This window comes from Drosophila teissieri, chromosome 2R (genome assembly GCF_016746235.2).
Source record: "Drosophila teissieri strain GT53w chromosome 2R, Prin_Dtei_1.1, whole genome shotgun sequence".
NCBI lineage: Eukaryota > Metazoa > Arthropoda > Insecta > Diptera > Drosophilidae > Drosophila > Drosophila teissieri.
This window is the reverse complement of record NC_053030.1, coordinates 3,158,906-3,219,853: the sequence shown is the minus strand read 5'-3', so window position 1 is coordinate 3,219,853 and position 60,948 is coordinate 3,158,906. Positions and strand designations below refer to the sequence as shown.

General features: G+C 38.8%; 2 protein-coding genes across 2 annotated transcripts; both read right to left on the bottom strand.

The window, feature by feature from the left end:
- Positions 1 to 350: 350 nt before the first annotated feature.
- LOC122614396 lies at positions 351 to 40,557 on the bottom strand. Its single transcript, XM_043788965.1, has 2 exons — positions 37,580 to 40,557; positions 351 to 495 (listed from the first exon to the last, which is right to left on the bottom strand). The coding sequence occupies exons 1-2, from the start codon at positions 40,555 to 40,557 to the stop codon at positions 351 to 353; spliced, it is 3,123 nt and encodes a 1,040-aa protein (XP_043644900.1).
- Positions 40,558 to 52,922: 12,365 nt separating this feature from the next.
- LOC122614676 lies at positions 52,923 to 53,760 on the bottom strand. Its single transcript, XM_043789296.1, has 2 exons — positions 53,140 to 53,760; positions 52,923 to 53,086 (listed from the first exon to the last, which is right to left on the bottom strand). The coding sequence occupies exons 1-2, from the start codon at positions 53,476 to 53,478 to the stop codon at positions 53,051 to 53,053; spliced, it is 375 nt and encodes a 124-aa protein (XP_043645231.1). The 5' UTR covers positions 53,479 to 53,760; the 3' UTR covers positions 52,923 to 53,050.
- Between the last annotated feature and the right edge of the window lie 7,188 nt (positions 53,761 to 60,948).

The window sequence follows — 60,948 nt, the reverse complement described above, 5'->3', positions numbered from 1 at the left end:
CGAGAGTATGCTACACACCTGGGGTATGTTAGACTGCAAATCGGTAGCAACGCCTTTGGAGGAAAATTTCCAAGTTAAGTGTACTGATCCTAACTGCAAGCCTGTTAACGAAAAGGACTACCAATCACTTATAGGATCACTAATGTATTTGTGCCAGATATAATGCATTCAGTTGCAAAATTGGCTCAAAGAAATGTGAACCCACATAAGGAGCATGAAGTCGCTGCCAAGCGTATACTAAGGTATTTGAAGGGCACCTCAAACTTAAAGCTTCATTATCAATCAACAGGTAAACCGATTCACGGCTACGTCGACGCAGATTGGGCAAATGACACATCGGATCGTAAATCCTACAGTGGATATGTCTTCATAAACGCAGCTGGTCCAATATCCTGGAAGTCCAAGAAGAAAAGTCTGGTGGCATTATCCAGCACGGAGGCCGAATATGTTGCATTGTCCATTGCAGCAAGAGAAGCAGTATTTATAAAAAAGTTTCTGAAGGAAATGGGTTTTTTGATAGATCACTCGATTTTAATTTTTTGCGATAATCAGAGTGCTTTATGTTTAGCTAAGAATCCAGTATTACATAATAGAAGTAAGCATATCAACATAAAGTACCACTATGTTAGGGAACTTTATTCCAAAAAGGAAATTGATGTAAAATATATATGTACAAATGACATGTTATCAGATATATTAACAAAAAACCTACAGAAAAACAAGCATTTAAACGGTATAACTGAAATGAATTGTTTCTGAATATGTTGTTGAGAAGGAGTATTAAAATACTAAAAATATGATGTATGTAAATTTGGCAACAACCATATACTGAAATTTGGTAACACTGATATTAATCTGTTCTTTTTGTTTTTCTGAGAACTTCCTTCTTCTTGTGTTAACTTCCGAACGACTCACAACGATGTCACGCTTATGTCAAATAAAACAATTATTAAACTTTAACTTAATCGCCTCGCGTTTTACTCCTCCATTTCCAATAACATTAAATCTTATGAACCAAGTAAATTCCCGACACGGCCTTTCTGACTATAACACGTCCTCGTGTTGCTTAATTTAACATAAACTTCATTGTATTTCTTCATTCTTAATCTTTCTAATGTATCGGTTGACTTCATTACTCATATCATTTTCTTACACTTCTCGTGTCTTCAAATGTTAGTTTGGCGGGATAAACCTTCTCAATCTCCTCTAGAGTACACGTTCTCTTCCGCACAAACCCAACAATTTGGCAATGAACCATACATTTCATCAGAGATTAGCTTAGTAGGATATTCTTCAACTTAACGCTTAGAGTACAGGCTCTCTTCTACTCAAGCTCATTCGTCTGGCTATCTTACACTAGTAGTCAAATGTCAGTTTAGCAGGCTATACACTTTTCAATTGGAGTACACGCTCCCTTCTGCACAAACTCGACCATTTGGATACCAATCCGCTCACAACTCATTATTGGATTCCTTTTCTACGTTTTCTTCGCTGTTGATCAACATGTAACGATCTCCATCTAGCAACTCTACTATAACAAACGACCCTTTGTACTTAGGATCTAATTTCGTTTGGTGTCTTTCTTCACTCTTTAACAACACATGATCACCAATCTTATATTTTACCACACGGGCATGCTTTTTATTAACTCTGGCCTTGTCATACTTTGCATTTCTTTCAATGTTTTCTTTAGCCTTCTCTCTAGTTTTCTCCAGATCTACTGGCATTTCTTCGTTGATGGTCAACATTCCCATCGGCCTTGCCTCTTTTCCTATCAACAATTCTAAGGGACTGTGCTGAGTCACCCGATTAGTGGTGCAGCTTATGGCCAACTGTATCTCACACAATGCCTCCTGCCACGAACGTTCGCTAGTCTCTACTGCTGTTAACATCCCTTTAAGTACACTCATCACTCGCTCTACCTGCCCATTCGCTCGGCTAGCACCAGTTGCTATCACATGTAAATCCATTTTGATTGTGTTACAGAACTTGCGAAATTCGCTACTTGTGAAGCATCGTCCCTGATCCGCTATAATCCTACTGGGGACGCCAAATATCGATATGGCGGACTTCACCGCCTGTATGCAACTAATCGAATCTAAATTCCAGGTGTGGTACAAATAGACGTACTTAGTGAAAGCATTAATTTGTACAATGACGTATTCTTTTTCGTCTTTCTTGCCACTCAATTTCCCACTTATGTCAATATGAATGGTATGCCACGGTATCTTTACTTTGGGTATTGTATGTAACTCTGTTTGCGTTTTGCCTGACGCTGATTTCGATAATTTGCGTGTGACGCAATTGTCTACGAATTTCCTAACATACATATATTGCCATATTTTCAAACCAGTACTGCTCGTAGACCTTATCTAGTGTCTACTGCCAACCCATGTGCATTATGGCCTCGTGAACATGATTAACAACGGACCATCTAAACGCCCTCGGAATAACAGGCAAGCATCGCGTCTTGCCATTTCTTTGAATAATACGATGCAACAGACTCTTTCTAATCTCATACGTGTTCGCTAATCCTCTCTGCATCTCGTCACTATTCAACTCGCTTATAATATTCGATATGTTTTTATCGCGCTGCTGCTCGGATACTAGCCAGTTGTGTGTGATAGTTGCCAAGTCAACTCGTACTTCCACAACTTTGCTTGTATTTGTTTGTGCTTCTACAGCGACAGGATTCCTCGATAAGCAATCAACATGAGCCATTTGGCTCCCTTTACGATATTCAACGTGGAACTCAAAGAGTTGCATGAATGACCACCATCGATGCACTCGCGGGGTCAATACCGCCTTATCCTGACTCGCCTTAATAGAATTGCAGTCTGTATACACAGTAAACTGTCTACCGGTTAAATAATGGCGAAAGTGCTTGATGGCATTAAAAACTGCCAATGTTTCGAGCTCATAAGAGTGGTATTTAGATTCTGCTAACGTGGTGCATTTGCTATAATACTCGACTACCCTGCGTTTTCCTTCTACTTTGTGCAATAACATAGCGCCATAACCATTTGCGCTCGCATCCGTGTGCAATTCAACTGGAAATTTGGGGTCAAAAATTATTAATACTGGATCGCTGATCAGGACTTTAATGATTCTTTGACGAATTTCCTCATGTTGTTTTTGCCATTTGAAATCATTTAATTTCGAAGTTAATTGGTACAATAGTTTCATCACTTCCGAAAATCTAGGGACGAACTGCCTGAAGTAGGATGCTAATCCAATAAACTGTCGTATCTGTGTGATTGAACCTGGTTCTGAAAGTTGAGATAATGCCTGAATTTTTGACCTTCAGGGGTCACAAAAGCTGTTCTCTCAACAGAATCGGGATAATTTGGCACCTGATAAAAACCACTGGCCATATCCAAACTGGAAAAATATTTTCCGCCACGTAAACGATCAATATTAACGGCAAGGGATACTTATCTGACACCGTATTTGCGTTCAACTCACGATAGTCAATACAAAGCCTATCACTGCCGTCTTTCTTTTTCACAAGTAACATAGGGCTAGCGAAGGGAGAGCTACTAGGTCTAATTACCTTTGCTTCTAACATTTGATCAATTTTTTTTCCTTACTATCTGTCCTTTGTCTTCGCTGAGGCGATACGGTCGCCTTTGAACAGTTTTATTCATGTCTAGCAAACGGATTTCCAATGAACCCGTGGTCACACGCCTACATGGGATACCATCAATGAAGAATTCCGAATATTTGGCCAATATAGCATTAAATTGTAGTAGATGATGACTGTTGGCTAAAGTTCTAGTTAGGATTATTATAATTATTTATTGTTTTTGTATGGAGTTGTGTCAGGGCAAAGGCGGGAGCATAACAAAGCTCTCTCCCGCTCGCTGCGGATTCGCCCCGCCTTGGCCAACCTTTGTTAAGATAGGCTAAGTATGATCATGAGGAAATATAAGATATGTCGAAATTTGAAACCGTTAAGCACACACGCATTCTCTTCGTCGCCGCCGGAAAAATGTATTATTTTTTGCCACCAAAAGTATCGGTTTTTTTTTAATAAACTAATCAAGAATTTCAATGACGAATATATTTATGCGTTGCAAACTGACTTAACCGACAATAATATTTGAGACGATCATTTAAATAAGAAAAAACAGCACTTCATAATTTAACGGCGAATGTTTTTGGCATTTAGGTGAAAATTTGACTTTTACGATTAAAATCAAACACATTAAATAAATAAAACACGAAAAGTATATAACAAGCAGAAGGAAGCATTTCCGACCATATAAAGTGCATATATTCTTGATCAGAAGCAATAGCCTTGTGGATTTGGCCTTGGCCATCTGTCCGTATGATCGCCTCGTTATCAGTAACTATAAAAGCTAGAATGTGGATATTAATCATGCAGCTTCCAGAGATATACAACCAGCGTAAGTTTAAAGTATATATATTCTTGATCAGGATCAATAGCCGAGTCGATCTGGCCATGTCCGTCTGTCTGTCCGTCCGTATGAACGTCGAAATCTCAGGAACTATAGAAGCTAGAAAGTTGAGAGTAAGCATACAGCCTCCAGAGACATAGACGCAGCGCAAGTTTGTCGATTCATGTTGCCACGCCCACTCTAACGCCCAAAAAAAATCTGTAAAAACCTGTTTTTTTCTCCCTTTAAAACCCTACCCCCCCCTTAAGTTTTGATTTATCACTAGCAATTGAGTCGACCTTATTCAACATGCTATCGTCATTTATCGATAATACCGTTTGTGTTTTGTAAATATCGAACCCGTTACTTTCTAACATTACTCCAAAACCAAGCTGAAAAATAACTTGCCCAATCATCATATCGTATTTAAGGCATTTCTTATCAACTACGTGAAATAACAATTCAAGATTAAATTCAGAAATTTTTACAGTGGACAGAATTTGCAAATTGCTTTTGACAACATTGTCGCCTATGCCTCTCAAAACTACAAGATTATGGCATCTCTGCCGGCAAGCTTCTCGCTAATTGTCTCTTTTGTTAACGAGCATTCGGAACCAGAATCAAAGAAAAACCGCTCACCAAACTGTATTGCTGTCCCGTTCTGCTGAATTACCGCACACGTGTCGACTCTCTTCTCTATGCTTATGTTCGCTGTTGCTGGTCTCTTCGTACACGCCGATGCAATATGTCCAACGTTGCCACATTTGAAACACGTAACTGTAGATCTGCCGCTGCTATAGCCTGGTCTCGTCTCGTTTCTCTCGTTCCTTTCTTCTGCTCTTCTCTTTGCCTTGTGTCCGAGTTTACCGCAACTATGGCATCTAATCAGTATTTGCATTTTGTGCCTCTTCTTTTCGGGGCCGGGCTCGATTCCAGCGAATTCGGCATTTCTGACGAACGAGTGGGCTCTGAGTTGTTGTTGTAGCTCCGCTCGTGTCTCTACGTTCGTTGTGAAAACCAAATGCTGAAGCCTGGAGTCGATTTGCGATGTATGTGCCAGGACCAATGATACCGCAATCTCTTCGTGCGTCATTGCCTTTCACTTGGTCAGTAAAGTTGTAACCAAACGGCTGGAGTACACCGAAAGTTATTCATGTTGATTTGGGCGTCCTTTCAGCATGTTCAGCAACACTGCAGCCGTTGTCTCGTTGCCTTCATAGCGTTCCAAGAACAATTCCTTGAACTGCAGCCACCTCATTCCAGGAAAACAAATTTGCGAAAGCCACTGCGATGCACTGCCGAGAAGTGATTTGCTGAGAATCATCACCAAAGATGCGCCTTCTTGAGGATGTTCACACAGAATCATATTAGCCGTTTTGCACCATGCAGCTGCGTCGGCGTCAGCAGCTTCGGGGTTGAATGTCGGTAGAGTCGCGGAAACAGCACGTGCGCCAGGCACCGACGCTTTTAATAATTCAACTATCACTTTATTTTGCCTTTCGACTATCGCGCGTAAACTTTGTTCCGAATTGTTTTGTAGGTGTGGTGATCCCACTTCTGATGTCGGAGATAGATTTTCATTAGCGTCGTTCATGTTTGATAATTTCTTTCACTGCGCGCAGCGAATCGCAATGGTTACTTTGGTTCTTTTCGGAGGCCAATTCGAACCGTCTTTCCTCTTCTTGTTTCTTCTTCCCCCTCACCACGCATTGCGCCACGCTCAGCAGGGATTTTCGTTCTCCTTCCCCACAGCGCCTTTATACACAAACTCTCATACAAGTTAATTACTTTGCTGTTAGCAAGGTAAAAAAATAAAATATATTGGAGTTCAGTTAAGAACGACTTTATTAGTATAAATCCAATTTGCAACTAAATTACCCTAAGCTGTCCCTAGCAAGCTGTGAGTCTTTGGCTGTGAGCGGCAGCGCAGCTTGGTGGCAGAGGATCGGCGTCGGCTCCGTAGCTTTCCAATAGGCCACGACATCGGCTGATGTTTTGCTGGTCAAATCGGTGCAGTCTTCTTGGAATCACTTGCATTGGTGGGAGCGGAAGTTGTTACCAATCAGATTCTTCGAACTCTACTTGGCAGCTCGGCGTGTGCAGGAAATTATCGAATTCTACTTGGCAGCTCGGCGTGTGCAGGAAATTATGCAGACGCTGAGCTTGCAGATTAAAGCTTGCTTATTGGGGTTCATTGTTCTGGATTTAAACATTTTTGTTGTTAACTTACACGCGCTCTCTCAATAAAGCGCTCTCTCTCTCTCTATTCATTCCTTTTTATCCTCATTTATTTCCATAGCGAATACACAGAGAGACTTATAATTAACATTAAATCTTATGAACCAAGTAAATTCCCGACATACTTATACAATAAACTACTAAAATAATTAAATGGTGTAACTAATCCATAATAGGTTCATCTTTTAAATTTTATTTGGCACACTTAATAAAAGTGATGGGGTACATACTAACAAAACAAAATATATCTAATTGCAGAAAATTCAATTCAACTTCATAAACTAAATGATCTCGGTTATGAACTAATGCTATTTAATGAATACATAGAAGACATAGAAATGGGCATGCAACTTTCAGGTCCTGGACTTTTCAATCCGAAATTGGCCAATTACGACAAGTTAGAAAGCATTAACAACCAGATTTTACTTTTCATCAAAACATCAACTTGGATTGACCACAAAAATAACGAATTATTACTCATTTCACATATTCCTATTAACCAAAAAACCATTAACATCATTAAAATATTTCCCTATCCTGACCATAATGGGTACCAGTTAGACTATTCAGATCAACAAACATATTTTGAAGATGAGAATAAAATTTATAATCAAGACAAAAAAAAATTAACAATTTGTAATTTTATACCAACTCCCTCAAGGGATATTATCCAATACGTTGAACCAAATATAATACTTACATGGAATTTAACTGAAACTACAATCTCACAATATTGTCAAGAATTTAATGGGGATATAAAAATAAATGGAAGCAAAATTATAAGAATAAAACAATGTAAAGTTAAGATTGGAAATGTTATTTTAAGCGAAAATTCTTTAAGTCCAGAAATTGATTTAAATCCGAAGTATTTACCGATTATTGTAACTATGATACAAATGGTAGAACATAATGATGTTTTAAAAATAATTTCAGAAAATATCTCCACATTTTATATAACAATAATAATTTTAATTATTGTTATTATCATTTTTTATGTTTTATCAAAAATTTGTACACTAAACCCAGTAACCGTTCTTAGAAAACAAGAAAAAAATAATATAGAAACACAAGAAAAAAACCAGAGAGAACGCTATAATCGAGTTCCCCGACTATCTGATACCCGTTACTCAGCTAGTGGAAATGCGAAGGAGAGTCTTCAACACTGACAGTTTTTGGCGGTTTGTGGGCGTGGCAAAAAAGTTTTTTGGCAAATCGATAGAAATTTACAAGTCTAATACAAAAATGGAAAAATATCAAAACATTTTTCAAAAGAGTGGGCGTGGCAGTTTTGGGAGATTTGTGGGCGTTAAAGTGGGCGTGGAAACATGATTCAATAAACTTGCGCTGCGTCTATGTCTCTGGAGTCTGTATGTTTAATCTCAACTTTCTAGCTTTTGTAGTTCCTGAGATGTCGACGTTCATACGGACAAACGGACATGGCCAGATCGACTCTGCTACTGATCAAGAATATATATACTTTGTATGGTCGGAAACGCTTCCTTCTGTCTGTTACATACTTTTCAAGGAAACTAGTATACCCTTTTACTCTACGAGTAACGGGTATAATAATCAAGGACCACATAAACAAATAGAACACATAGAACCACATAAACACAAAACCAGTTGCCTGCATTATACCCCGTAATGCCAGCACAAGAATAGACAACCCTTTAAGGGGACGGAAGTGACATATTCACATATCTAGTACTGTTCGAAAATATAAGAATATGCTGAGTGTGCAAATTATAATTGTTGTTAAAAAATTATTTTAAAAAAATATTTTATTTTAATATTTTATAGGTGATAAACTTTTTAAACTTATACAATATTACAAGACACTATTATCTGATTTTATCTTAGATCGTTCTCCATCCGATCCCGAAAAAGACTGGCTTTTAGATTCTCAATCCTGATCCAATCAACCTCGGCCAGAAGCTTTTCTTTGAAAAGTGCTTGAACTTTCAACTATGTTTAGAATAAAAGCTTGATACCGAAATTATTTTTCTGCATTGTGAAATTCTATTATGCTGACCGATGCAGTTTGATTAAAGCGCAATAAGTTGATTATGGTTTGGTCTCCAAGCGGAAGCTGTGTTTTTTAGTGTTTGATTATTTATCTTAGCGGGTAGCTAGGCGCTGGCAAAGGCAATGACAAAAACAAAAAAGACAAAGGAATTGCCGAAATTTAAAATTTGTTTATAAACTGGGATAGAGTGCTATGTTTACGGGTTGGATATCGCTCACCCTTCTAAAATGACGCGTCCCGCTTCATTACGAATTTCGTTTAGACGTTCATTTAAATTTATTAAAAAAACTTCCTCATTATTTGGTTTTTATAGTTCTGACCGTTTTTTTTTGGTTACAAATATAAAATATCAGAATTTTACTATTAATGTAGTAATCAAATACAAAATGATTAAGATTAATAATATAAAAGAAAGATATCTTGGGATTTAAAAGAGAGTTCCGAGTTATTAGACAGTATGTAATCGGAAATTTCATAATCTCTAAAATGGTTTGTAGTTATGTTGGAATAGGAGCTTCCCCAATAGGAATTTTAATTGGATGCCTGTTATATTTATTTTCCTTGCAAATTGTAAAATTTTTTATGTATTCCCTTAATTTGGTAAATAAATTTGGCCAATAATATAATCTATTGATTTGTTTGTAATTTTTGTCTAGTCCTCTATGAGCTCGACAATGTGTTTCTTCTATTATAATAGCCTTATCTTTATTATTTTCCACGTCTTGTAGAAATATTTTAGTAAAAAGAAATGTGTTAGTGTAGTAACCCGTGATTGTCACTACAGAATAAAAGAATATGGTTGCGTTTTATACATTTATTCTTTGCTCCGAATCGATCACTTTGGCGTGCTAATCATAACTCCATGAGAGCGAGCACTAGAGATTAGCGTGTGAATTAGAGATGAGCGTCTGGGTTGCTTGATGTTGCAGGCTCCCACATCCCTCCCTTGTTGATGAGCTTCAGCTTTAATCCCTCTCTGGAAATGGATGTCGTCTCAGTCGTTCCTGCGTCCGCTATAGGTTGTTGCGGAGGCCTGATAATAAAAGGATGCTCAGAGTCGCAAGTTCCGTGAGCACGTGGCAGGTCATCAGTTGCAGTGGTTATAATTTGTGCTTCTAGAACCTTTTTTACATGACTTACATTTCTCATTAAACTCTTTCCACCCCCAGATATTCGTATGACATCGCCTACTTTTTCTTCTACAAGGTATTCGGTGTTATCAAAGTTTGGTGTGAGTTTATGTGGGAATACAACATTTTTTAGAAATACTTTATCTCCTGCTTTAACACTAATTTCCTTAGCTCCTCTCCTTTTGTCAGCATATGCTTTTCCCTTCTGCTTGTTTACTAAGTCCTGATCATTCTCTACTGAGTCATTGTATTCCCCAATTATATCTTTCACGCACGGGATCTTATCTCGAATTACTCGGTTGAACATTAATTCAGTTGGAGCTGACCCCGTGGTTCCATGAGGGGTTGCGTTGTACATCATTACAAAAGATTGAATTTCTTTCCCTAAAGTTATTCTTATTCGTGTATGCTATCTTTAACCTTTTCACTAGCGACCTGTTCATATTTTCCACTTCTCCATTGGCTTGATGCCAAATGGAGTTGTTACCTGTTCGATCTCGCATTGATTACAATATGTCTTAAATTCTGAACTAATATATTGTCTCCCATTATCTGTTTTTAGTTTCTTTGGGTAGCCTAGTCTACTAAAAATTTGAAGCCTGCGATACGATTGTGCAGTCTATGCAGGATTTTACAAATTTCTCGGCGTCCCGGTGACCACCATACCTTGGATCGCAGACGCCGATTCATTGCTGAATTACCAGGGTGACCTTCGTGTGCTAGTCTCAGGATCGACTGTCTCATTGCCACTGGGATGACTATGCGGGTCCCTCGTAGCATTATAGATCCAATTTGTGATAGTTCGTGTCTAAATGGGAACAAACTGTTTGAAGATGATGTGTTCCACGACTTGTCCTGTAGGCATGACATCGCATCTACGATTTCCTCGTCACAAATGCTCTTATCTGCGATTTCGGCTATCTGGCTATCGATGTAGGAGTTGCGTTTTCGACCACATATAGAATGCTGTGTTCACCTTTCATGTCATAGCAATATCCTGGGTTCAGCTCGCAAAGCCGTGATAGGGTATCCGCAATATTCTCCTTTCCAGTCCTATATTTGACTGTGAATTTAAATGCTTGTAGACGGAGAAGCCATCGTTCAATTCTTGCTGGTGGTTTTCAAGTCGGTTTAAAAATTGTTTCCAACGGCTTATGATCCGTTATAAGCTCGAATTCCAAACCAGCCGAATTCAACCGCCCACACCAATGCTAGGCTTTCCTACTGGGTTTGAGAATAACGTTTTTCTACATCGGTAATGCTGCGACTAGCGAAAGATATAATTTTCGGATCATTTTCACCATGTAGTTGTAATAATACGGCTCCTAACGCCACCGGGCTGGCATCAGCTACTAGCTGCGTTGTCTGTTTGGGGTCGAAGTAGTGCAAGTTAGGGATCTGGGTCAGACATAATTTAAGCTTCTCGAAAGCATTCTGTTCACTAACGCCCCATATGAATTTCACATCGTTATTCAACAGTCGTCTTAAGGGATCTGTCTTGTCTGCCAACTCCGATATAAATTTGCCCACGTAGGTTACCAGCCCCAGAAAACTTCGAGTCTCTTCTTTGTTCTTAGGTGCGCGAAATTATGTGATGATTTTTATCTTTTCCGGATCAGCCTCAATGCCTTGACTTGATAAGATGTGTCCCAGGAAACTTATCTAAGCCCTAAAAATGCATTTGGTTTCATTCAATGCAGCATTGTTCAGAATGCGACAGACTCTTTTTACGGCTTCATCGTGCTCTTCCTCAGTCTTACCAACAACTATGATTTCGTCGTATGATGTAGTTTAGGACATTTGTGGCTGGTGCCAAAAGTTGCTCAAGTCTCTTTTGAAATATCTCTGGCGCCAAATTGACTCCAAACATAAACACATTTATAGCGGAATAATCCTATAACCATTGGGGAAATCCAGGAGCTGGGTCCATTTACTGGTTCAGTAATGTCTTGTTTAAGTGACTCCTGAATTTGTTCACGCACTTTGTCTTCCAGGGCAATCGAGATCCTCCGCATAGGCTGCTGTATTGGCTTTACATTATAGTCAATTGACAATTTAACGCTTGCTCCCTTCCACTTTGGGAAGGCAGAGATTTCCTGAATGTGTCGAACCTCAAGTCCGAGCCGCAAGACTTTTAGTCCAATGGCCGTTTCTCGGCCCAATAGAGACTGCTTTCCTTTTCCGATCACAAAAAAGTGGCAATCTACTCCGCGTTTCCACTTACCGATATTGGTGCCTCAAGTACGCAAATTACATTAAGGATTTGGTCCGAAGCGTAGCCCTTGAACTGGTTCTGTGAGTTTGGCCGAACATTAAAGACTGTGGCGTTGCTCCTTTGTAGAGAAAGCCAGTCTGCTTGACAGATGAGGTTGTACCTAGACCCAGAGTCAATAATAAGAGATAGATATGCTCCACCGATTCGGCATCTAATCCATTTTTCCTCGCCTTCACTATCGATTTTAAAACAATTCTCCGTTTTCGTCTTTTTATTGCGGCCGCTTTCATCTTTTACATCCCGAACTGAGCTGGTGGGTACCATTTCTCCTTGTGCGAAACTCTCGTCTTCAGGCGGGGTTAAATTTCTGAACAAATGCCTCTCGAACGATGAGTTCTGCTTGGGGGAGAAATATGTTGAAACACATCATTAGGCTCATCTTTGTTGAATTCTGCTAAAGCATCAGGTAGTGATTGTAGTTGAGTTCCACCAAGGTGTAATAGCTTGGTCCTCTTCTGCTTGAAGTTTGTGATATCCTCTGATTCTGCATAAATTTGGAACGCTCTCAACCACTTTTCCCATTCGCTACGAAGCAGTGATTTGTCGATGTTTTCACACAGTAATGGTTTTACTAGTATTTCAGTCATGATCTGTAATGAATTAATATTTACTATATTTACGTGTATCGAACTGGTCGCTGTGAGCTTTTTATACCCGTTACTCGTAGAGTAAAAGGGTATACTAGATTCGTTGAAAAGTATGTAACAGGCAGAAGGAAGCGTTTACGACCATATAAAGTATATATATTCTTGATCAGGATCAGTAGCCGAGTCGATCTGGCCATGTCCGTCTGTCCGTCCGTCTGTCCGTCCGTCCGTCCGTCTGTCCGTCTGTCCGTCCGTCTGTCCGTATGAACGTCGAGATCTCAGGAACTACAAAAGCTAGAAAGTTGAGATTAAACATACGGACTCCAGAGACATAGACGCAGCGCAAGTTTGTTGATTCATGTTGCTACGCCCACTCTAACGCCCACAAACCGCCCACACTTTTGAAAAATGTTTTGATATTTTTTCATTTTTGTATTAGTCTTGTAAATTTCTATCGATTTGCCAAAAAACTTTTTGCCACGCCCACTCTAACGCCCACAAAACCGCCAAAAACTGTATGTGCTGAAGACTCTCCTTCGCACTTCAAATAGCTGAGTAACGGGTATCATATAGTCGGGGAACTTGACTATAGCGTTCTCTCTTGTTTTTTTTATATTTCACAGCCCGACCCTGGTGTTTGACAAGACTAACTTTCAAGCAAATTATTTCCTTTTATATTTACATATGTCAGGCACACATATGCGTATATGTTGAGATACATACATATTTCGATATTTACGATACTCTTTTCGCCTTACTTTGGCTTTACTGCCTCTGACTTGTGTCAGCTCTTACTATGCGGCTAACAGCCTCTGATATTTTTTAGATAATATTCGGCTAGCAGCCCCTGACTTTTGTCAGCTTTTATTATGCGGCTACCAGCCTCTGGTTTTTTTTTTCAGCTAATTACTTGGTCTTACAGTCTCTGACTTTTGTCAGCTATGTAACTGCCTCTGATGTTTGTCACTGTATTCACATTCCAATGAATGTAATACATACACACGTACGATGACGCTTGTCTATTTGTCCCTCCCTCTTGTTTGAATTATCATCAAATTCGATGCTCGCAATTCGCCAAATTCTTCCCCACATGCATGCGTACATGTATATGTACATGAGCAAAAGTTCAGCAAGCTGTCTACGTGACGAACATCGCACAAGAAGGAGAAGCAATCATCTTTTTTTTTTTCCTTCTGAACTGTAAATCTGCCGTTATGTTGACTCTTTCTTCCATTAGCAATCATTTTATGTTTAAACAAACCTTATGTCAATCGGCTTGTTTTATTGTTATTTTTTATTTGTTTAATATCCCATCCTCGTCGCCAATGTAGTAACCCGTGATTATCACTACAGAATTGTAACGAACTGATTTTCTTATTTCTGCTCGCTACGAAATGCAACGGCTAGCTCAGAGAGTTTGTTTGTTCGTCCCACCAAATTTATGATTTGTGTGATTGCCCGACCAAGAAGTAGACAGATTCTCAGATTTAAACCACTTTATTTTAGCGTCACTTGCTGAACAGGATTCGGTGATTCTCGCCGTTGGATGCACGTCGTTGCTCCTTCGTCGTCCTTCCGTCGTACGCCTGCGTCGCTTCCGACGGGGATCCGTACCGGCTCGCCTGGGGCTTAGGATGTTATGGGGCAGGGTGTATCGTCCGTGAGATAAGCTAGCGCTCCTCTCCGAACCACCGTGCGACCACTGACTCCACCGTCCCTTCCTGCGTGTGCCAGGCACTTGTTGCCCTCGCCGAAGGATAACCTGCGGGCTCGACCGGGGCTTAGGATGTTATGGGGCAGGGTGTATCGTCCGCGAGATAAGCTAGCGCTCCTCTCCGAACCACCGTTGCGACCACTGACTCCACCGTCCCTTTCTGACCACGCTAGGTCCTGGTGTTTGCTCGTCCTTCGCTGATCTTCACGTGCGGCGATCCACTCTGGATGCCCGCTTGTCGCACTTGTGTTCCCGTTGTTTCACTGTCACTCGGTATGACTCTTCGCGTACTTCTTAACTGTCCGTATGGCTGTATGGCCCTTCGCGTATTTCCTCTTGACTGTCCCTGTGTGGCACTTCCTGATCCTGTTCCGACCGTCTGGTCGCACGCCCGTGTCCGGACAGAGCGCCTCGCGCCCGTACTCTGCGCTTGCACGTATGACCCACGCGTGTTTAACTGACTGACTGTCCCGAGCTGCGCCTGCGCCTCCCTTATATCGGCTGCGGGAATCCCGTTATTTCCCCTTTTGCACACGGCTCGCTCGGGTACAAGATCCAAACATGTCCCGTTAGTTCACGGTGCGTCCTCTTTGTGCCTGTCCAAAGTCCGCACCGTTACCGTACGGGTAACGCACCGACCTTGGCGGGTTTGAGTCCAAGGTACAGCGCGGTACCGTTAATTCACGGTCTCTCCGCTTTGCCGGGGTCCATGGTCCATTATTTACCGGTTGACCTGACCGCCCTTGACTCCTCTCGCATTCCAGCCGTCTTCGCTGTTGCTACGCCGATCTCCTGCACCCGGATTTGTGGGGAGTTTTAAGACTCCTCACAGAATAAAAGAATATGGTTGCGTTTTATACATTTATTCCTTGCTCCGAATCGATCACTTTGGCGTGCTAATCATAACTAACTCCATGAGAGCGAGCACTAGAGATGAGCGTGTTAGGGATGAGCGTCTGGGTTGCTTGATGTTGCAGGCTCCCACAGTTAGTATAATTATTTTTTTAAGGTAAGTGAATATGATAAAGATCTTTTAAAGTGCAATGAATTCCTACCGTTATGTTTGGGGGTAGATATTCTCTTAATATTGTTATTAAATTTTCTGGCGTATCATATTCGATTCTATGTCGTGTCTTATCAAAAACTTTCAATGACTCTTGTTTTGTATAATAATTGTTTTAATAACAGTGGTTGTTGAAACTGATTTAACGGTTTACGGGTCTCTTGTATTACATTTTTGAAACTACTTTCAGCAGAATGCTGTGTAATTTGATCTGAGCTTGTTCTATATCGCAGTTTGTAATATTATTTAATTTTATTCGAGATAATGCGTCAGAGACGATATTTGTTGTTCCGGGCTTATATATTATTTTTGGGGTGAAACTTTCTATGAAAGAATACCATCTTTTCATTTCTACGTCATCTTTTCATTTTTCCGAGATTGTACAAGATAAAGATTGATGGTCTGTTTGTGTTGTACACCGATTACTCCATATAAATAATTTCTTAGATTTTTAATAGCCGAAACTATGGCTAACAATTCTTATTTATTTGAGGCGTAAAGTGGTTCGGTTTTATTTAAAGTTTTAGATATGAAAGTAATTGGATTATTATCCTGTGATACTACCGCGCCGAAAGCTACATCTGATGCGTCTGTTGTCATGTGAATTTTTATACCCGTTACTCGTAGAGTAAAAGGGTATACTAGATTCGTTGAAAAGTATGTAACAGGCAGAAGGAAGCGTTTCCGACCATATAAAGTATATATATTCTTGATCAGGATCAATAGCCCAGATGATCTGGCCATGTCCGTCTATCCGTCCGTCTGTCCGTCCGTCTGTCCGTCCGTCTGTCCGACTGTCCGTCTGTCCGTCCGTATGAACGTCGAGATCTCAGGAACTACAAAAGCTGGAAAGTTCAGATGAAGCATACAGACTCCAGAGACATAGAAGCAGCGCAAGTTTGTCGATTCATGTTGCCACGCCCACAAACCGCCCAAAACTGCCCCGCCCACATTTTTAAAAAGGTTTTGATATTTTTTCTTTTTTGTATTAATCTTGTAAATTTCCATCGATTTGCCAAACAATTTTTGCTACGCCCACTCTAACGCCCACAAACCGCCAACAACTGTCAGTGTTGAAATTTCGCACTTCCACTAGCTGAGTAACGGGTATCAGATAGTCGGAGAACTCGACTATAACGTTCTCTCTTGTTTATTATAATCCACTTGTGCTATTAAATTATCTTTAAGTTCGTTAAAAGCTTTTACAACTGGATCATCTAACTGTTTTGAAATTTTTGTAGACTTTCTCCTAGAAATTTTACCATTATTTCCCCTTAAGTATTTGGATAAGGGTTTGGCAATTTTTGCTAGTTTCGGACAATATAATTTCGGTAATATCCAGTGAGGCCTCGGAAACTTCGGAGCTCTCTAATGTTTGTGGAATCGGATACTTCATAATTGTATAAATTTTTTCAGGATCCGATTTAATTACATTGTGAGAAATAATATAACCAAGAAATGCTGTTTCTAATTTAAAAACTTTTGTGGGCGTTAGAGTGGGCGTGGCAAAAAGTATTTTGGCAAATCGATAGAAATTTACAAGACTAATACAAAAATTAAAAAATATCAAAACATTTTTTAATAGTGTGGGCGTGGCAGTTTTAGGCTATTCGTGGGCGTTAAAGTGAGCGTGGCAACATGATTCAATAAACTTGCGCTGCGTCTATGTCTCTGGAGTCTGTATGTTTAATCTCAACTTAGTAGCTTTTGTAGTTCCTGAGATGTCGACGTTCATACGGACAGACGGACATGGCCAGATCGACTCTGCTACTGATCCTGATCAAGAATATATATACTTTATATGGTCGGAAACGCTTCCTTCTGTCTGTTACATACTTTTCAAGGAATCGAGTATACCCTTTTACTCTACGAGTATCGGGTATAATAATCAAGAACCACATCAACAAATAGAACCGACACAAAACCAGTTGCCTGCATTGTACCCCGTAATGCCAGCACAAGAATAGGCAACCCTTTAAGGGGACGGAAGTGACATATTCACATATCTAGTACTGTTCGAAGATATAAGAATATGCTGAGTGTGCAAATTATAATTGTTGTTAAAAAATTATTTTAAAAAAATATTTTATTTTAATATTTTATAGGTGATAAACTTTTTAAACTTATACAATATTACAAGACACTATTATCTGATTTTATCTTAGATCGTTCTCGATCCGATCCCGAAAAAGACTGGCTTTTAGATTCTCAATCCTGATCCAATCCTGATCCTCAGCCAGAAGCTTTTCTTTGAAAAGTGCTTGAACTTTCAACTATGTTTAGAATAAAAGCTTGATACCGAAATTATTTTTCTGCATTGTGAAATTCTATTATGCTGACCGATGCAGTTTGATTAAAGCGCAATAAGTTGATTATGGTTTGGTCTCCAAGCGGAAGCTGTGTTTTTTAGTGTTTGATTATTTATCTTAGCGGGTAGCTAGGCGCTGGCAAAGGCAATGACAAAAACATGTTTACGGGTTGGATAACGCTCACCCTTCTAAAATGACGCGTCCCGCTTCATTACGAATTTCGTTTAGACGTTCATTTAAATTTATTAAAAAAACTTCCTCATTATTTGGTTTTTATAGTTCTGGCCGTTTTTTTTTTGGTTACAAATATAAAATATCAGAATTTTACTATTAATGTAGTAATCAAATACAAAATGATTAAAATTAATAATATAAAAGAAAGAGATATCTTGGGATTTAAAATGGTAATATTATCTAAAGAGAGTTCCGAGTTATTATACAGTATGTAATGGGAAATTTCATAATCTGGTTTGTAGTTATGTATTCAAGAATTTTCTAAATTGGTATATGAAATGTTGTTTATTGTGGTTGTACTGTTAAATGTTATTAGAAATGACCCATTTAAGTGGGAGTCGTTAACAATATTGTAACCATTTTTAAAAATGGCACCGCCTTGGATGTTATCTATTTCCTTATTTTTTCTCTTATTTTCTTACAAGTGGACTTTTCTCCATTGAATAATTTGGTAAAACAGGTTTTTTCCTTACTTATGGTACAGTAATTGTTAAAAAGTTCGTTCTTAAATGTTTTTTTTTTTTTTTAATTCCTTCTATTCCTCTCGGGAACTTAGGGCTTCTACGAGAGCTTTCCATCTAACTCTATTTTGAGCTGTCTGTTTTGCACTTTCCCATGTGGTGTTTATTTGGGCTAGCCTTCCTACTCGCCTGCTTCCTTGGGGGTTCCAGTCTAGTGCCATCCTCACAATGCTTCTCGGGTTTCTTCTGAGAGCGTGCCCTATCCACATCCATTTTTTATTCCTTATTTGTATGTGAATCGGGGACTCGTCTGTAACGCACCACAGTTCTGTGTTGGCTATTCTGTTTGGCCAGAATACCCCACATATGACTCTCAGGCATTTGTTGCTAAAAGCCTGTAGCTTCTGCGTTATTTTCTTTATCCTGACGAGGTCGTCCCTTTTCCTCTGTATGTCGCCGAGTCTGTGCGATATGAGACAGATGTCGTCTGCGTAGTCCAAGTCCTCAAGGTGTCTGGTGAGGTTCCACGTAATTCCGCGCTTGGAAGAGCATACTTCGGTCATTAACTCGTCGACTACGATGTTGAAGAAGAGTGGTGACAGCGGGCATCCTTGCCGAATTCCGGTGTTCGTCTGGAAAGGTGCACTAGTTTTTCCATTGTGCAGTACCGCCAGGTTGGCATCGTCATACATCGATTTGATGATGGCGATGAGTTTTGCCGGTACTCCTTTTCTTGCAAGTGCTCGCCATATTGCTGCTCTTTCAACTGAGTCGAATGCCTTCTTGAAGTCGATGAACAGGAGGTAAAGCGGGGCTCTCCATTCCACAGCTTCATCGGTTATTATGCGTAGTGTATTTGCCTGGTCTACGCAACTCCTGTGTGGTCTGAAGCCTGCCTGTTCGTCTCGGATTGTTGGTTCAATTTTTTCCTGGAGGCGTTCGTTCAGAAGTGTAGTTAAGATCTTGTAGCTGGTGTTGAGCAGTGTTATCCCTCTCCAGTTGTTGCAGTCACTAAGGTCGCCTTATTTGGGATGCTTCACAATGATTCCGCTTTTCCAGGAGTCTGGCACCGTCTCGCCTTCCCATATGCGTGAGAAGTGTGGATGCAATGTTTCAGCCATCAGTTGGGTGTCAACTTGAAGCATTTCGGCTGGTATGTTGTCTTCGCCAGCTGCCCTGTTGTGCTTCAGCTTCTTTATTGCATTCACCATTTCTCTTACATTCGGGGGTGCAGAGGGTATCCTGCTACTCCCACTTGGCGGCACAACACTCCTGTAGTCTATGGCCACGTTTGGTGATGTGGTGTGGCTAATTCCCATGAAGTGTTGGCGCCACTTCGGATTTGTGCGTCATCATTGGATAAGAGGTTACCTTCTAGATCTCTGACTGGTTTGTTCTGTCTGTGATGGGTTCTTGTGATCCGTGAAATCTGCTGGTATAGCGAGCGCATTTTGTTCTCGCCGGCTGCTCGTTCTGCGTCTGCCGCAAGTCTATCCAGCTGTGCTCTTTTGTCCTTTCTGGCCGACTTTTTCACCGCTCTACATAGTCCGCGATACTCCTCACGGTACTGCGTGAGCTGGTTCCTCCTTCTAATCAGGTCCCAGGTCCCTTCCGATATCCAGTTCGTTCTTCCGCGTTGTTGCAGGCCAAGTATTTCCTCCGCCGTGGTCCTTAGTTGCCTGCAGGTGTGCTCCCATGGGTGGTCTTCTAGGGGGATCAGCTGTTCTCGCAGCGTGGACGTCATTCTCGTCTTCAAAGAAAAGTCGCTAAGGAGGTGCAGGTTCAGGGGGGGCGCTCGCCGGTGTTGACTGTTGCCAGTGTTCCTTGACCAACTCATGATCACTGTCTATGGCTGCTCCCCTTTGGTCCGTACGTCCAGTAGCGAGTGTCTCCATTTCCTGCTAATGCATATGTGGTCGATCTGGTTGCGCGTATTACCACTTCGAGATGTCCAGGAGTATTTGTGGACATCTTTGTGTGGGAATATTGTGCCAGCGATGACCAGTTGGAATAGCTGGCAGAGTTCCACTAATGTAGCCATTTCATAATATGTATTGTCGCATTTTGCGACTTGATTACTTATTACTAGATTTCCATCGCTTTTGGAAATGGCTCTAGCATAGTATATGTCGCATCTGTTATAAACTATAGGGTATTTTACATAAATCATTAAGAGTTCTTTATGTAGTACGATTTTGAACACAGAGATATCCATTAGGTCTGCAATGATTACAGGTCCTAATTCGTGACTTAATATTTCTTTTAAGTCTTCAGGGCTTACAATTTTAGCCAATGTAATAGTATCGATTAAATTTTGCAGGTCAAAAGTTAAAAGTTTTAGGCGATGTTTTCTTAATGGTATATCTTGGTTATAGACCAATAGATGTTTAAAATCATAAGAAAGAGATTATATTTCTTTAAACAATTTGGAATTGATAATAAATTGTTTGTTAATATTTTCTATTAAGTCATTGATTGTATTTTGAATTTTGACGAAGTCATCATGATCCGGAGTTCCAGCTAACCACTTTCACACGGTGCCTAATTCATTAATTCCCCTTTTGGATCTAGATGATATTAATTGTGATAAACTTAGTTCGATAACATCTAAGTCGTATGTGATATCCCATTGTGATCTTTTGTTAGTGTCTCTCTTTATGTTTTCTGATTCAACATTGATTATTTCTTTTCTACTATTGATTACTATTTGGTTAGGTAAGTTTTCCTTAACAACCTGTTCTTTATATCTTGTTTTTAGCTTATTTCGTTCTTTATGTTTCTTTTCATAAACAACTTGTCCTACATGATATTCTGTTTCCTTATGACCTTCATTATGTGTTTCTAACAGTTTTTCCTGAGTGTAGAATTTTTGGAATGTTTTCGTGTTCAATTTTATTATAGGAAATTTCAAAAGTTTTTTGGTTTGAATGAATGCTCTGATTGAATATTTCAGAATTGTCAGTGAGATTAAATTCTTCCTTTATGCAACGAGCTAATTTTGTTAATGTTGAATGTGCCCTTTCAATGTATTCGTTCGAGGTACTGTGTCTGGGGTCTGCGAAATGTAGAGTTAAACCACATCTTTGTGCAAAGGATTTAAATTAAAGCTCGGTTCATTATCGGTCATAATTACCTTGGCGTGGGGAAATTGTTGAAGTGATTCCATTACTTTATTCTCGATGTTTAGTTTATTTTTAATTTCTTTTACTACTAGGAATTTTGAATATGCGTCAATACAAGTTAAGAAAATAAGATATATGTATTATTATATATTTCTTATGTATTCCCTTAATTTGGTAAATAAATTTGGCCAATAATATAATCTATTAATTTGTTTGTAATTTTCGTCTAGTCCTCTATGAACTCGACAATGTGTTTCATCTATTATAATAGCCTTATCTTCATTATTTTCCACGTCTTGTAGAAATATTTTAGTAAAAAGAAATTTGTTAGTATAATTATTTTTTTAAGGTAAGTGAATATGATAAAGATCTTTTAAAGTGCAATGAATTCCTACCGTTATGTTTGGGGGTAGATATTCTCTTAATATTGTTTTTAAATTTTCTGGCGTATCATATTCGATTCTATGTCGTGTCTTATCAAAAACTTTCAATGACTCTTGTTTTGTATAATAATTGTTTTAATAACAGTGGTTGTTGAAACTGATTTAACGGTTTACGGGTCTCTTGTATTACATTTTTGAAACTACTTTCAGCAGAATGCTGTGTAATTTGATCTGAGCTTGATTGTTCTATATCGCAGTTTGTAATATTATTTAATTGTATTCTAGATAATGCGTCAGAGATTGTCATAACATTCTAGTTTTTCTTTTTTTTCCATAATATTCCAGAATAAATTTTTCTACATTTATTATACCCGTTACTCGTAGAGTAAAAGGGTATACTAGATTCGTTGAAAAATATGTAACAGGCAGAAGGAAGCGTTTCCGATCATATAAAGTATATATATTCTTGATCAGGATCAATAGCCGAGTCGATCTGGCCATGTCCGTCTGTCCGTCCGTCTGTCCGTCCGTCCGTCCGTCTGTCCGTCCGTCCGTCTGTCTGTCCGTATGAACGTCGAGATCTCAGGAACTACAAAAGGTAGAAAGTTGAGACTTAGCATACAGACTCTAGAGACATAGATGCAGCGCAAGTTTATCGATTCATGTTGCCACGCCCACTCTAACGCCCACAAACCGCCCAAAACTGACACGCACACACTTTTAAAAAATGTTTTGATATTTTTTCATTTTTGTATTAGTCTTGTATATTTCTAACGATTTGTCAAAAAACTAACGCCCACAAACCGCGCAAAGCTACCACGCCCACACTTTTGAGAAATGTTTTGATATTTTTTCATTTTTGTATAAGTGTTGTAAATTTCTATCGATTTGCCAAAAAACTTTTTTCCACGCCCACTCTAACGCCCACAACCCGCCAAAAACTGTCAGTGCTGACGACTCCTTCGCACTTCCACTAGCTGAGTAACGGGTATCAGATAGTCGGGGAACTCGACTATAGCGTTCTCTCTTGTTTTATTTCCAATTTTCCTTAATAGATTGTACCCAATTAATTAGTCAGTTTCTAAACCTCTATTTCATAAAATATGTATATGTTTCGCTTTAAATATGGTTAGTATATGGTAATATTTTATAATTGAGTATCCATGAACTGTAGATACTCCCTTGTAAATTGATAATTCTTTTTTATTTTTATAAATTCCTTTTTTAATATAGTAAGAAGAGGCGCCTGTGTCAATTCATATTTTTAGTTGTTTTTTTTTGTATTTCTGTCTATTCTTCAAACTCTTTCACAATCATACTTTCCGGCCAAAAATCACCGGAACATATGGTTGAGAATAGCTCATTTGGGACAGTTATCTTGAAAGATGAGATGTCCCTAGCATAAGAAAAGTTAAATATTTCCACTTTTATGTTGTCCACTTTTGTTTTGTCTTGTATATAAGACAGTACATCAGATGATGTTTGATCAGGGGAAAGCCGAGAAACAAAAATTTGTTTCTTTAGTGGAACCACCGAGAGGGGTTTTGGCACTGCGGGTTGTATTTCTGAAGTGCCAACTTGTGCCGGTAGTCCGGACTCAATATTGCTTTGTGGTGGTAAACAATTTTGGACGGGTGGAATAACCGGTTGAGTGCGGACAAAACGGTATCTGTAGCAATCCCAGGCTGGACTCCCTCCACAACCGATTGATCGGATTGCACGGAATCTTCTTCGTCAACTGATCAGCTGTGGAGTCCTGTTGATCACTTGCCGAAGGTTGCGGGGCATTCCCCTTAGGCAGGCTACCACCAGCGGCTTTCTTGCGCTTTGGAGATTCTTCTAATAGTTTGAGGCTATTAAATTGTGAATCAAGCGCAGAAAGAAGATCATCAGCTTGACGAAAACTATCTCTAGCCACGCCATAACTGCTGATCAGTCCTTTCAGGCCACCTTTAGTTTGGCGCATTAAGAGTTGCATTTCATTGGCAACTCCTAGACAAGTATCACAACAGTATTTTAGATTAGGGCCTTTAGCTAGGTCATCACTTGTTCGGCCGTTAAAACCAGCGCACTTAGTGTGCACCATTCTATCACATAGCCAACAGGTCATTTTTGACTCAGGCTTTATTACCTGACGGCATTTGTTATGGAAGCAGACAACATTGGTTTCCATGTTTAATTGGGTTTTGACCACTGTACCAAAAGACAAAATCAGAAAATGTACCGCAAGAGCGCAGTGTGCACTTTAGGATTTTGTGAGCGAGAGCGAGAGAGCGGGTGCACCGTGCAGTTAAGTACAAAAACAACACCAAACAGCACTACGGACAACGCACGAAAGAGAGAGTAAACAAAACAGAAAGAGAACAGAATGAATTAATTTATTAAAATAATGCACATATCACAAAAGATTCACTCGCGAAGCGAACGGAACTTTAACTAGTACGGATTACGAAATTGAATTATTAAAGAATTTGTTAAATTCCACCGCTGGATTTAGCAAAACAAAAATAAATTCGGAGCGCAGAAAAAAAACACGACCGTTCGCTTTGAAGCTAGAATTGAATCGCCCAAAGTTCCGTTTGCGGCCAATTATTATTCTGGTTATTATTCCAATTATTATTCATTCTGTTATTATACCCGTTACTCGTAGAGTAAAAGGGTATACTAGATTCGTTGAAAAGTATGTAACAGGCAGAAGGAAGCGTTTCCGACCATATAAAGTATATATATTCTTGATCAGGATCAGTAGCCGAGTCGATCTGGCCATGTCCGTCTGTCCGTCCGTCTGTCCGTCCGTCCGTCCGTCTGTCCGTCTGTCCGTCCGTCTGTCCGTATGAACGTCGAGATCTCAGGAACTACAAAAGCTAGAAAGTTGAGATTAAACATACGGACTCCAGAGACATAGACGCAGCGCAAGTTTGTTGATTCATGTTGCTACGCCCACTCTAACGCCCACAAACCGCCCACACTTTTGAAAAATGTTTTGATATTTTTTCATTTTTGTATTAGTCTTGTAAATTTCTATCGATTTGCCAAAAAACTTTTTGCCACGCCCACTCTAACGCCCACAAACCGCCCAAAACTGCCACGCCCACACTTTTGAAAAATGTTTTGATATTTTTTCATTTTTGTATTAGACTTGTAAATTTCTATCGATTTGCCAAAAAACTTTTTGCCACGCCCACTCGAACGCCCCCAAACCGAAAAAAACTGTCAGTGTTGAAGACTCGCCTTGGCACTTCCACTAGCTGAGTAACGGGTATCAGATAGTCGGGGAACTCGACTATAGCGTTCTCTCTTGTTATTAATATTATAATTGTTATAATTATTCTGTCTGGAATATTACATTTTATCTTAAGTTATTTCCCTGACTTTTATTTTCATTCCTAAATCCATAATATCTATTTGAAAATTGGTCTCGACAGTTGTTAGACTCTCTTTTCCATATGTCATTATGGTTTTATTTATCAGTAATGTCATTTTCTTGTTTACTACGTTGTAGAATTCTGTAAAGGTTATGCTTAATTCTGATTGGAGAAAATGGCTTGGTCTTTTATCGTTATAAGAATTGCTTGAAAGTTTAAAACTGTACCATGGTTAGTTAGAGCATCATTTGCTGCTCCCATGATTTTATTACGTAGAATTGTTAAAGCGATATAATATTGTTTGCTTCGAATTTTATACAGACTCATGGCAGTTTCTGCCGCTTCTCTCCAGCCTACATATTGGGTTATTTCTCCCGTGAACTTTGGTAAAGATTTAACTACCTCTAGGGTAGTGTCACATTTTATAGTTGGGTCGATTGTTTGGATTTTATAATCTTCCCCTATATTTTTGCTAGCGGTTATCTGCCCTTCTATCCCTTCAAATGTTCTGATCACTTTACTCAATTGTACACTTATTAATCAGTTAATTAATTCCATTGTCAGATTGCTGGCGTTGGATATCCCGCCCGCAAAAAGGATTTGTGCTGAACCTCCGGTTGCCATTGTTAAATTTAAATCTTCAAAACTTTTTATTACATTTTCAAGATTGTTTTCTTTTATTAATGGTTAAAATAAGTTTTAATTTTTTCAAGGCTTTTGTGATGTGCATACATATCGAATAAATACTGAATCAAATTAGAACCTTGGGAACAATCACATTGTAGCACTGCACTGTGCAACAATGTTTATGTAAGACTTTTCAATTCCCAAGCATATCTCAAGTGCTCAGTAATCTGACCACACAAGAATGCTATTAAGACCAGGAGTGCAGAGTCGGCATAATTAACATGCGCGACTGCTCGATCTTTATGTGCACATGATTCTCTGAAACAGCGGCGCTCTCGCTGCCTAAGTAAAGAACATAAGAACAATGCAACGTCTCTGCCGACGGCTTCTCTGCTGGCGCCGACGGATTGCTTTTGTCTAGCTTGGACTCTTTAAGATTAAGTACAAATCAGTCTCAGTCTGAGTCTCAATCTGAATCTCTCTTTGAATACCCGAATATGCTATGTTAAGAAAACTTATTAAACAAACACTCAAAAAATGAATTAAATAAAAGTTATATTAATACATGACAACATTTAATGTTTTGCTATTAATACACTTTATAGTATTCCCTGTATCTTGATCTTGTTTTATTAATTGTTTTAAAGACTTAATATTATTTTATTCTGCTCACGATATTTTCCGTTGTAGTCTTCCTTCAGTTTATTTGTCCTGATTATTTTCTGTTGGAGTCTTCCTTAAAAAATTTGTTGTATTCAGCTGTAGCGGGGGATTTCTCTCTGCTCTTCCTTCCTTCTTGGTGTTGATTTTTTATTATTATTTTTTTGAATATTTTGGTTATAGATTTTGGTTTGGTTTTACTTGTGTTTGTTGTTGAGTTCTGTTTTTGTTGAGTTCTGTTTAGTATCGTGTTCTTGTAATTTGTATAAAGTATTCAGTCCACCTATTTATACCCGTTACTCGTAAAGTAAAAGGGTATACTAGATTCGTGGAAAAGTATGTAACAGGCAAAAGGAAGCGTTTCCGACCATATAAACGACCATCTTGATCAGGATCAATACCCGAGTCGATCTGGCCATGTCCGTCCGTATGAACGTCGAGATCTCAGGAACCATAAAAGCTAGAAAGTTGAGAATAAGCATATAAGCATATAATAAGACTCCAGAGACATAGACGCAGCGCAAGTTTGTCGATTCATGTTGCCACGCCCACTCTAACGCCCACAAACCGCCCAAAACTGCCACGCCCACACTTTTGAAAAATGTTTTGATATTTTTTCATTTTCTTATTAGTAATGTAAATTTCTATCGATCTGCAGAAAAACTTTTTCCCACGCCCACCCTAACGCCCACAAACCGCCCAAAACTGACACGCCCAGAATTTTGAAAAATGTTTTGATATTTTTTCATTTTCTCATTAGTTTTGTCAATTTCTATTGATCGGCAGAAAGAATATATGCCACGCCCACGGTAACGCCCACAAAATGTTTTGAAATTTTTTCACATTTTTGTTCGTCTTGTAAATTTAACTCTATATACCAAAAATCTTTTTGACACGCCCACTCTAACGTCCACAAACCGCCAAAAACAGTCAGTGTTGTAATTTCTCTTCGCTCTTTCACTAGCTGAGTAACGGGTATCAGATAGTCGGGGAACCCGACTATAGCGTTCTCTCTTGTTTTTAACTTTTTTATTGGATTATTGCATTAATTAATTTGTCATCTGTGACGTTCAGACGTACCTCGGGTAGTCAGGGCTGGCCAGGGTCGTCCAGGAAATTTCTTTGTTTCAGGATAGTGGTGCTAGAGAGGAATTACAACCCGAGTCCCAGTGATAACGCGCAGAGTTAACCTGAACTAGGCTTAAATATAGACGCAGAGTTTATTCATTCCTTTTCTTGGTTACAACTATTACGTAGAACTGTACGGGGCTCCCTCGGCCTAGTGTCCGGCTTCCACAGCGGGGCTCTTCGTACCTCGCGTGTTCGTCCGGGGACGCGGTCTTCCCTAAAGTCAACGTATAGACCTAAGTAGGACCCTGAAGTCAACGTATAGACGTAAGCAGGACCCTGAAGTCACCGTATAGACGTAAGCAGGACCCTGAAGTCAGCTAGGGCGGGTATATACTTAGGGGTTGAGCTTACTCTCCAATAGTTACCACTTGTTGATCCTGGTCCTGATCTTGCTGCTCGCTGGTGACTTCCACCTCGGTCGACTCTGACCACCTACTGATCATTCTGAGGCCAGCCGCCCGCTATATATAGCGCTTGGCTGGGTTTTTTGTGGTGTCACAAATTTCCAATTAAGTTGTTCCACGATCTCTGTCACAGTAGTTAGATGTCGTTGGATTAATGAGGATATTTTGATTTTTCCTCTAAAAGTATTGGTTGTTGGCGGCGCGAGTTCCGTTTTATATTTAAGTTATTATCGTTAATATTTATTTAGAACTTTTGAATTACACCGCCCCACGGGCGCCAATTATAATTGTTGTTAGAAAATTATTTATTTTAATATTTTATTGGTGATAAACTTTTTAAACTTATACAATATTACAAGACACTATTATCTGATTATATCTTAGATCGTTCTCGATCCGATTCCGAAAAAGACTGGCTTTTAGATTCTAAATCCGGATCCAATCAACCTCGGCCAGAAGCTTTTCTTTGAAAAGTGCTTGAACTTTCAATTATGTTTAGGCTTGATGTTTCGGCTTCGTGCCGAAATTATTTCTCTGCATCGTGAAATTCAATTATGCTGACCGATGCAGTTTGCTTGAAGCGCAATAAGTTGACCATGGTTTGGTCTCCAAGCAGAAGCTGTGTTTTTTAGAGTTTGATTATTTATCTTAGCGGGTAGCTAGGCGCTGGCAAAGGCAATGACAAAAACAAAGACAAAGGAAATGCCGAAATTTAAAATTTGTTTATAAACTGGGATAGAGTGCTATGTTTACGGGTTGGATAACTTGCACGCAATGTAAAAAATCCACATCCGGAGCACGCGATGCCGCTCTCCCTAAGCGGCACTCTAAATCTTCAATTATTGTACACAATCAATATTCCAAGCGGGCAATCTCGCTCCCGAAATAATGTAAACAAAAGGGCAGCACAAAATTTAGTCATAGGCTGAGATCAAAGAAATAAAGAAGTGAAAACTATTTCTCCAAGTTTTTTTTATTTACTTATCCTTAGTCAACTGACATTAGTTCTACACTGGCGCAGTCGGTAGGACACAAAAAGTATTCGAAAAGAACCTCGCGTGAAAAATAAATTCAATTTTATAATCCAGTTCTCGTAAAATTTCCCAACGTAAAGACACGAACACCCTTCAACTTGGACTATAATTTCAATTCGGTTGTCCAACACAAAAAGTGGAAGTGGTATACATTTAATACATAAAATGTTATAAACTTGTTGGAACTAGAAAACTAAAATAAAAACAAGAGAGAACGCTATAGTCGGATTCCCCGATTATCTGATACCCGTTACTCAGCTAGTGAAGGTGCGAAGGAGTCTTCAGCACTGACAGTTTTTGGCGGTTTGTGGGCGCTAGAGTGGGAGTGGCAAAAAGATTTTTGGCAATCGATAGAAATTCACAAGACTAATACAAAAATGAAAAAATATCAAAACATTTTTCAAAAGTGTGGGCGTTAGATTGGGCGTGGCAAAAAGTTTTTTGGCAAATCGTTAGAAATTTATAAGACTAATACAAAAATGAAAAAATATCAAAACATTTTTCAAAAGTGTGGGCGTGGCAGTTTTGGGCGGTTTGTGGGCATAAGAGTGGGTGTGGCAACATGAATCGACAAACTTGCGCTGCTTCTATGTCTCTGGAGTCTGTATGTTTAATCTCAACTTTCTAGCTTTTGTAGTTCCTGAGATCTCGACGTTCATACGGACGGACAGACGGACATGGCCAGATCGACTCGGCTATTGATCCTGATCAAGAATATATATACTTTCTATGGTCGGAAACGCTTCCTTCTGCCTGTTACATACTTTTCAACGAATCTAATATACCCTTTTACTCTACGAGTAACGGGTATAATAAAACATTAGGTCCAAAGGGAACTACCAATTAAAACCAACATTTAAAATTCTACGAAAGTTAAGTTAAACAAACTTTTATACTTTAATAAATTAAACCAAAATAAAAATAAAACAAAATTTATAAATATGTTTACAATGTTAAGTTTAACAAACTTTTATACTTTAATAAGTTAAATTAAAATAAAAATGAAACAACATTTTGAAAAAATATTTACTAAAACAATAAAAATTAAAAATCTACAATAAAAATGGCACAACTAATTATTGCCGCACCCCAAATCGTAGTGTTGAACAATAACAACCTTGCTGAAGCCCATCGGCAGCTAAGAGACATAATGCCATTTAAGGGTGATCCAGAACCCCCACACCTTCATAAGCAGAGTGGACTACGTGATTTCAGTCTACCAAACTAACGATGTGCGACAACAGTGGATGCTACTTGGATCCATCGAAAGGAACTTAGACGGACACGTAACACGATCTTTGGAACGTCGAAGATTGGCCTACCCTCAAAGCAAAACTAATCGCAGAATTCAAACCCCAAATACCGAACTACAAGCCACTGAAGAACTTTAGGGAGACACCTTATAAAGGAAATCTGAGCGCATTCTGCAAATTGAAAGACGACGTCAAATCTTGATTTCGAAATTACACCTGAAAGGTTACCAACCAGAATTTCTTATTTATCACAAGCAATTAAAGATTCCATTTTAATCAATACATGCAACCATTTAGACCCACCTATACACTGCAGTTGCCTAACAAATAACCTATGTGGACCAGAATTATTTCAGACCCAACCCAAAACTGCTTTCCCACAATATTACAATAAAATCCAAGATCCTCAAACAGCACATTTTAGAGGATATACATACCCCCAACTACAACAACCGAACTACGAGATCTAATAATACTAACTTTCAGATTACTAAATGACCAAGACCATAGGACTGTGGACAGACCAAAATGTCTATTGACGAATTTTGATTTCAAGACGCGCACTAATACGAAGAATTTCAGTATTTATTCCAGTTATTATGGTATAAGCAACAGTATTATAACCAACAACAATACCTTGGGTTCACTAATAAAGGGCAAAAACAGGTACAACCCGTCCAAATTAACGGCGAGCAAAATCAAAATATTTTAGAACCAACAAAGGTTCCACGATAAATATGATCAATAAAAATAATTTGTTGTCTTCCTATTCAAAATACGAGATGTGAAGATTTAGCAATATCAATAGAATTTTTAAAATGAATCAACCATTTTATGTACACAGTTTTTCTAATAATTACGAAAAATGCACAAGCATTTATATATTACAAAAATAGCACAGTTACCCATTTGACAAAACATATAAATTTAAAATTTGTATATTCAAAGGAAACCAGAACCAATTAAAAATTGCGACTAGATTAAGTCAGGAGAAAACTTTAAAGTTGAAAGGTTTATTAAATAAACTAGTTGGCCCTGTGCGCTTCGCCGCATGCAGTCTTAAAATTCAGTGAAAAATTTGTTATATGAAAGTCATTTATTTTATTTGAAAATTGTTATTTTCAATCCAAAACATTTGGATAAACTATATTTTTCGTTTGTCCATTTGGAGCGAATACAAATAAAGGGTTTGGAATGCCAACTCTTAAACAGGCAACGTATAGCTGCCCATAAGAAAAACACGGCTCTTCCAAATTCAACCCGCATACTTGAAGCGTTTGTCCTTGTGCCTTATTGATGGACATGACAAATGATAGACGCACTGGGAATTGCAGTCGCTTAAATTCAAACGGCATGTCTGTTGGTATCAACGGAATACGCGGTATGAGCACCATTTCTCCTTTCGGCATCAATTTTTTTACAACCAGTCTTGTGCCATTGCACAATTTTGGTGCATTTAAATTCCGTAGTAAAATAATTGATGAGCCGATTTTTAAGTTCAAAAAATGCGTTGGCATACCAGGCGGTTCTAGGGAATTTAAAAATTCAACTGGGTAATTCACTGCATCATCTTCTTTCATTGCGCTATCAAAAGATTTATATGATATCAGTGCGCCTGGCAATTTTTCTTGAATGTGAAAATTGATTTCATTGACATGTACATTTTTTGGTGACAATATTGCTCGTTTTGTCAACCAATCGTGATTTCTGTGATTTTGAATTATATTTGGAAAAACGCTTTCTATTAATTCCCCTTTAGATTGTAGAATTGTACAAAAATTGTTTGGCAAAGTGATCAAGCCATTTGTATTTGGAACTTTGCCACTTCCGATTTCTAATAATTGCTTCGAAAACCGTTCTGCAGATTGATCATAGTGCTATTGAACACGCATGTTTATTTTCAATGTAAATTTTTGGACATATCGCCACAGGAAATAATACTTCAAGCAAGCATTGACCTGATCCGCTAACGTTGCACGTGGAATGACGGGCAATGTTTGTCGGAAATCTCCTGACAAAAATATTATTGCACCACCTAAAATTTGTTGATTGCGACGTAGATCTTGCATTGTTCTGTTTAATTCTTCCAGAGATTTTTTATGGGTCATTCTTCTTCTTCTTCCTCCTCCTTCTTCTTCTGACTTCTTCATGCTCCTTATTCCTTCTTCTTCTTCATCCTCCTTCTTCCTCCTCCATCTTCTTAATCCTTCTCCTCCTCCATCTTCTTAATCCTCCTCCTTCCTCTACCTTTTTCTTCTTCCTTCTTCGTCTTTCTCCTCCTTCTTCTGAAAACCTGCGTGATTGTTGATGCTTTAGTCTTCTTGCTTTATTGCGTTCGGCTAGTGTATCTTCTAGTTGATGAAGAAGAAGGAGGATGAGGATGAGGAAGTCGAAGAAGGTGGAAGTGGTGAGTTTAACCTCAAATGCACGGTACACATAATTAACACAGTTCAACCAAAGACATTAGAATAATGTCTTTGGTTCAACTTACCACCTCAAAAACAAATGCCTGCTGTTACAATTTATTTATGAACCAAATAAAGTTTGTCTCATAAATTAAATAAAACGAAATGAGCATAGAAGAATGACATCCTATGTTTTAAAAATGGCGCTTTTCCAGAATTAAACTATCCTATCTCTCAAGTTGGATCGAACTGCACATGTTGTGCGAATTTTATTGTAATCGGTTGAGTGGTTTAGGAATCCATTGAGGACAAACATTGTGACACGAGATTTATATATATTAAGATTTAAAAATCTTTAATATAATAAGGGAGATAAACTAACATTTACTGTTCACACTATAAACTAATGCGTACACTTAATGAGTTCAATTCGGGTGTTTGAATCTAACTGACTCGCTACTGCGAGGGCATCGCCTTTTATTCATTCTTACATAGGTTCTTATCATCTAATTATATAATGCAGCGCTTGTAAGACGCTGCAGTCTGCGTTGGTCAATGCAGCTGAGGTTTATCTTAAATCTATATTTGTGACCTATGACCGCGCTAATCACCTCCCGCGTGATCATATCTCTTAACACTTCGGCAATAGACCCCTGCAATCGTACTTATCTGTAGTTGCCACTTATGTTGTCCCATTCCATGTTTATTGCAGCCCATAAATAGAACATATTTATAGTTTGTCTACTTATCATGTCTAAACACATCTTTAGACATTCTCCGGGGGGGAAAAGTGTACGGCCAGTAGTTGTCTCTCATTTATGCGTTGCCTCCGGATATAAATGACCATTATAATTATGATAATCGCTGTCAACGCTAGAGCCGAGTGTCCGCTTGCCGTGTGGAAAATCAAGTCATCAATGTGTACTTTGTTATTTTTCAGAGTCTTGATGCGCATTTGAAGATTTTGTAGTTCATTAGTGTTGTTGACAATCAAGTGCTTCAGCGGGACCACGTTCCATGTCTCCTTGTCATCTATAATTCGTAAACTGGGAAAGATAGACATTTCAGACGCTGTCGAAATTACTTTTTGAGGAGTAATTATTGTTGTATCCCCTAATATTGCTGTGCATCCTGCAGGTAGTTGTATAATGCCTTGATTGGGCAGTCTTATAACTTGATGCTGTTCGTTGCATCTTATATTAGCTGTTGTATTCCGAAACAGTCTAAATAGCCAACGGTTGGATCCACTTATCTCTTTGATGAACGAATTGCCTTGGAATTCCATCATTTCGCATGAGTGTGCCTTGCTTGGTTTCAATGGAGATATTTCGCAAGAGTGATCATCCGCGTTTTTCCATGCCCAATTATTTTCGCAAAGCCATGTTGTCGAATCCTCTTGTCTGCATTGGTTAATTTCCATTTCCGACATTAGGTGATATGCGTTTATGTCTGTATTGAACGCAAAATATTTAGAATTCATTGTAATTTGTAATTGGGCTTACTTCAAAGAGATCCGTTTTCTGATTGTTGTATATCGGCAATTTTGCTTCAATGCAGAGGACATTATCCTTCAACATAGCTTGTGCCTTCATCAGTTTATAGATCAGTGGTAATTGTATAACTGAATTTCCACCCGGTAGCATTTGTTTTCGTCCTAATTTTTGCTTAACTTTTTCGAGCTCCTCCAGCATTTTGTTAGGCGCAATTAGTGTAGGATGAATTCTTCCTTCACTAATGTCCGTTACCATTGAGATCGCTGTTGCTTGTAGGCTTTCTGCCTCTTCAATCCAGTTTCGCACTTGATTTGATAACATAAGGAATTTAATTGACTCCTTATATACCATAAAGTGTTCCTTCATGGTTTCTGCAATAATATTGACTTGTTGGGTCAGTTTTCCCAAATTCCGGTTTGCTTCTATCGTAGTTGCTCTTACTAATTCTTCCGTGGCATTGATGACCGAGGTTTGATTGTCAACATATTCCATTAGATGTTTTTCGTTTTTTATGATCGTTTGCATATTTTCCTGTATTCTATTTGCATTTCCGATATCAAAGAATAGTATAAACCTTTTCTTTCGGTTGGTACGGTGCCGTAGTATTTTGTCTTTTTCTTTTATGTTGTCAATTTTTGTCCTTATTGTCGTGCCGAAGAAATCGCAGTAGTCCTTGAAGTCTCCCATTTTTTCGCAAACCAGGCGGAATTTTTCCAGGAAGTCCTCTGATTGTTTTATGACATCAAAATAGGCTTGCATGTCATAATAAAACAATAATTGCCAACTGGATGTAGCGACTTCAATTTTACCAATTTTGTTTACCATAACTGCAGCTTTTGCGTCGATGTCGTAAATTTTCCCAAGTTCTTTGGGAATTTCTTCAGAATTTTTTGTAGCAGTTGTAGCTTGCAACATTAATAAACAGCATAGCACAGTAGCTATGCTTCCAGTGCCATTCCTTTTGCCTTTTGGAACTCGCTGCTTCTTGTCCTTGCGTAGCTGCATTGACTCCGTTCTAGATGGCGTTGCAGCTCCAGCTGGTTTTGCTTCGCTAACAGGAAGTTGACAGATCTTGTTTAGCGATCTTTTTACTTCCCCATCGCTTGTTTTAACCGTGACTACCCGGACTTTATCATCTTGTCCTTTAGTCGTACTAATGATTCTTCCCATTGGCCATCTTGCAGGATGAGTGTTCTCATGTTTTATAAGAACCAACTGTCCCTCCTTCAGATTTGGCTTTACCTGGCGCCATTTGGTTCGCTGTTGCAATGACACCAGATACTCCTCTTTCCATTTCTTCCAAAAATCACCTCTGATGCGTTGAATAAGCTTCCATCTATCCAAAGAGCTGATTGTCTTACTTTCGTCAAAATGTTCAGGAGCTCCAATTAGAGGTCTTCCCACCAGAAAATGACCCGGCGTTAATATTTCCTCACCATCGTTTTCGCTCCTTACAGTGACTAATGGGCGCGAGTTTAGTACTGCTTCGATTTGACATAGCAGTGATGCAAATTCTTCATATGTAAAGCTGTTTTCACCAATAACTCGTTTAAGGTGATACTTCACTGATTTTACACCGGCTTCCCATAAACCTCCCATGTGGGGGCTTCCCGGGGGGATAAAGTGCCACTTGATGCCTTCTTTTTCTAGTGTAGGTGCTAACTCATTATTGTTTTTAATGGCAGCTACCAATTCTTTGTCCAATACTCTTGAAGCTCCTACGAAGTTTGTTCCATTATCTGAGTATATGTTCTCACTCTTGCCTCGTCTTGCAAAGAACCGTCGAAGAGCCTCCAGGAATTTGTCTGACGAAAGGTCGCTAACAGCTTCCAAATGTATTGCTTTTGTTGCCATACAAACAAATACACAGATGTATCCTTTATACGTTTTTTGACCTCTTCCCTTTGAGCAGCGAATCTGGAACGGTCCGGCGTAGTCTATTCCAGTATTTTGAAACGAGTAATCAGCCGTTACTCGATAAACTGGTAAATTTCCCATCAGTTGACTGGACATCTCTTGCTTGTATCGTATGCATACAATACATTCCCTTAAATATTTCTTTAAGAATTTTTGTATGCCAAATATCCAGAACTCCCTCTGAATATAAGTTCTCATAATGTTAATTCCGCCATGCAGAGTTTCTTTGTGAGAATCCTTTACAATTAACCAAGTCAAATGTGACTTATCCAGTATAATTGGATGTTTTACATTATACGGTATCATTGCGTTTTGTAGTCGTCCACCAACTCGAAGTACGCCATCACTATCCAAAAACGGATTTAGCGCCTGCAACTTACTCTTTGGTTCTAAAGGTCTTTTGTTTTTGAGTAGTCTGACTTCGTGTCCAAAATCTAGCTGTTGTTGTATCTTTACCACAGCAATCTTCGCTAGCTTTAATTCCCCCACCGTAAGATGTGAAGGCTGTTGCGATTTTCCTCTCAGCTTTGTTATGAAGCGTAATACATACGCCATTACTCTAAGAAGTTTGTCGATCGATGAATACTTTGATAAAAGATGGTTTTGCAGATATTCGGATTTTATCAATGTGGATACCACAACCATTTCCGATTCCTTTTGAGTGGGCCAGTGTTGTGCATCTATAGATAGCCAATTCGGCCCTCTCCACCAAATTTCACAGATTTTAAGAGCTTGCGGTGATATCCCTCTTGAAGCCACGTCTGCTGGATTTTCTTCCGATTTAACGTAATTCCATTTGACATTGGGTATTAGTTTATTGATATCTTCCACTCTAGTTCTGACGAACTTATCTTTGCTGCGCTTGTTCTGTATCCAAGCAATAGTAATTTGCGAATCACTCCATGCATGCGTTGTAATCTTGTTGCTCCATATAGCCTGCACTTTCGCTAATAACTTTGCTAGTAAATGCGCAGCACATAATTCCAACTTTGGAATTGTTTTCCTGTTTTTTATAGGATTTACTTTGCTTTTTGCTGCTAGCAAGGTAACTCTGCCGCCTACTTTTGTATACACAGCCGCTGCATATGCTTTCTCTGATGCATCGCAGAATCCATGTAGCTCCATAATACCTTTGGAGCATCCAGTCCAGCGTGAAATGCTAATTTCTTCTAAATTTGATAGACCTTTAGCATATTCCATCCACCAGTTTGCTAAGTTGGATTCCAATTCAACGTCCCAAGTCATCGGTAACTTCCACAGTTCCTGAATAAAACATTTGCCTTGAATTGTTACCGGTGCCAACCATCCTAGTGGGTCGAAAATTCTGGACAACTGTGATAACACTAACCGCTTTGTTATGCGTGTTAGCATTGGGTTTTCTGCCGAAAACGTAAATGTATCCTTCTTCGGATCCCATTGAAGTCCTAAGGTTTTGATCGATTCATTCTCCTCAATGCAGATTTTCTCTGTAGCTCCGTCGTCCTGAATGTCGGCTAAAATACGTTCGTCATTTGCAACCCATTTTCGCAGATGCATGCCGGCCTTCTCCATCACTTGTCTCAATTTCCTTTGACGTTCATAGCACTCGTTGACTGTGTCTCCACCAGTAATGAGGTCATCCATATAAAAGTCGTCTCTTATTGTTTCTGCTAAGACGCTATCCTCTTGGCAGAACCGATCTGCCAGCTCTCGTAGACATCGGACTGCTAAGAAAGGTGCTGCCGAGGTGCCATAAGTTACGGTTGTTAACTTAAACTCACTGATCGGCAATTTTGGATCATCTCTCCATAGGATATATTGGTATTCTTGGTCTTTCTCAGCAACCTTTATTTGGCGATACATTTTTTCAATGTCAGCTACCATAACATATTGCCACTTGCGCCATTTAATTAGAATATCGAATATATCCTTTTGAATCTTAGGACCAGCTATAATAACGTCATTTAGGCTTAGTCCATTTGTCGTTTTTGCGGATGCGTCAAAAACTACTCGTAGCTTCGTAGTTAAGCTTCCAGGCCTGATGATTGCTTGATGGGGTAAATAGTATTTACCTTGACCCGTTGTCTTTACAGATTCCATATGTCCCATCTTAAGGTATTCTTTCATGAATTCGTTGTATGCAGCCCAGTTCTTTGGGTTTCTTTGAAACTTCTTTTCCATTTGCATGAGCCTTGCTATTGCCTGTTTGCGAGAGTCCCCCAGCTTTGCCTCTTGGCGGAATGGAATTGACACCACAAATCTGCCTTCCTCGTTGATGACAGTTGTTTCTTTGAATTTTCTTTCGCATTCTGCATTGTCTGTAATCGTCTCATCGGCTTCATCTTCCAATTCCCAAAAGCGATCCAGGTCCTTTAGATTTATTGTGGTAGTGGCACTTATAATTTTGTGCTTTGCTGCTCGAGTTATATTTCCAGACACAATCCATCCAAATTTGGTTTTTTGTCCCAAGATTCCATTCACGGTTTTTATTTTTTCCATCATAATCAGGGGAAATAGATCCACACCTATCACCATGTCAATTCTGCTTGGCTCGTTGAATCGTGGATCTGCTAGCCTGTAGCCTTTCCACTCTTTGTTGATATCAATATCAAACTTTTTGCTGGGAAGGGCTCTATGGAGTGTTGGTAAAACCAATGCTTCCGTTGATGCTTTGAAGCTGCTTGGAATTTTTGGTTTGATCGTCAGGTGGACACTATTTTTTGATACTTGAGTAGTCTGGGAGATACCTTCGACCTCTATAGTACTTCTTACTCTGGGAATCCTTAATATTTGTGCTGCTTCCTCTGAAATCAGCGTCTTCTGGGATCCACCGTCAATAAGCGCCCTCAACTCGTTGTAACCTCCAGCTTTGTTTTTCACTAAAACAACAGCTGTAGCCAATAGTGTGTCTTGGCCTTGCTTAAGGCTATTGCTGTTGATACTGCGTTTTGTCTCTTCATGAAGAAGGCTGTTGTGTCTTTTGGAGCATCGATTGCATGTAATTTCCTTTCTGCAATCGATAGCATTATGCTTTCCAAAGCATCTAAAGCACATGCTGTTCTTTTGAACGAATTCTTTTCTTTTTTCGATTGATTGTGCTCTAAATTTGAGACACTTTATCATATCGTGGCCATCCTTAGAGCAAAAGGCACACGATCTAACTTGCACTTTTCTTGTAGCAAGCTGAGCGGTATTTTTGGAAATGGCATTTACTGAGTTGTATTGTTGCTCAATAAACTCTAGTACATCTTGTAAGGACTGTATAGCTCTTGCCTTTTTTACATGCTGTTCATACAGCTGCAAGGCTTCTGGTGAAAATTTTCGCAGCAGAATTTCAGCTAAAATTACGTCAGCAGAGCTTCCTATTTTTCCTTTTTGCTTTATGATGAATATGCTCTCGGTCGCAGTATCCAAAAACTTTCCTAAAATTTTCTCATCGTGGGGCGGCAAGCACTCCAGTTCCATTAATTTGTTAAAGTGTTGGGAGAATATTTTTCTGCTATTCTCATAGCGTTTGCAGATAAGCTCCCACGCTGCTGCATAGCTAGCCGCTGATCCCGTTATCAAATGGCTAACCACCATTTGAGCTTCTCCTTTTAAGCAGGCTCTTAAATATCCCAGCTTCCTTGTATTGCTGAGATCCTTCCTGCTGTCTATTAGTTCAGAGAACAGCTCGTAAAATGTTGGCCATTCCTTCGCATTTCCATTGAACGTTGGAAGGTCCACTTTTGGGAGTTCTGGCACGTCGTAGTTGGAACTTTTGAACTGTTCCAACTTCCTCTGAAGTACCATCTCTAGTGCGGCAACATCAGATTGCAGAATGTCTACCTCATCTTGATCAAAGGCAGTTCTGTCATACTTGTTTTCAAGCAGTTTCAGTGTGTCCGTCACGTTGGACCAATGACTTTTCATCATTGCCAGCTGCTTGACTAGTTCAATCTCACTTGAACTATCCAGGGTTTCGTATATTAGGCTTATCTGTTGCCTCACCCTGTCCGCTCTTCTGTCCACCAGTTGAACCAGATTATCAACTGGACTGGAGCTCCGAGCTGATGCGGAATCAGATAATTTTGATCCACTTGGTATATTTACCTCTTCAAGTGTTTCTACCTTTAATTGCGACTCCTTGTAGGCCTTGACAGCATCCATAGTTTTAATAAATATTTTGTCATTAAAATATTGATGATCGCCAACTCCCAATTTTACCAGCGCATTGTTGTTAGTAGTAAATTGGTCTACCAATGCTTCTATTGCTGGTATAGATGCCTTGTCCTTGATGGCTTGCAGTATTTTGTTCTGCAGCACTCCTTGGTCTTGCATCAATTTCACAGATCTTTCCGACAACATGTTGGGAAAACAATCACTGTGACTTGTACTTTCTGCTTGTATTCTTTGGCGTGATCCGTTGGAGGATTTTTTGATTGGTCGCCCAGTTGACCTAGCTGTGCCTCGACTCACAGCTGATTGATCAGCCAAAGAAAAGCAAGAACACAATGTTTCACCTTATAGTCCTAGTACTTTAAGGCGTGGTCTTTTATTCTGTATTTCTTACCACTGGTGGGGGAAACAACAGAATCACTCGAATAACCTTGCTCTTTTACTTTAAGGCGCTGGTTTTTTCTTCTGTGTTTCTTACCACTGGTGGGGGAAAACAACAGAATTTCTCGAAGGACCAAAATGTTCACACTATAAACTAATGCGTACACTTAATGAGTTCAATTCGGGTGTTTGAATCTAACTGACTCGCTACTGCGAGGGCATCGCCTTTTATTCATTCTTACATAGGTTCTTATCATCTAATTATATAATGCAGCGCTTGTAAGACGCTGCAGTCTGCGTTGGTCAATGCAGCTGAGGTTTATCTTAAATCTATATTTGTGACCTATGACCGCGCTAATCACCTCCCGCGTGATCATATCTCTTAACACTTCGGCAATAGACCCCTGCAATCGTACTTATCTGTAGTTGCCACTTATGTTGTCCCATTCCATGTTTATTGCAGCCCATAAATAGAACATATTTATAGTTTGTCTACTTATCATGTCTAAACACATCTTTAGACATTTACAAATACCATTAAACACATACTAAATACAAAACATAACTCCCCAATTTATTCAAAATAGTACCCACTTGCTCAAACGCACGAAATGAAGTCGAAAACCAAGTACAGGAAATGCTTAATCAGGGATTAATTAGGGAAACTAATTCGCCAAATAGAAATGGACCCAGAATCAATATCTAAAACCGCATTCTCCACCAAAAGCGGGCATTATGAATACATTATAATGCCATTTGGCCTCAGGAATGCACCCGCTACTTTTCAAAGGTGCATGAATAATATCCTTCGATTAACCGGTTATTATCGTAAATTTATCCCAAATTATGCAGACATAACAAAACCAATGACCAAATGTTAAAAAAAAGAAGCAAAAATATATGCATTAAACCTAGGCTACGTAGAAGCATTTAAAAAACTTAAAGCCAATTCTCCAATTACCAGATGTCGAAAAAAAACAAGAGAGAACGCTATAGTCGAGTTCCCCGACTATCTGATACCCGTTACTCAGCTAGTGGAAGAGCGAAGGAGAGTCTTCAGCACTGCCAGTTTTTGGAGGTTTGTGGGCGTTAGAATGGGCGTGGCAAAAAGCTTTTTGGCAAATCGATAGAAATTTAGAAGACTAATACAAAAATGAAAAAATATCAAAACGTTTTTCAAAAGTGTGGGCGTGGCAGATTTGTGCGGTTTGTCGGCGTTAGAGTGGGCGTGGCAACATGAATCGACAAACTTGCGCTGCGTCTATGTCTCTGGAGTCTGTATGCTTAGTCTCAACTTTCTAGCTTTTGTAGTTCCTGAGATCTCGACGTTCATACGGACGGACAGACAGACGGACAGACAGACGGACATGGCCAGATCGACTCGGCTATTGATCCTGATCAAGAATATATAAGTTAATCCGAATGAAGTTAATTCGATTTTTTAATAGTTTTTATTGGACAGAAGTCCGTGTTTATTTTTAAGCAAAATTGAACTAAAGCTATTTTACAATTTGGGTGTTATTTATACCTCCCAGCACCGTCGCTGCCTCTGTTGGCGTCGGTGCTGGCTCCGTCGCTGCCTCTGCCCTCGTTGCTCCCACGGAAGCTCTCCAGACGCTGAGCTTCGCATTTCGAGGCCAATGCAGGTGCACGGCCGGATGCGCGTGCAAGCTTTCTGCATTTGCCCTCGTCGCTCCCACAGAAACGCTGATCCCGCGCTACTGCAGGTGCATGGCCGGATCCGTTTGCGATCTTTCGCAATTCGGTGCTGTGAGTTCTTTTGTTGTTAACTCTTCCACCTTTAAAATCGAGTGTCCCCACTCGTTGCGGTCGTTGATCTGGGTGTCATCATTGGTTTGGTTTAAGTGAAATCTAGCAACCCTCCTAATCAAGACGCGGATCGTTATTATGACGATTCCGATGATTATAACGCAGCCCGTTAAGATGTCGGCTGTGTGGGAGGTGGTTTCTAATAGCTCCAAGGCTTCCGTGTTATTGGTGTTGAGTTCTTTAATTAGTTCCAGTGAAAGTTTCTCTTCTATGCCTTTGATTGTCATTTTAGTTTGCAGAATAGCCGGCATTGGCTGGTGGTGTATGGCGTACTGGTTTGTGAAGATTTGTTCCTCAATTTCTATGGTAGTATTGCTGAAGTTGATGATAAACGACCCATTCAGTGTCGACGTTGTTCCGTTGACCGAAATATTGCCGCTGAATTTATTGAGTAGGACAACTCCGGGTGCGATTTCCTCGATCGTGGGGATGTGTTGATTGTTGACTCTAGTGCAGGTGGCAGGGCGACTTTTTAAGAGATTTGGTAGGCAGGTTGAGTTACTAATGTCTATTATATTTCTATGTTTACAAATTGTTATTTCATTATAGCTATTACATTTTGTGGTTTTTGCGAATATTTTTTCATTACATTTAATTACATTTTCGGTTTCTATCTTGTTGACATATTGACCAATTTTTATTGGTTTTATTAGAATATCTTCGCATAGTTTGGTATCGGTTACAGGGATTTTTACGATATAAATTAGCATTGGACCATTACTTGCGATATTTACCTCAGCTATGTGCATGGCTTCTTCCAAATTTATATAGGGTAGCTGATCCTGATCTAGTATTTTTTTGATTTCATTAATTTCCTGATCTCCTAATATTTGGGGGTTACTAATATCTGCTTTGGCCCACTGTATGGCCTGGTTGAGATTAAGAATCTCCTCCTTAAGCATTTGGATTTGGAACATAAGGGTGGTACTGGTGTCTCTCTGAACGTCCCTTTGGTATCCTAAGCTGTTCATTAAATTCCTGTTGGCCGAAGTGATCTTGTTTATCTTGTCTAGGATTAATCTATTGAGGATAACCTGATTATTGTTGTTGGTTAGGGCTGAGTTTATTTTTTCCTGAATAATTTCGAAATCCCTGCTGTCCGGGGATCCGGCAAGCCACTTCCAGGCGCTACCTATTAGATCTATATGTCTTTTCCTTATACTCCTGACTTTCAAGCTATTGATTAAATTTTTCGAAATTTTAATTTCCTCCATTATGAAGGGTAGAATCGGGTCGTGCGTTTTTAAGTTTAACAGGGTTGTGTGGTTAATTTTGTCAATTGCATTTTCGTATTCCTCAATATTAATAACATGGATTAACCTAAAGGTCCCAATTTGGACCTTTGCCAGTCCCGTCGTCAGTGTTACGATGTCTGAGTTCGTATAGTCCGTTATTCGTAAGTCCGTAGCAGCGCATATAGTGAATAGGGCCCTGTGAATGGAGTTTTAATTTCGAATGAGTTTTTTGTAAATGATTCTCCCACTTTCTACTAGTACTGTCGTGTTTCTGTCTTCTTTGACAATTTCTTTTTTGTATCTGGCTGACAACTTGGTTCCTAATCTTTTATTGTTTTGTACGAATATCTCCTGTCCAGGATAATATTTTTTTATCTGATCTCTACTTTTGTTATGGTGGGCTAAATCTTTTTCCTGCGTGAGCCTAATCTTGTCTGTAACTTTCTGTCTTTCCGTCTGGAGTAGTTTAGGGTCAAGTGATACTTTTCTGCCAAAGAATAAATCGACCGGTTTTCTGTTTGTGGTTGAGTGTATTGAATAATTGTATTTAGCAACTGATCTCTCTATAAGGTCATTTAGGGAATTGTGCAATTTCTCGACTTTTTGGCATCTAATAATTTCTGAAAGAGTGGAATGAAAACGTTCGATCTGACCGTTGGCTGAACTGTTGTAAGGTGGTGCTTTATAGACCTTTATATTGAACTGGTCTTGCAGCATCCGCATTATGGGCCCTGATCCAAGGGATTTTTCGTTATCTATTATCACTATTTCTGGGATACCGAAGTTTATTAATGTTTCTTTCAGTGGTTGTTTAATGTCTTGGGTTGCTCGTGAATTAACTATTTTAGCCTGTGCGAATTTTGAGAATTTATCTATTGCTGTGAGTACTACTTGTTTACATGTGAGGTAGAAGTCTACGTGAATAATTTGTCCTGGGTATTGTGGTATTGGTGTGCTTTGTAGCTCTGGCTTATTTGGGTGTCTTTCATATTTTTGTTCCTTGCATGTCTGACATTCCTTCGTTATTTTTATGATTTTCGCCCTCATTTGTGGAAAATATACTTTTTCTAACAGCTGCTGTCTGTTTTCGCTGCTATTGCGGTGTGCTCTTCTATGTTCTGTTATAATGGCGTTTTCTTGGTCGGTTTCGTCTGTCAGATCTGTAACTATTTTATTAGAAAATCTAGTTTTGTAATTATTAAAAAGTGGATAAATTTCTTGAAGTTTCCCAAGTGTTTTCTCATCGGTATAGATTCCATTTATGACGGACGGATTTAGCCTTTCTTTTAGAATTTGTAATAAATTTTCTGAATTGAATATGGGTTCTGTAATAATGTGTCTGTGATATGTTGGAAAAACAATTTCAAATTTGTAGGATTTTACTCCCGAAAATAGCAGTATTTGATTCTTAAAAACATTTATTGGTTCTTCCGCCATAGGTATTAATTTTTCGGGAGAACTGGAACTACTGTGCACGGTTTCCGTCATTGCATTTAGTTCTCCATGCGTTTGCAAGGGAGGTCTACTCAATGCGTCGGCAACCACGTTTGCCTTGCCAGGTTTGTGCAAAAGTTCGTGGGTGTATTCTTCTAAAATTGCTTTCCATCTTTTCATTTGGTCGTTACGGCTTTTTGGATTAGTTGGGTGTGTGAGGGACTCATGATCTGTGAATATTTTTATTTTGGTTGGACCATACAAAAAATTTCGAAGGGTTTGTATTGACCAAATTATTGCCAACATTTCTTTTTTGTTCGGTGCGTAACTTTCTTCTGCCTTGCTTAAGGTTCTAGAAATAAACATTATTGGTTTGTCTTCCTGAGCTAATACGGCTCCTATGGCATAATCTGAAGCATCTGTGGTCAATTGGAATTCTTTACTATAATCTGGATAAGCCAGCATGACTTCTTCGGAAGCGAGAGTTTGTTTTAGCTTATTAAATGCTTCCCTAGCGTTTTCTTCGAGGTAGATTGGCGTTCTGCTTGAGGCATTTTTTGAAATACGGCCTCGGCCCTCTTCCCCTCTTAGAAGGGCTGTAAGGGGCTTTGCGAGCTTCGCATAATCTTTGATAAAGCGACGGTAAAACCCTGACAGTCCTAAAAAGGAACGAAGATCTTTGAGGGTTTTTGGCTCGGGGAATTCTACGATGGCCCTGACTTTTTCGGGATTCTTTTTTATTCCGGTATCGGCCACTAAAAACCCTAAGAATTCGACTTCTTTTCTGAAGAATTCGCATTTGTCAAGCTGAATTCGCATGTTTGCTTCTTCCAGAATATTAAATATTAACTCGATGTCTTTTAAATGGTTTTCTTCATTTTTGCTAAAGATGATGATATCATCGATGTATACGAAACACCTAACTCCTATGTGTTCTCTAAGGATATCGTCCAGCGTCCGTTGAAAAATTGAAGGGGCGTTTTTGAGGCCAAACGGTAGTCTGGTGAACTCGTATTTTCCCTGGTTAACTGAAAATGCTGTTTTTTCTATATCGGATTTCCTTAGTGGAATTTGGTGAAAGCCGCTTTTAAGGTCAATGACTGAGAAAAACTTATTCTGTCCTAATTGTGCAAGTACATTATTAATGTCCGGTATAGGGTATCTGTCTGGAATCGTAACCATGTTTAGTTTCCTATAGTCGATTACCATTCTGTGCTTTCTCTGTCCAGATGCGTCCATTTTTTTCGGGACGATCCATATTGGGGAGTTGTATGGAGACCGTGAGGGTCTAATTATGTCGTTTGCGAGTAGCTCTTGTATTTGTTTTTCTACTTCTGGTCTGAGAGCCTCTGGGTATGGGTAATGTCTTGAGTATATTGGGCTATCGTTTGTACTTCTTATAGTGGCTTCTACTTTTGTCGTGTATGTCAATTTTTCGTCCGGGTCTCCAAAGAGATTTTTAAATTTTGAGCAAATAGTCCTTAAATGTTTCTTTTGAGTCTCTGTAGCGTGTTCTACTTGGGTATCTAATTTGTTGACTTCGTGTGAGGTTTTCTGCTTTATTTTAATTCGTCTTTTGTTCTGTATTGAAATATACCCTTTCTGCAAATTAATTTGGGCTTTTACTTCGCGCAGTGTATCGTTTCCGATAATGGCGTCGAAGCTCGTTAAGGAGGGTAGTAGATAAAATTTTATATAAGTGTCTTTTAGGTTGAAAGGATTGGCGATTGTATGGTGCGTTATCGGAACTTGTCCGCCCACAGAGTTAACGAAAAAAGGTTTATTGTTTTTGATTGGTTTCTTAACTAATCTGGGTTGAATATAGTTTTTGTTCGATCCGGTGTCTATCAGAATTTTTATCATCTCTCCATTACCTGCCTTAGATTGGAAGTAGGGTAACGAAGAGGGTTCTACTCTAAAAAATGTAATTCAGTATATTCTGTCTCCTCTGGTTCCTGTTCGAAATCTGGGGTTTGTGAATAGTATTCGTTAAGTGTCGCTTCGTCAGTGTCTGTTGGATCGTCAATGTATTCTGTAGCTTGTTCGCTAGTGGTTTCTAGATGGAAATTTCTCTGTCTTTTGTCTGGCAGTCCGGTTGGTCCGTGTGGTGGTGGTCTTTTTTCCTGTTGTCCAAATTTGGGTCTATTCATGTAATTTACTTGTTTAGTTTGCATACTTTTATCTACGTCCATAGGCTCTGGCCTAGGTTGTGGCTTTGGGGCCGATGGTCTTGGTGGCTGTGTTGGTGGGTTGCCAGAATATTGTTGGTAATGTGCACCATATTGTTGCTGTGGCACATAATTATTTGCTTTAGGGGTCTGTGGAACATGAGCCAAGTGTGGAATGAATGGTTGTCGACCTGTGTTTGAAAATTGTTGAACGGATTTCCTTGGTAGGTGTGGTCCTCTATTAGGGCCTTCGAATTTTCTTGAATGTGTTTGGCTATTTGCGTAATTAGTTCTAAAATTTTGGTTTTCTAATTTCTCACATAGCTGAAGTGCTGAGGGGAGATCCGCGGGCTCTTTGGTACCCAACAGTCTGGGCAAGTCGCCGTTCAGGCCTCTAATGAAGGTGTCGAGTGCCTTGTCCCTGTAGGATTTGGCAAATAGATCTATTGATTCCTTTCCCATTTCCATACAAGTAATCTTGTTCAAAATAAGGGATAGGTGGGTGTAAACTTGTTGGTAGAATTCTGATGTGGTTTGATTTCCCTGTACTAACGAGGTCATTTGGTATTCTAGTGTGGTCACATCGCGCTTGTCCGCGTAGTGTGCTGTCAAACATTTCGAGATAGCTATCCAATTTAGTGGGGTGTTGTAAGATTCTAGTACTGAGTCTGCGTTGCCTACGATTTTGTTCCTAATAATGTTGAGAATTCCGTAGTATTTGGGTGTTCCTGCTAGTGACGAATATATTTTTAATACCCTCTCAACGCTTTTCCTCCATGAACTAAATTCTCCGGCTTGGCCAGAAAATTCCCTTAAACCCTTAACTATATCTGGGACTCGCTCTAATTCCATCATATTTGCATTGTTGATATCGACTGCCTGATCGAGTAGTGGTGCAGTGTTTGAGTTTAGTCTTTGGTTCAAAAGCCTCTCTACTATTTCTTGAATTTGTCCCTGCATTTGGGCTACATTAAGGGCTTGGTTTACTTCGGGGGCTGTGTTATTATTAAGTAGGGCAGGCCTAATTAGGTTGTTTGGATTCGCCATGATTATTTATGCGATATTTGTTTTCGGAATTAAACAATTCTTATATTTTAATATTTTTTTCTTGTGTTTTTGGAATTACAAATTTTATATTTGCACAGTATTTTTTGTATAGATTTTGTGTGTTTTCGAAAAATAAAAAATTTTTTATCTTTTCACAGTATTTCACGTATGGGTATTGTATGTTTTTCAAATAATTTTTTGTTTGAATTAAAGATTTTATATTTTCACAGTATTTCTTGTACGGATTTGTTATGTTTTCAGACTAACAAATTTTTTATCTTTGCACAGTGTTTCACGTATAGATTTTGTGTGTTTTTTTTTTAAAAATGTTTTTTCCTTAACTAACTTACATTATGAAATACATCCTGAACCGGTTAGTGGGTAGTCTTCCTGTTTGCTCCTGGGCTACTTGGGTACCGTCTTAACTCCTCCGTCCAGTTGGCTGAGGCGATCGCCTTCAGTCTGATGTAAGTGAGTTCTTTTTTTTTGCAGGAGCCGTCCAGCGGTGATCTTGGCACGTCAGTGCTCTTACGGATTTATCCAGATTTATCCGCGAACCGGGGCAGCCTGTGGGGTGCTCTTATAGGTTTGCGTTTTCGCGTATCGTAACCGGGGCAGCCTGTGGGGTGCACTTACAGGATTTACGTTTACACCGAAGGATTTTTTTACCGCGTCCGGACCCTTTAACGTTGGGCGCCAGTTAATCCGAATGAAGTTAATTCGATTTTTTAATAGTTTTTATTGGACAGAAGTCCGTGTTTATTTTTAAGCAAAATTGAACTAAAGCTATTTTACAATTTGGGTGTTATTTATACCTCCCAGCACCGTCGCTGCCTCTGTTGGCGTCGGTGCTGGCTCCGTCGCTGCCTCTGCCCTCGTTGCTCCCACGGAAGCTCTCCAGACGCTGAGCTTCGCATTTCGAGGCCAATGCAGGTGCACGGCCGGATGCGCGTGCAAGCTTTCTGCATTTGCCCTCGTCGCTCCCACAGAAACGCTGATCCCGCGCTACTGCAGGTGCATGGCCGGATCCGTTTGCGATCTTTCGCAATTCGGTGCTGTGAGTTCTTTTGTTGTTAACTTATATACTTTATATGGTCGGAAACGCTTCCTTCTGCCTGTTACATACTTTTCAACGAATCTAGTATACCCTTTTACTCTACGAGTAACGGGTATAAAAAATAATTTTCGTTAAGTCCGATATAAATAAAGTAGAGCATTCAACAATATTTGGTAACTTCAATACCACAATACAACTCGAAAAGGCCAAACAAATTTTACTTTATCAGTTTATTCATAGAAACATTTCCATTTATATTGTGAGCGATGTAGATTTTGAAATTATTCAGAGACCTACACTAAAGTAATTTGCAGTCTCTTTCTATTAAAGAATGTTAGTTCATACGCCGAGTTCAATAGAATCATACTTCAATCACATGAAAGACTTTTACATCCAGCTATACAGAAAATGACAAAATTATTTAAAGAAAATCCCTTCTTTATTAATAGCCAACTACTAATTCAGAATTTAACCAACGAATAAGCATATGTAATTTGGCTAAAACAGAACATAGAAACACAAAAATGCCTCTTAAAATCACACCTAATCCTGAACATTGCGGAGACAAATTTGTGGTAGATATTTATTCATCTGAGGGAAAACTTTACATCAGTTGCATTGACATTTATTCTATGTTCGCTACACTTGAGCAAATTATTACAAAGGACTGGATAAAATGCAGGAACGCATTAATGCGCATTTTTTATTAGTTAAACCCAAATTACTAAAGGCAGACAGAGACAGAGCTTTCTCCAACTCGACTTTAAAGCGATGGCTTGAAGCAGAAGGAATCGAGTTGCAACTCAATACGGCAAAAAACGGTGTAGCAGACGTCGAAAGACTACATCCAATATTAGACACTCAAAGAATTAAAAAAAAAGAAAATATATAAAATAAACGAAGATCGACAGGAATTTAATATTGACACTAAATACAAAAAAGATCCAAAAAAGAACCAATATGTAGAAAAAATAGATGAAGACCAATACAAGAGAACTAATCGAAATAGGGAATCCAAATACTACAAAACACAATTTAAGAAACAAAAGATAACTAATACCGTTAAACTTCCACAGGAACCTTATAACCGTATAAGGTGTATAATGATGTTGTTTCTATTATTCACCACGGATCACAGTCAAAAAATTCAAATAACCAACCCAGATTCCGACCTTGGCTACTTACTGAACATCACTCTCTATGAATTAATCTAACGGAAATCAATGTCATCACTAATTCTTTTGTTAACAAAATCACAGACTCGCCCATTATGAAATACTTATACAATAAACTACTAAAATAATTAAATGGTTTAACTATTCCATAATAGGTTCACCTTTTAAATTTTATTTGGGACACTTAATAAAAGTGATAGATACACACTAACAAAACAAAATATATCTAATTGCAGAAAATTCAATTCAACTTTATAAACTAAATGATCTCGTAAGTTTTGTGAATTAGGGACTGCAGAAGTTTACTAACTACGAGAATAACCGCAATAGTATTCACACACTCGTTTATGAACTAATGCAATTTAATGAATACAAAGAAGACATAGAAATGCGCATGCAATTTTCTGGTCTTGGACTTTTTAATCCAAAATTTGCCAATTACGACAAGTTAGAAAGCATTAACAACCAGATTTTACTTTTCATCAAAACATCAACTTGGATTGACTACAAATTACTCATTTCACATATTCCTATTAACCAAAAAACCTATCCTGACCATAATGGGTACCAGTTAGACTATTCAGATCATCAACAAACATATTTTGAAGATGAGAATAAAATTTTTAATCAAGACAAAAAAAAAGTTAACAATTTGTAATTTTATACCAACTCCCTCAAGGGATATTATCCAATACGTTGAACCAAATATAGTACTTACATGGAATTTAACTGAAACTACAATCTCACAAAATTGTCAAGAATTAAATGGGGATATAAAAATAAATGGAAGCAAAATTATAAGAATAAAACAATGTAAAGTTTAGATTGGAAATGTTATTTTAAGCGAAAATTCTTTAAGTCCAGAAATTGCTTTAAATCCGTAGTATTTACCGATTAATGTAACTAAGATACAAATGATAGAACATAATGATGTTTTAAAAATAATTTCAGAAAATAACTCCACATTTTATATAACAATAATAATAGTTATTATTGCTATCATCATTTTTCTTTTCCTATTAAAAATTTTTACACTAAACCCAGTAACCTCCTTATATTTAAAACTTAGAAAACAAAAAAAAATAATCAAGAAACAAGAAAAAAATAATCAAGAACCACATAAACAAATAAAACCGACACAAAACCAGTTCCCTGCATTGTACCCTGTAATGCCAGCACAAGCATAGGCAACCCTTTAAGGGGACGGAAGTGATATATTCACATATCTAGTACTGTTCGAAGGTATAAGAATATGCTGAGTGTGCACGCAATGTAAACAATCCACATCCGGAGCAAGCGATGCCGCTCTCCCTAAGCGGCACTCTAAATCTTCAATTATTGTATAAGTTAACAACAAAAATGTTTAAATCCAGAACAATCCAGAACCCCAATAGGCATGCTTCAATCTGCAAGCTCAGCGTCTGCATAATTTCCTGCACACGCCGAGCTGCCAAGTAGAATTCGATAATTTCCTGCACACGCCGAGCTGCCAAGTACAGTTCGAAGAATCTGATTGGTAACAACTTCCGCTCGCACCAATGCAAGTGATCCCAAGAAGACTGCAACGATTTGACACTAAAAGATGAAGTAAACAAACAGATAAAAGAACTTTTAGAAGCTGGTATAATTCGGCCTTCTAGGTCCCCATACAATTCTCCAGGGTGGATTGTACCCAAAAAGGCAGACGCTTCAGGCGAAAAAGAATATCGCATGGTTATTGATTATCGCAAACTCAATAAAATAACCATTGCAGATAAATACCCTATTCCTGAGATAAATGAGGTACTTACCCAATTAGGGGACAATAAAGTATTCTCCGTTTTAGATCTGAAAAGTGGTTTCCATCAAATCTCGTTAAAAAATGACATAGAAAAGACCGCCTTTTCCGTAAACAACGGAAAATATGAGTTTACACGACTCCCATTTGGTCTTAAGAATGCGCCCTCAATTTTCCAACGTGCATTAGATGACATACTTCGTGAACATATTGGAAAAATATGTTTTACTAGTGGGCACTATGCGCTTCGTCGCATGCAGTCTTAAAATTCAATGAAAAATTCCTTTATTCATTTATTTTATTTGAAAATTGTTATTTACAAAACATTTGGATAAACTTGTCCACTTGGAGCGAATACAAATAAAGAGTTTGGAATGCCAACTCTTGAACAGGCTACGTATAGCTGCCCATGAGAAAAACACGGCTCTTCCAAATTCAACCCGCATACTTGAAGCGTTTGTCCTTGTGCCTTATTGATGGACATGGCAAATGATAGACGCATTGGGAATTGCAGTCGCTTAAATTCAAACGGCATGTCTGTTGGTATCAACGGAATACGCGGTATCAGGATATGGTAATTATGAGCCAGCGCGGTTGTAAATCTGAGCCTGAATCTGTAAGGAAGAAGAAGGAGGATGAAGAAGACGAAGGAAGAAGAACTAATCACCTTGAACGTCGGCATAAAATTGTCTCTTACAATTTTTGTCGCACCAAAAGAAGTCATTTGAAATGATGCATTGTATTCTTGAATATGAGACAAAAAATGTGTCGACGTTGATACCATTCCAAGAATAAGTAGTGGATCGGGTGGAGATTCAAATGTTGGCAATTTCACTTTGCCGTTAGCACAGCACATGCCATCTGTTTCATTTGGAAATTTGGCTGCACCACAATGTGCACATCTCACCGTCATTTCACCGCACTTCAACCACCGCATTTCAATCGCACTATCGTAATTAAAAGCAGCAAGGAGCGTTTGCTGCAAAACACGAACTCCCGCTCGCATTGGCCGATTTCGAGGTGGCTGCCTATCAAGAGATCGATTGGTGAGTTTCGATTTCGTGCATATCGATCTCTTCTATCTGCATTAATTTTTGCACGCCCTTCCTCACTTTGCAATGTTCTATTCGACCTTAAAGTATAAGCATTACGTGTTCGGCGACTAATATTAGTACGCCTTGGTCGTGGCATTTTATTTGCTGTATGATGAATTTAAGGCACGACTAACACTATAAATATATGATGCAAAATACTTACATGGAATACAATTTCCAAATAAAATATCTAATTTGATTTCCAAAAGCACGAAATTGAATGAAAGAGAATAGCACTCTAGAACTAACTGAGCAGAGAAAAATGACATCCTATATTTCAGAAATTGCCCTGCAGCTTAAATCAATGAAATTTTAGATTCAATAAAGTGGTAAGATAAACTGTGTAAATGATGTAGATCGTGCATTTGAGGTTAAATTCACCGTTTCATCCCTCTTCGTCTTCCTCCTCCTCCTTCGCCTTCCACCTCTTCCCTCTTCTTCCTCCTCCTTCTTCTTCTGACTTCCTAATGCTCCTTATTCCTTCTTCTTCTTCATCATCCTTCTTCCTCCTCCATCTTCTTAATCCTCCTTCTTCTTCTTCTTCTTCATCCTTTTTTTTCTTCTTCATCCCCTTTCTTCTTCCTTCTTCGTCTTCCTCCTCCTCCTTCTTCTGAAAACCTGCGTGATTGTTAATGCTTTAGTCTTCTTGCTTTATTGCGTTCGGCTCGTGTATCTTCTAATTGATAAAGAAGAAGGAGGATGAGGATGATGAAGTCGAAGAAGGTGGAAGTGGTGAGTTTAACCTCAAATGCACGGTACACATAATTAACACAGTTCAACTTACCACCTCAAAAACAAATGCCTGCTGTTACAATTTATTTATGAACCAAATAAAGTTTGTCTCATAAATTAAATAAAACGAAATGAGCAGAGAAGAATGACATCCTATGTTTTAAAAATGGCGCTGTATGTAAATAACGGTTTTCAAGCTTTTCTTTTGACTTTTTCCAGAATTTTATTTGCTCTTGTCCTAATGGAGCCATTGAAATCGGCTCATGCGTTCTGGAGTTATAATCATTCACCAAACGTGTTCTCAATTTTTATACCCGTTACTCGTAGAGTAAAAGGGTATACTAGATTCGTTGAAAAGTATGTACCCATTTCCTACTTTCCATAGACATGAAATATACCGACTCGAATACACCACGGACGATAAAATAACAGACCTAAAAAAACACCTCAACCCTTCCGTAATTAACGGCATTCACACGACTGAAGACATTATGGGAAAAATACAGACAACCTACAGAAGTCACTTCAAAGGAATCAAAACTCGATTCACCCAATCCAGGGTAGAAGACTTGACAGACGAAACTGAACAGGAAGAAAGAATTCTTCAAATACATAGGAGAGCACATCGAAACGCTCTAGAAAATCAAAAGCAACTAGCAGAAACCTATTATTTTCCAAGAATGAAGCAAAAAATTATACATTTAGTTAAGCAATGTAAACTTTGCAAAGAAGCTAAATATGACAGACACCCCCCAAATCCGGAAATTCAAGAAACTCCTATTCCAGAATACCCCGGTCACATATTGCACATTGACATTTATTCTACAGAACGACACTTAGTACTCACTGCAATAGATAAGTTTTCTAAATTAGCGCAAGCACGAATTATAAATTCAAAAGCAATAGAACCCCTTTGCGTGACATTATATTTTATTTCGGAGTCCCAAAACATATCGTTATGGACTACGAAAAAGCTTTCAATTCCCAATCAATTAAGTTCATGTTGGAGCAGCTACAGATAGAAGTCTATACTGCCCCACCATACAAAAGTACCGTTAACGGTCAGGTAGAACGATTCCATTCAACACTCTCAGAGATAATGAGATGCCTCAAGAAAGAGGGCACTGAGAGAAATTTTAAAGAACTTTTAGAAAGGGCAGTTTACGAGTACAATTACAGTTTTTATTCGGTTACAAAGAAACGACCATTAGAAGTATTCTTCGGTAGGAGAGTAACAACAGACCCGGACCAATACGAGACAGCTAGACAAGATAATATTGAAAGACTTAAAAATAAACAGGAAATGGACCGAACAAACCACAATAAGAAAAAAAGGAAATACTAAACTATCAGCCAGGAGAAGAAATTTTCGTAAAAATATACACTAGTTTAGGTTCAAAGCTTTCCCCAAGATATAGGAAATAAATAGTTAAGGAAAACAAGCACACTACAGTAACAACAAAACGGTACATAAAAGCCATATCAAAATCTAAAATTTTAAACTAGGTCCTTAAATTGGCTAGGGTCAGGATGGAAGTACATAGTGGGTAGTCCAGATCATGATGACCTGGTTATGATAGAGCAGAACTTAGATAAACTTATTGTCAATAGTAACCAACAGGTCATTGTTAACAAACAGTTAGAAGGAAGAATAAATAAACTCACTTCAGTATCTAATGCTCTCAGCAATTCTATTCAAAAAAGCAGTTCAGTAAGTATCGAGACGGCTATAAGTTTGCACAACCAGATTCGCCTTTTAAAAGAAGAAATTATTAACATTAAATATGCCATTCAATGGGTACGAATAAACGTAGTTAACACACTTGTATTAAATGAAGATGAGCTAATTGAAATCGAGAAAATTTAAAAAAAAAATAATATGCTACCCCTATCAATGGAAGAAATAATGGAGTTTTCCGATGTGTCAATTCTACATAATAAAACAACACTTCTGTATATTGTAAAAGTTCCAAACTTAGAAGAAATACAATACCAAGACCTTATTATAAAACCCATAGTAAAAATCAATTCAATCATTCACTTAAACTATCAAGAAATCTTTGTTTTCAAAAACCTTACCTATGGCATTCCCCAAACTTGTAAAACCGTAGAATATATAAAAATATGCGATATGTAAATAATGTAAATATTATAAGTTAAAAATAAGGTAACACTGTAACTATCGATAAGAAGGGCACTCGATATATTATAATCGACGGTGCACGATCGAAGGAGTACGGGCACTCTCTCGAGAAGGCGCCAGACGAACAGAAGTGTGAAGATCAGAAAATAAAAGAAAATAAAGATTTTACATACCAGGTGTGGGGTCAAGGCCCGTATAAAATAGAACGCCTTTGTTATGAGATATAGTGAAATATTAAAAAGAACGTGTTTTTCCAAGAAGACGCCACCATATATCAACTCCGTGCAGCGGCGAAAACCATTATGGACAATAAGAAAGCAAACGAACGGGAGAAGCTGAACATGGAGGAGTCAAACCTAGAGCATTTGGAACTGGAGAAGCTAAACCTGGAGGAGTTGAATATAGATAAAACCTCCCCCAAAGTAGCCGAAAGTTCGAGATCGGTCTGCGACGCTGGTGCAAAATTGAACATGAGCAAGAAAGAGACGGCGATAGTGTGTTGGCGAGCAGTGACGAAGTGGCGGCGTCTGGATAAGTTCCTGGTAGTGCAGCTGCGAACGTGCAGCGTCGTGTTCGAGTGGCGGCGTATGATGAAATTCTGGAAGGTTCTGATGTGGCGGCTGCGAACGTGCAGCGTCGTGATCGAGTGATGGCGGACGTCGAGGCAGAAATACAACATTTGCAGCAAGTTGAAAAGCTGTACGCTGCGCGCAAACGAGTGGCTGATTTAGAAAACGCGTTCGGCCAAAATAAATCAGCTCAAGAAGACAACATTGATATGAGTGATTTGGATGCCCTAATTCAATCGTTTTCTGGAGACAATGGATACCCTGTGCTTCGTTGGATCGACGACTTTTCGAATATAATGGATATATATTGCGTGCCGGAGAAAAAACGTTTTATCTTCGCCAAACGTTTACTGTCTGGATCAGCAAGAGTGTTTATGAACGAAATGGCAGCTTTGGATTGGCCGAGTCTGCGAGCAGAGCTGATAGCCGTTTTTGACCTCAAGATTACTGCATTCGATGTGTTCAAGCAACTGGAAGCCAGGAAGAAGTTACCTGACGAGGGTGCTCTCCAGTATTTTTTCTCCATGTGCGGCATTGCGCGACAAGTAGAGTTGGCACAAGAAGATATTATTCGATTCATCGTAAAAGGCTTGGGAGATGAATCCGGAGATGCGTCTGCAATGGCTTATTGTAGTTCTTTGGAGGAGTTGCGAAACAAAATTATGATCTACGACAAATTCAAGAAGATGACGGCCCAAATTTCAAAGTCGGCGGAGAAAACAAAAGTGGTGACGCCCCAAGTCCGTGTGTCCATGCCCGATAACATTCGTTGCTACAATTGTAGGCAAATGGGACAGATGGCTAGAGAGTGCAAACAACCGAAGAGGCCGGAGGGGGCCTGTTTCAAGTGCTTTAGCGTGGATCATAAGTACAGGCAATGCCCCGAGCGGAGGGTGTCAAACAGGCCGGCAGTGCTGCAGGATGAGAAGAAGTCTGGATCAGAGATCTTGGCAGCGATTCAAAAAATCGAGATCTGAGGTTTGCGAGGTGAAAAGGGAAAATATATTTCTATCTTGAGTCTATTTGATACCGGCAGCCCGGTAAGCTTAATTCGTAAGTCATTAATTCCGAAAAATATTGTTTTAAGTTCAAAGAAATCGAAGTACTCTGGTTTAGGGGGACCTAAAATTTTGATTTGGGGCATTTTGAAAGCCTCTGTTAAGTTTTATGCGAAAACATATTCTATCCTCTTAAATATAGTTGATGACAAAATATTACCACTCCCTGTATTAATTGGTCGAGACGCACTGAAGGTAATGAACGTTCAATTAGTTCATAAAAAAATCAATAATGATACTTATAAATCTAAAGACATGAAATATACCGACTCGAATACACCACGGACGATAAAATAACAGACCTAAAAAAACACCTCAACCCTTCCGTAATTAACGGCATTCACACGACTGAAGACATTATGGGAAAATACAGACAACCTACAGAAGTCACTTCAAAGGAATCAAAACTCGATTCACCCAATCCAGGGTAGAAGACTTGACAGACGAAACTGAACAGGAAGAAAGAATTCTTCAAATACATAGGAGAGCACATCGAAACGCTCTAGAAAATCAAAAGCAACTAGCAGAAACCTATTATTTTCCAAGAATGAAGCAAAAAATTATACATTTAGTTAAGCAATGTAAACTTTGCAAAGAAGCTAAATATGACAGACACCCCCCAAATCCGGAAATTCAAGAAACTCCTATTCCAGAATACCCCGGTCACATATTGCACATTGACATTTATTCTACAGAACGACACTTAGTACTCACTGCAATAGATAAGTTTTCTAAATTAGCGCAAGCACGAATTATAAATTCAAAAGCAATAGAACCCCTTTGCGTGACATTATATTTTATTTCGGAGTCCCAAAACATATCGTTATGGACTACGAAAAAGCTTTCAATTCCCAATCAATTAAGTTCATGTTGGAGCAGCTACAGATAGAAGTCTATACTGCCCCACCATACAAAAGTACCGTTAACGGTCAGGTAGAACGATTCCATTCAACACTCTCAGAGATAATGAGATGCCTCAAGAAAGAGGGCACTGAGAGAAATTTTAAAGAACTTTTAGAAAGGGCAGTTTACGAGTACAATTACAGTTCTTATTCGGTTACAAAGAAACGACCATTAGAAGTATTCTTCGGTAGGAGAGTAACAACAGACCCGGACCAATACGAGACAGCTAGACAAGATAATATTGAAAGACTTAAAAATAAACAGGAAATGGACCGAACAAACCACAATAAGAAAAAAAGGAAATACTAAACTATCAGCCAGGAGAAGAAATTTTCGTAAAAATATACACTAGTTTAGGTTCAAAGCTTTCCCCAAGATATAGGAAATAAATAGTTAAGGAAAACAAGCACACTACAGTAACAACAAAACGGTACATAAAAGCCATATCAAAATCTAAAATTTTAAACTAGGTCCTTAAATTGGCTAGGGTCAGGATGGAAGTACATAGTGGGTAGTCCAGATCATGATGACCTGGTTATGATAGAGCAGAACTTAGATAAACTTATTGTCAATAGTAACCAACAGGTCATTGTTAACAAACAGTTAGAAGGAAGAATAAATAAACTCACTTCAGTATCTAATGCTCTCAGCAATTCTATTCAAAAAAGCAGTTCAGTAAGTATCGAGACGGCTATAAGTTTGCACAACCAGATTCGCCTTTTAAAAGAAGAAATTATTAACATTAAATATGCCATTCAATGGGTACGAATAAACGTAGTTAACACACTTGTATTAAATGAAGATGAGCTAATTGAAATCGAGAAAATTTAAAAAAAAATAATATGCTACCCCTATCAATGGAAGAAATAATGGAGTTTTCCGATGTGTCAATTCTACATAATAAAACAACACTTCTGTATATTGTAAAAGTTCCAAACTTAGAAGAAATACAATACCAAGACCTTATTATAAAACCCATAGTAAAAATCAATTCAATCATTCACTTAAACTATCAAGAAATCTTTGTTTTCAAAAACCTTACCTATGGCATTCCCCAAACTTGTAAAACCGTAGAATATATAAAAATATGCGATATGTAAATAATGTAAATATTATAAGTTAAAAATAAGGTAACACTGTAACTATCGATAAGAAGGGCACTCGATATATTATAATCGACGGTGCACGATCGAAGGAGTACGGGCACTCTCTCGAGAAGGCGCCAGACGAACAGAAGTGTGAAGATCAGAAAATAAAAGAAAATAAAGATTTTACATACCAGGTGTGGGGTCAAGGCCCGTATAAAATAGAACGCCTTTGTTATGAGATATAGTGAAATATTAAAAAGAACGTGTTTTTCCAAGAAGACGCCACCATATATCAACTCCGTGCAGCGGCGAAAACCATTATGGACAATAAGAAAGCAAACGAACGGGAGAAGCTGAACATGGAGGAGTCAAACCTAGAGCATTTGGAACTGGAGAAGCTAAACCTGGAGGAGTTGAATATAGATAAAACCTCCCCCAAAGTAGCCGAAAGTTCGAGATCGGTCTGCGACGCTGGTGCAAAATTGAACATGAGCAAGAAAGAGACGGCGATAGTGTGTTGGCGAGCAGTGACGAAGTGGCGGCGTCTGGATAAGTTCCTGGTAGTGCAGCTGCGAACGTGCAGCGTCGTGTTCGAGTGGCGGCGTATGATGAAATTCTGGAAGGTTCTGATGTGGCGGCTGCGAACGTGCAGCGTCGTGATCGAGTGATGGCGGACGTCGAGGCAGAAATACAACATTTGCAGCAAGTTGAAAAGCTGTACGCTGCGCGCAAACGAGTGGCTGATTTAGAAAACGCGTTCGGCCAAAATAAATCAGCTCAAGAAGACAACATTGATATGAGTGATTTGGATGCCCTAATTCAATCGTTTTCTGGAGACAATGGATACCCTGTGCTTCGTTGGATCGACGACTTTTCGAATATAATGGAT

What these genes read in the sequence shown, in the direction of transcription:
- LOC122614396 (XM_043788965.1), bottom strand. Translation starts at nt 40,557, where the DNA reads ATGTTGTCGGAAAGATCTGTGAAATTGATGCAAGACCAAGGAGTGCTG. An exon ending in CTAACACGCATAACAAAGCG is followed by an intron (nt 496 to 37,579) that starts GTTAGTGTTATC and finishes CATTTCCTTCAG; the next exon opens with AAACTTTTTTATAAATACTG.
- LOC122614676 (XM_043789296.1), bottom strand. Translation starts at nt 53,478, where the DNA reads ATGCGAGCGGGAGTTCGTGTTTTGCAGCAAACGCTCCTTGCTGCTTTT. An exon ending in ATTTTATGCCGACGTTCAAG is followed by an intron (nt 53,087 to 53,139) that starts GTGATTAGTTCT and finishes TCTTCCTTACAG; the next exon opens with ATTCAGGCTCAGATTTACAA.